Raw genomic sequence first — 70,174 nt, forward strand, 5'->3', positions numbered from 1 at the left:
TCTCATTAGCCGATTGACTTTACTGATCTCCACTGATGTGTGGAGGAGCTCTACTGAGTAGACCTCCGTGCTGTGCTGATAGCCTGCTCCCGAGCGAGCTAACGTATCGCCATGGCCGCAAGATAAGATCATCAACATAAACATCACCATGCCAACACCTCCAGAGCCCTGTGCAGCTCCAAAACAAGGCTACGTGTTTACAACCACCGCTAGTTATTAGCAAAACACAGGACCCTCGCCATTCTCTTCTCTCGCTCTCTCTCTCTCTCTCTCCATCTCGTTACATCCCTCCCCCTTTTTACACAAACACACACACACACACACACACACACACACACACACACACACATGAACACACACATGCACTCTCTCTGCCTGCCTCCCTCTCCATCTTCCTCTCTCTCTCTCCCGCTCTCTGTCTCTGGCTGTGTGTGTGTGTGTGTGTGTGTGTGTGTGTCTCTGAGAGATACCTGGAATAATTACCCCCGGCCCCTGGTTCAGCGCGTCCTTCAGCCTGACACTCAGTGCACCTCTAATGGCCTCTCCTCCCTTCCATGAGAGACTCTCTGCCTTTTCCCCCTTCCTCTTCCTCTCCTCCTTTATTTCTTTTTATTCTGATTAATTTCAGCTCACCCATTCTTTCCTCTCCCTCTAAGAGGATTGCACAGAAAAGCCTGTTGTCCACCCACATAAAACCCCCCTCCCTCCCATCCCCCCTTCTCCACCGCCACGCACTCCACAAAGACAGATAATAGCTATGAGGCTGGATTTTTTTCTGAAAATGAACGGCTTTACATTCCATAAAAACATTACACTGTACAATGAGCTTTGTCTCTTTGTTTGTGTATGTGGACGTGTCCGGGAGAGAAATTGTGTGTGTGTGTGTGTGTGTGTGTGTGTGTGTGTGTGTGTGTGTGTGTGTCTGTGCGTACATGTGTATGAGAATGTGTCTGTGTGTGTGTCCCTGTGTGTGTGTATATATGTGTATTTGTGTGTGTGTGTGCGTGGGTGTGTGTCTGTGCGTGCACGTGTATGAGAGTGTGTGTGTCTGTGTGTGTGTCTCTCTGTCTGTGTAAATGTGTGTGTATGTACGTGTGTGTGTCTGTGTGTGCATGTGTATGAGAGTATGTCTGTCTGTGCGTGTGTGTCTGTATGTACATATGTACGTGTGTGTCTGTGTTTGTCTGTGTGTGTGTGTGTGTGTGTATGCGGGAGAAAACCAATGTGAATGTGAGTCTGCATCTGAGAGGATGAGAGGTAGGAAGAGAGAAAGGGCAAAGAAAAGTGTCTGAAAGCAGGGAGAGATTAGGAGGTTTCTAGATTTATACACAGGCTTTCCCCGCCCTGCCTACCCACCACAAGCACCCAGCCTCTCACAGACTCGAGGAGGCATCCTCTCAAATGATCCAACAGGGAGTGAACCCCCCCAAAGCCCCTCTTCTCTCATTTCAACCAAAACATCCATCCATCCATTTGATCTGTCTCTTCTCCCTTGACACGTCTCTTCCTTCATCTGTTCCACTGTGAGACGTTCTCTCGCTCCCACAAGAGCAAAAGCCCATCACTGTTTTTATCAAAACTCGGCTTGTTTGCATACTGGTGTGACGGTCACAGATGGCGTTCGGTCGCACCCGCCCGTCTGGCTGTGCTGCCGCTGTACCGCCGCAGCTGAGAACCGATCACGTTTGTTGTGGTGTTCCGCGCCCGAAGGTGGCTACGCTCCTTGTCGCTCCGTTTACATTGTCACGGCGAGGCGGCGCAAAAGCTTTGCCGTGGTGTGATTCATTACAGATGTGGCAATTAGTGGGGAAACAACATCATGGGCACAACATCTTGGGCACAACATAGCACTCTGTGTTGTTTAACTCTATTGAGTTTGCATGGCACAAAAACATGAAATCACAGCTCCAGTAAGTGCTTGGGGCGTTAGACAAGAATCGTGCCCAAAGAGAGAGTCCTTTTGATTGTGTAGTCACTCTGTAAATCTTTGTTTTTCTTTTCAGGAGGTAACTTTTAATGACTGATCTGACAACTGAGGGCTAAGACATTTTTCTGTAGAGGCTGCCCGAAACTGTCAGTTAGATCGACCTCTGGTACATCTCAGAGTTTTTTACCTGTCATGGTGTGGGTGTTTTGGACAGCTGCCATTGATGGGGTCACTGTTTGTAACTCTTGTGTGGGCCTGTGCCAAGAAAAGACAAAGACACACAAATATGAACACGATCGGCCTCTAATCCTTGCTATGTTTGTTTGATCATGTTTTGTTTGATAGACAGAGGAATAGTTGTTTGTGTGAGTGTGTGTGTTTGTGTGTTTGTGTGTTTGTGTGTGTATGTGTGTGTGTGTGTGTGTGTGTGTGTGTGTGTGTGTGTGTGTGTGTGTGCAAGTGTGTGTGCTGTGTTTGTGTGTGTGTGTGCATGTGCAAGTGTGTGTGTGTGTGCGTGTGTGTGTGTGTGTGTGTGTGTGTAGAAATGTAAATGTATAATATATACTGAACATCTGCAAGATGTTCTGTGAGGAGGTGTTGATGTGTAAGGGACTGATAGGGAGAGATACAGACACCTCTGACCTCGACACTTTCAGTATGCACACATGAGAACACGCATCTCACACATCCTGCATGACACACACACACACACACATGCACACACACACACACACACACACACACACACACACACACACACACACACACACACACACACACACACACACACACACACACAGATGCAAAAGTTTTCAGCTGTGGATAGAGTGTGAGGCACGTGAGCATATATGTGTATGTGTCCGTGTGTGTGTGTGTCTGTGTGTGGATGCGTGTGTGTTTGTGTGTGCGCGCGTGTGTGTATGTGTGTCATGCAGGATGTGTGAGATGCGTGTTATCCACACATTGTCAGAGTGAAACAGCTTTATTGGTAAACAAGAAAACTCAGTTTGGTCAATAAAAGATCCGGAGGCGTGCCAGCAATCTCAAGAACACTGAGAAGCCCTTCAGGAGAGCCCTCACACACACACACACACACACACACACACACACACACACACACACACACACACACACTCTCATGCACACACACACACACACACACACACACACACACACACACACACACACACATACACTCACATACACACACTCTCTCTCAAACACAAACACAATCACACACACACACACACACTCACAAAAGCAAACACAAATATTGCCTAATGATCTGCCTCTTTTCATTTTTAGACATTTGCAGCCCAATGCCTTTTGTTATTTACCGCAGCTATTTTCTGCCGCTGGAGAACTGAAATATCAGTAATTGCTGGATCGTTTGCAGGTTGTGTAGCTTGAGCGAGCCAGATGAGAACAGTTAATGAGCGCAGCTTCCAGCGGCAATTAGCGAAGCAACCGTGCACATCACACATGATTTGCAATTAGCCTGATACATATTATAGATCGGGAGGAAGTCAGTGTGTGTGGGGGGGCGGGAGAGAATGGCGGAGCAGGGGCTTTGGGGAGATGTAGTACATATATGTGGTGATAGTGGTGCTGATGGTGCTGATGGTGCTGTATAGATGGATGGGTGGACATGCGACTCAATACCATTGGCTCTGCCTGATCAGAGCATCTGTATCTGCACCTTGTGTGTGTATAGGTGTGTGTATGCACACACCGATAAGACATGTGAAATGTCTTAAAAAAGATGTATTCATTGCAACACACCCATAGCGCAATCACAGCATTGCACTGTTTGTCTGCGGCTTATTAACGTATGCATAAATGCATACCATTTAATATTGTCAAACACGCATTAAGTTAATTGTTCCAGTGATGTGACTGGTACAATTAATACAGTTGTGCTTGCTACTGAGTTGCTACTGATACTGTTTTCATCACATTACAATTCTACTTCATTCATACTAAAAGGTACTTTATATCACACCAAAATGTACACATTTTAGGGTGACTAAGAAATATTGTAGCACTTAGTTGTGAAAGATTCATGTCTGAATTTCGCTTCTCTCTCTTATTATCTCTCTCTCTCGGTCCTCTCTCTGTGTCTCTCTCTCTTATTTTCTCTCTCTCTCTCTCTCTGTCTCTCTCTCTTTGTCGCTCTCTCTTATTCTCTCTCTCTCTCTCTCTGTCGCTCTTTCTTATTCTCTCTCTCTCTCTCTCTCTGTCTCTCTCTCTCTCGAGGACATCTGTGGCAGGTGTAAACAAAGCATGAACACATTTGCAATCGATTTTCTTTCCTTTTTTAGCAATTCTAACTAAATGAGCCTTGGGGGAAAAAAAACTCTGATTGCTCAAAACACAGCATGGAACTCATGTGCCAGTCACTCAGAAAGGTGATTTTCCATTCAGTTTGGGAATGAATGACTGATGACTAAACTTTTGTGAGAACTCTGAAATGTGTTCTGTATGACCTTCCTTGTCAGCCATTCTCTTGTGTAAAGATCCCCAAGTTGTCTTCTTCAACATTTTTAAGTTTTTAGTAATTGTCATGCAATTTATAAAAAACTAAAGTGCTATGATACTGTTGTAAATGTGTAATTATTATTTAGGCTTTATACAGGTGCGATGACAGTGGTGTAAAATAATGAAAAAAAGATTTAAAGTGAAAGTTATTTCACCTGAAAAAACATGAAAATGGAGATTTGTTGTGACTTCAAGAGTAACGTCCACATTTCATCTCTGCCAAACATTTGAATTTTAAGAAGTTATATGTCAATAATGAATTGAAAATTAAGACGACCCTAGTCAGGGATTGGTTATAGCAATGGCTAGCTCAACAGCAAGCTGTGTCGGAGAGCGGACTGACAACCACCTACTGTGTGGCACAGCTGAAGATACAGTTGATGAAATTTTAATCCTCCTCAAAGCTGGGGTGTTTTACAACATTTACAAGTCACTCCTGAGCTGGTGAACACGAGCCACCTGTCGTCCCATTCTGCCCAATGCCGCCCAACAGAAAGGTGAAGTCCAAATGTAACTCCAAATGTAAATGTAACTAACAAAACTTAATAAATCAGGCTTCTTGTATAGATAAAGATGAAATTAAATTAAATGGGTTTGATTAGTTTGTGTTAACCTAACCTGAGGCACAGACCATGTCTCCCTATATATATATATATATATCAATAAAGGCAGTCCTTTTTAACACTCGACTCAACATAAAGTCATGTATTTCTCAGGTTTGTGTAGGATTCCCTCATGTGATGTCTATTTTCTCATAATAACGTTTTGCATCATTTTGAATCAATGGCTTTGCTGAAAACCACAATAAATATAAGCGTCTAAACGCACGTCAGTGGGGAGACCATTCCTTCCGGTCCAACCGAAATTTCCATTCAACGCTGCTCTACAGTTCCCCTCTCACACCATCTTGGACTCAAGTTATCCAACAAACACCTTCGGGCCAGAGGTGATATTATCGTCCATACCAGCAGTGTCAAACTCAATCACACTGCAGCACTAGAGAATATAATCCTCCTCTAAATCCCCTCTTAGCTTCTCTCATCCAGTGGGGAGAGACCCACTCTGGCTCATCTCATCTCGTCTCATCTCTGTAGCTCCGAGCGTCTGAGCGCTCAGGTGTTGCTCAGCACAACTAACTGCCCCTCCTGGGGAAAGGAGCGGAGGAGAGGTGAACTTGTTTGTGTGTCTGATGTGAAGAACATCCGATAACACTGAAAAAGCCTGCTTTAAATGTCCACGTCTTCTTTTTGAGACGGCAGCTTCCATGCCTTTTGCGTTGGTGTTTTAATGCTTGTTAACTGGCAAGTTGCTGAAAATTATCATAAAAAAGGGGGGGGGGGGGGGGGGTTAGATCTGTAGTTGCTGAGACTGTGAGAATTAGGGCTCTCGTTCTCTCCTCTATTGCTCCAAATCATTCACATTCTATAAGAAGGTGTGATGGTGTTGTTCTCAGCGAGTTACGCTGCCGCTGTTGTTCCAAAACCACACATTCACTTTGACAGACTTCCTCAGGGCATACCCTGTATAAATGTTAAAAAAAAAAGCATCCCTCTGAATCCTCTAGTGGTGCTCAGGCACCAAACTTTGCCTGGATATTTGCTGGTATGGCACCGTCTAAACTTCCCTCTCAGCCCATTGCCTTTGCTGTACATCAGTAGATGTGGCAGACGTGGGTGATAACGTGTACCGTACCAAAACATCAACAGGAAGAGCAGATATGCATCACAGTTTACAGAGAATCGATAGACTGAGTGTATTATCCAGTTTTCTGGAGATTTCAGCACTAACTATCAATGGCAAGTGATTATTATAGGTCATTAGAATAGAATAGAAAAGGCTTTTTTGTCATTGTATTTGCATACAACTAATGCACTGCGCTGCTAGTTACATAGAATATGAACAGAGAAGTCAGAGGACCCCCAGGCTATACCTCCTAACAATTTCGACCCTAGGGTTTACCAAACAATAAAGCTATTCTCATCATATTTCTTCACTGGCCTTTATATCATATTGGACACTTATTTTGCCTGGAGTTTGACAACATTTAATGCTCTGCCATTCATTTTTTTTTTTTTCTCTAAACAATTGGGATGTGTTGGAGACGCACTCCATCTTCGTGTGTCATGAGAAAGCTGTGTTTTCCCAGATTCCCGTGGGAGAGCCCACAGTAATGATTGAGCTTCAGAACCCCTCCGTTCCTCTGGGTCTCCTAGAGATCATCTTCAGAACCCCTCCGTTCCTCTGGGTCTCCTAGATCATTCAGGGCTTCCCCTGATGCCACACCCCGGAGTGAGGAGAAGATACTGCTCCCGAACTCCTGAACTGAAATTAATGGAGCTACAGAAACAAACAAACATAAACAAACATATGAACATAAAATGTAAAGTTCGTTTTTTTTATGCCCCTGTCGTCATTGTGCTCGCTCTAAGGGGGTCCAGGCACTAGGCTCTGTAAAGTGCCTAGAGATAATTCTATCGTTTTGGCTATAAATAAAATTGAATTGAATTAAAGTAGTGTATCCAAAATGCACTTTCATAGCATAAAGCATAATGCTCTTGAATAAGTTCATAACATTAGGCAGTACACAACAGTGTCACATAATGTGTGTCAGCGTAGGAGAGTTTTAAAAAAAAGTGTTTGAAATGAGACTGGTGTTGTTTTTCATAGCGCTGAAAACTTGAGGTTTTGTGAGGGATAGAATGTTTTGTATTACCAGTAATGGATGTAAAAAGCTTTGGCTACACCTGAACCAGTAGTTGTGTGTCTGTGAAGTAGCCTAAAGTGTAGTGTGTGTGCGTGCGTGCGTGTGTGTGTGTGTGTGTGTGCAGTAGCCTAAAGTGTAGCAGCATGTGTTTATCCCTGCTGTGTGACTGCAGAGTGGGTGTGTTAATCAGGTGTAACAGAGAGTGTGTGTGTGTGTGTGTGTGTGTGTGTGTGTGTGTGTGTGTGTGTGTGTGTGTGTGTGTGTGTGTGTGTGTGTGTGTGTGTGTGTGTGTGTGTTGCGTGTGTGTGTGTGTGTGAGTGTGTGTGTGTTCGGTGTGTGTGTGTGTGTGTGTTGCACAGGGGGGCGTTCTCCTCTCAGCTCCTGAGCCCTATTTGCAGGTTTGAAACTGTAGATGAGTGCCTCCCCTGGGAGTCCATTATCGAAGCTGCTCGCCCATGCACCAGTGGCCCTCGGTCCAACCTTCCGTTCGCGACGCAGCCCTGTATCCAATTAACATTACCACTGGCAACGGCCGCAGCCTGCGCCGCTCAGCATCGGGCTGCGGTCTGGGTGCCGAGCTAACGAGAGGGGTGACAGCGGTGTCATTAGCAGGATGGGAGTTTGTAATCATAAATACAAACCATGTGGGGACAGTATCAGTCCCTGAAGGTCCCCTGTGAGCTCTCCCTCCACACACTTACCTCCTCCCTTCCCTGCCGCTGCTGCCCAATTAAAGTTGTTTGTGGGAGTTGCAAAATAATTAAAGGTGCACTCTGTTGTTTTTTATTTGGGCTGCGCCTCAATGCCCCAGGCAGTGTTGCAATATGTTTTCTGATGTTTGCTTTTTAATTTTCGGCCTAAGTATCAAAAATAGGCCCGTGCTCCTCGGAGCGAGCGAAGGAGAGGAGAGTGTGTTGTTTGTTTCTCAGCACAAGGGAGGCGCAGTCGCGCTGTGTGTTTATGTGGTGTCGCAGTGACAGGGACGCGTGTGTGTGTGCAACCCGAGGTCCAAACAAGACGCCTGTTGATAAATATATGTGTGTAAGTGGGGAGGAGTGGGGTGCTCTTTCCATAAGCACTTCTCAATGTGTTCTCTGCAAACACCTGTGTGTGAGTGTGTGTGTGTGTGTGTGTGTGTGTGGGGGGGGGGGTATTTCAAACCCAGAGGACTAAAAACTTCAGCAAATTTCATACATCGTTAACCACTTTCCTGTTTCCCGTGCTATGTGTTAATTTACACACATATGTGCACGTTTTCACAAAACTTATCGTTGTCATTATTTTTAACCTTTCACAGGTATCACACTGAGAATACCGCTTCTTAACTCAAACAAGCCCACTATTTAATCTGAGCAAGGATACTCAACTTTTTTAGTTTTTCTAGGAATCTGTAAATTAATCTTAATTGATCACTAGTATATAGTGTAAATGTAAAAAATTAAATGTAAAGATCAGTGTTTATCACTTTATTTTTTAAATGTCATTCCATACCTGCTTATAAACTCCACGGTCTCTGTCTCTCTTCATAATTAATGTCTTGGAGGATGCAGTTTTATCACTGCTCTTAGGAGGGCCCTATGGTACTGCATTCGGTAAGGAGGAGTAATTAATTGTTATGATGCATTGCAGCTCAGGATTCCCAGGGCTACAAATTAACTAAGGCTCCAGCTTTATACATACTCTGCTGGGCATGCAAATCACACACGCACTCTTGAAAAAAAACAAAAACATACAAACACAGCCGTATGCAAACACACACACACGCACACACACACACACACACACACACACACACACACACACACACACACACACACACACACACACACACACACACACACACACACACACACACACACACACACTCACACACTCACACACACACACACACACAGACAGACAATCACTCACATAGATCAACAACCAAACAAAAAAGCGAACACAGCGAAGACTAATTTTAAGAGGTACACACACTCACACATAACATATACAGTGCAACACCTTAGTAATAGTAACCCGACTTTGGTCCTCTTAAACTCAGAAATGTATATTCTTGGCTTTAGTTAAATAAAAGTTTTGCATTCTGCATTACCAACTAATTATTTGTAGATAGATCATTACAATATAATTATTTTTTAGAAAAAAAAGACAATGTAAGCAGGAAAACACAGATGTACTGATTAACATCCTGGTGATCTCGTGGACCTAGAAGAAAGGGCCTGATTTAAGTGATATTCCAAAATCCAGAAAACATCAAGTTAAAGTGACAGGAAATGACTGAGAACCCATCTTACATTTTTCGACGTACAGGACACAACCTAATTATCAACACTCACAGAATTATCTTTATGCACAGATACATACAATTACACATTGTTTGTATGCCAAAAACTGACATTTGTACGGCACACAAAACGAGACTAACACCATATTGTTTTAACTAAAATGCCTATTGATATTGGTGTTAAGATGTTTGAACATGCTTCATTTCAAAGCAGTGTGTTTATATATACCTTTTGACAGAGTGTGCCAATGGCAAAGCCTCTTGTTAAGATCTGTTGGCCTGATGTCATTACTGAATATGAGACAGCATAGTCTACAGGGGAAAGGTTTCCAAGTTCCCCTGCAGTACCAATCCAGCCCACTGGTGCTGCTGTTGGTACACTTGTAGACTCAGGAGGAGTCACTTTGCATTTCCAGATGTTAGCTGTAAGTGTTGCTCTGACAAAAGAACTGTGAGCAGGACATTCATGTTTTCCTATGAGGCTTCAACTTAGGCCCACATTTGGCCATACAGTCACAGAGACACACACACTCAACTGTAGTATTATGTTGGCTTATTTCAACCTAACCGAAAATGATGCAATATAGAGAAAGGATAATATTTCCCATACCACTCAGAGCAGAAGCATTTTGTTTTCCTTTTGAAAACAGGTTTTAGTAAGCGGCCACATGGCGGTATTTTATGTAATTTTATGAAACGGACCCATATATTGACCGCACCCGTGTATTAGCCATGTTTTTTTTCCAACATTGTGTCATCCTGTCGCTGACTATTTGGGCAAGAGCAAGGTAAAAGAGAATTAAATGATGAGGACTGTTTAGACTTATTTTAAGCATCTCCCAGATTAAAATCGATCTCCTGACAGGCCCATAAAGAGTGCTATCTGAACTTGATCTTTGTTTCTTTTTTCTCTTCCTGTGTTGTTGCATTCACTCTTCTGGGGCCTGCAGGCCAGTAGTGTTCCTGTTGTAGACAGGTGTCAGTAAGTCAAGTTGTTTTTGAAAAGACAAGTGGCAGGACACACCTTTCACTTCATAAAACTAAAATACGTTTGTGGACGTTTGCAAACACTCACAGCGTGTATGATACACTTGTTTAGTAGAGATTAGTGCTAGTTCCATGCGCTGAAAGCTTTCTCTTCAGTGTGAACTGCTTGAGTGCACTGGCTACACATGATTCAAACAACAAGCTTTGGAAACAGTGCCAGAGTTTTACAGCAGTTCTTCTGAAAAATAAACCTTTCTATGGCTGTGTAGAAGGATTCAATTCAATTGTATTTATATTTAATATATATATATATATGTCTCAAGGCACTTTACACAGCCCAGGGCCTGAACCCCCGTAGAGCAAGCACAGTGGCGACAGGGGCATGGATAAATGGTGGGGAGAAAGCATTCAAGTATTGTAGAACAGCTTGGTGTACAGTGTGCTCTTAAGGTTACTATAACAGGGTAGGAAGAGTGATGGAACAGAAAACTTTGCCGATGGTGGCCATCATGTCAGCACAAAGTATGGGGTAGAATAAGTGCACGACAGTGGGTGTAGGCCGAGGGTTTCTGCAAGTAGATCAGGTGGAGAGACTACAGCAGCATCCCACAGCGAAGATGGGGAGGGAAGAAAGAGACTAAGTAAGTGGGCAGAGTTTGGTTGCCAAGACGCGTATATATAGTGTACTTAATGGATATGGTGATGAGGAACAATGTTTCCACAGCCATCGGTATTTGCGAGCAAAGGTCACACTATAAGAGAGAGAAAATTTGGTTAGTGAAAATCTATTTGACAAATGATGATGAATGAGAGATGAATGACCACTTTATCAGTATCGGTATTAGCATATTATGATATAGAAGGAGAGCTGCCTGGCAAGGTGTATGGGAAATTTGTTTATGTTTAGTTTTGATGAGCTATGTTTAGTTATGGTTGGCTGACATGGTGCATGCACATTTTAGTTAGGATGGCAAGGGTGGCAGGATACACAACAGTGCACAACTGGCTGGTGACAGCCGAAAAACTTACCACGTGCTGTACCCGGGATCCGTAAAGGCCCTCCTTAACAGTACAACATGCACTGTCTGTAGCCCACTCCTGCTAAACATGGCTAACAAGAAGAAATGGGTACATGAAATGGAAAACATGTTTTTGATGCATTATTCATGACTATGGGATAAAGAGGAATGTTTTTTGTCTTGATTTGAATATGGAAAGGGTGTCTGCATCTGGAATAGAAGCTAGAAGATTATTCCACAGGAGGGGGGCTCGATAGCAGAAGGCTCTGCCTCCTACTGTGCTTTTTGATATTCTTCGAATAACAAGGAGACCTGCGCTCTGGGAACAAAGTTATCTTGTTGGGCAAAAGGGGACAACTAATTCCTTGAGGTAATTTGGTGCAAAGCCGCTTTGTATGTTAGACAGGGTACTTTAAAATAAATTCTACTTTCAACAGGGAGCCAGTACAGAGAGACAAGTAGAGGTGAGATCTGTTCATATTTTTTAGTGTGCGAGCAGCAGAGTTTTGTATAAGTTGGAGGCTCTTTATTGAGTTGTTGTTACATCCGGACAGGAGAGCATTGCAGTAGTCTAGTTGCAAAATATTAAAGGCTGAGTTAAGGAGCAGGAAGTTGTTAGCATCCATGCTTTACATCTTGCAGGCAAGCTTTTGTCTTGGGTAGCTGTACAATTTCATCAGATTTCATGGACAGGTAAAGTTGGGTGTCATCAGCATAGCAATGGAAGTTAGTGCCATGCTTCCTTATGCAGGCACCTAAGGGTAGCATGTACAAGAAGAAGAACAAGGGTCCAAGCACAGAGCCTTGGGGAACACCATAACTTACTCTGGTGTGATTTGATGGCTTATTACTGACACGAACAAACTGAAGACGGTCAGAAAGGGAAGACCTGAACCAGGATAGGGCACATCCTTTGATGACAACATGATGTTCAAGATTCTCTAGCAAAATATAATGATCTATAGTGTCGAAAGCAGCACTCAGGTCTAGGAGAACCAGCATTGAAATGCGCCCACGATCAGATGTGATTAGTAGATCATTCAGAACTTTTACTAAGGCTGTTTCAGTGCTGGCTCTAAAGCCACATTGGAGGTCTTCTTGGAGATTGTTTTTATGTAGAAAAGAAGTAAGTTGCTTTGCTATTAGTAAGTATTTTTGACAAGAAATGGAGGTTGGGTATAGGCCTATAGTTAGCCAGATTAGAAGGATTAAGGTTAGGTTAGGCCCTCATCAATGATGCTCTTAGAGACATGATTAACCTTTTTGTCTTCGTCTACCTAGATGACGAACTCATCTTCTCAAAATCACTGCAGGTACATTGCCACCATGTGCGGCAAGTTCCCCAGAGGTTGTTAAAGAACCGTCTGTTTGTCAAACCTCAAAAGTGTGAGTTCCATGTTTCAGAGGTTTCTTTTCTTGGATTTGTCCTGAGGGAGGGTCAAATCCAGAAGGATCCAAAGAAGACCCAAATGGTGCGAGACTGTCCCTCCACTAAGTCTATGTTACCTTGGGTTCGCTAACTTTTACCGCAAATTCATCAGGGGATTCGGTTCTGTGGCGTCTCCGTCTCCATTTCAGTGCCAGTTTGGGTTTCAGCCTCCTCTGTTCCCTGAACATGAGGAAGACATGGGTGTGCCCTCGGTTCAGCACTCCATCAGACGGTGCAGGAGGACCTGGAGAAGCTGCGGACCGCCAAGGCAAACCAGTCTCAGGCCAACCGGTGTCGGAGGCCCACCCTGCCTTAACACCCTGGTCAGAGGGTTTTGTTGTCCTCGCGAAGTCCTGCAAACTTGCTCCCCGGTATACTGGTCCTTTTAAGGTGGTCCGTATCAACCCGGTCACTTACTAGCTCCAGTTGCCCTGTTCCATAAGGATCAACCCTAACGTTCATGTCTCTGTTGCGACCGCTGCTCTCATCGCCCCTGGATCCAACAAAGACATATTGCTTTTCCAGCAAACTAGAAAGGCATCACACATCGCCTACACAAATGATACTACAACCACTTGAAGCACTAAGAAGACCTCCCACGATGTCTGTGTTAGACAGATTGTCATTATGAGTCCTACTATCTGAGCTTTCAGATGAGTCAATAACACAAACGCACATACAACATTATCTTTAAATAAATAAACGCGATCATCTAGAAAACATGAAAATGCAGATGTATAGCATTATTTTCAGCCACAGGTCATTTGACAGATTAGGACTGAACTGCTTTGGCTTTTTATAAATATCACGTGTGTCTGTCTGATCTGTCTGTTCGTTTTGAAAAGAGACACTAGCAAAAAATCATCCAGGTTAGAACTGTGAGCATTCAGCTGAGCTGTGTGTTCTGTATCCTCGGCCAGCACGCACCATTCAGGATTTGTCGTTTCAGTTGCCTGTTTAAAAAAAAAAAAAAAAAAAGGTGTTTATTGATAAGGAGTAAGGGTACTGTGTGCAACCCTCTCTTTGAACAAGCACATCCTGCACAGAACAGAGAGTGTGGATCGGGCTCACTATCAATGGGGGCGTCTTTTGCATCATTTGATACATGCTGCTTTGATGATGTCCCTCCTTGCCGAGACCCGGAACACAGCAAGGCAAACAAAAGGTCAACGAATTAATGAACGCCGGCTGCATTGTTGAGTGGATGTGCTGGTTTAGAAAGAGCGGCGGACTTCTGAGGACACTTGAATAATAATGCCGCAAAGTAGCGACTGACAGTCGTCTGTCTTTCATGGTGGCCGCGTCCCACTCAATGCCGAAGGAGGTTGCTTAATTCCCGGGTGTGTTCTAAAAGCACTAGAGAATTAGCAGGGATCGAGCATCATGCTGAAAACCCCCTGATTAGAGTCCGCTAAAAGCACATGAGACTTCCTGTCTGTGATGCATGTGATCCTCAGATCTTCACACCCTGAGGATGTTTCGCTAATGCAGCTTAATGGAGGGGCAGCGGAGGTAACATCAGTGGGCCTCTGATTTATATCCACAAGCATCACACAAACATCACACAAACATCACACAAGCATCACACAAACATCACACAAACATCACACAAGCATCACACAAACATCACACAAGCATCACACAAACATCACGCAAGCATCACACAAACATCACACACAAGCATCACACAAACATCACACAAGCATCACACAAACATCACGCAAGCATCACACAAACATCACACACAAGCATCACACAAACATCACACAAGCATCACACAAACATCACACACAAGCATCACACAAACATCACACAAGCATCACACAAGCATCACACAAACATCACACAAGCATCATACAAGCATCACACAAACATCACACAAGCATCACACAAACATCACGCAAGCATCACACAAACATCACACACAAGCATCACACAAACATCACACAAGCATCACACAAGCATCACACAAGCATCACACAAACATCACACAAGCATCATACAAGCATCACACAAACATCACACAAGCATCACACAAACATCACGCAAGCATCACACAAACATCACACACAAGCATCACACAAACATCACACAAGCATCACACAAACATCACACAAGCATCACACAAACATCACACAAACATCACGCAAGCATCACACAAACATCACACACAGGCATCACACAAACATCACACAAGCATCACACAAACATCACACAAACATCACACAAACATCACACAAACATCACGCAAGCATCACACAAACATCACACACAAGCATCACACAAACATCACGCAAGCATCACACATCAAGGGGACTGTGCAACATTATTATATTACTTGACATATGACTACTCTGTACTTAGAGCAGGTTTCCATAGTAATAATCCTTATATCCTAAACTGTGCAACTGGTGTTACTAGATTGATTGCAGTTTTCAAGGCCATTTTCATCAACAGTAAACACATTTGCCCCCATGATCAAGCCTGTGTCCACATCTAGGTGTGGACGGTTATGTCAGAGATATGATGTTTGGTGCCACAGTGAGTGAGATGGTGTCAGAGGCACCCCATCCTCCTAAGTTAGAGGACACACACACACACACACACACACACACACACACACACACACACACACACACACACACACACACACTCACACACACACACACACACACAGTGGCTCCCCAGATTTCTCCAGGGCGGAAGGAAACCAACAGCCAGCCAGCGTCTGTGCTCTGCCTCCCATCAGTACAAACCCTGACAAGTCCCCATGAGTCTGGTGGTGGTGCAGTGGTAAGGAGCTAATATGAGCTGAGTTAATTGTGGAGTGAGAAGCTGGCTACAAGAGAGACAGAGAGAGAGAGAAAGAGAGAGAGAGAGAGAGAGAGAGAAGAGAAGGAGAGAGAATGAGAAAAGAGGTAGGGAGAGAAATAGGTGCTTTACTGAGAACTGTCATTTTTTTTTGACAAGCCATAATCATTTCTCCTCCTTTCTACCAGTTTCCAAAACTCTTTCCTGCTTATTACATAAATTGCAATTAGGAGTCATCATGACATGCAACAGGGGGTCCTGACCTGTAATATCTGGTTCAGAGAGAGGTCTTATTATCCTTCAAGAGCAGCTTTCACTAATGTCAGTGATTGACTGCTTTTCCCTCCTGTGTGACATGCACAGATAATCTTTTGACTTCAGCTTTCTGTAATTTAGACATATTTTAAAAAGGCCTATTTTACGGACTTATGAGTGGAATAATTTTAGCTCCCTTTGTTGAAGGGAGAAATTGCATGTCATTACAGCAGACTTTACGAAGTGAAACACGAAGTGATGCAGTGTCATTTCAAAGGTTACCCATCTGGAATGGGCACTGAATCCATGTGTTTTGCATTGAAAGATGCTATAATCTTTGTATTGTAAATGATTGTGTCCTTTATATGCAGGCAGGAGACGAGGCCTGACAGTGAGGTGAATATTTATATTTACAGGAAAAAACACATCTGTGCTCTTTTCATATTTGCCAGGTTACATAACAACATAGAGGACAGGAACAGCTATTGTTGGTTGCTTGTTCTAAACCGAATGACCCATGTATTGAAGAGCAGCTGTGAACCTGACACCAGCACATGTACTTTTTATGCATATAGACCACTGGGGACAGTACATTACTATTTATACAGACAGAAAAAGGCACTGAGCACTTGCTAGACTTGTGTGACTCAATGAGTGTATTAGTCACTTGTATTTTTCGAAATTACTGTGACGACATTGGAAAGTGTTTCCGTTTCTGATGCGGAATGTTTTAATGGCGAACCAGGTTGGCAAACGTTGCTCAAAATGACACGTTATATAATGACCATCAGGACCATTAGTGAGCACAGGCTCTTGAACTGTTGCCTATCACACACCTACAGGTTCTACATATACTGTGTGAGACGAGAACATAACATGGAGGAAGGTGGTGATGATAAAGGAGAGAGATCTATAGATACAGGACACTGGGTGTGGGGTGAAAGAGAGAATCGCCGAAGGTGAAAGCAAGTGAGAAAAAAATAAACAAGGTCATTTGAGGGAAACAAAAGATAAAAGGGTGTACGGAAAAAGAGAGGGGGGGGGGGACTGATGATAAAGGGGAGGGGGATCTACTCTTCCTTTCTCCGCCGACAGCTGCACACTAACATGCATGTGAGGGGCTCTGATAGGGGCTGGTAATGGCCCCGTCTGCCTGCGGTTCCAAAGAGGCTTTCCATCGCCTGGTTCATTGGCCCTGCTGCAGCGGTTGGCCCCTGTGTGGATTGGACGCTACGTAGCCACGGTCAGCAGGGGTCAGCAGGGGTCAAGAGCACTGAGCCGGCCCATGCTCTTCCCCTCTCTCTCTCTCTCTCTAGCACTTACCATGAAGGCTATGGCATAGGCTCAGGAAAGGCTGTAGCTCAGTCACACAGTAGATTAACTCAACATGCACAGAGCATTATCATTATCTGTAGCATTTTCTTAATGGCCAGCCTGCAGGGTAGACCAGATCAGACCACAGACCAGAGAAAAACCACGAAAGGCTGAATTAACAAAGTAAGAAATCAAGTCAGTGGTGCACACTGCTCCCTTTCTCAGATATATGCCCACGATTGTTAACTGAGTAGAGACGGTTTAGGCCATCGACAATTCATCCGATAGTGCCTTGCTGCACTCTTGGGGTGGCAGAAAACGAGCCTAACATCAGTCAAGGTTTGAATAACAGTGCCGTACACACTGTGTTGGACACATGGCTCTCCTTACCATTACTGTGAAATAAAATGTAACACAAATGCATTAGACCTGATACACCACCCTGATTGCTTCTTCACCCATGAAGACACAATCTGACACAATCTGTTCTTGGTGCTGGTAGTGGCAAGCAATCAGTTACACAAGAATGAAGTACACTGGCTGGATTTTTTTGTGTGTGCATTTATCTGTTACTCGTAAAACATCATGTGCTGCAATTCTCTGAATGTCTCAGGACTAGCGCTTTCATGGACACAAGGTTGGTGCGTGGGAGGAGAGGCACCGACTGGCCTCTCGCCTAGCAACCACAGTCTCTCAGCCCCACGTTTGCTAAATGCCACACACTTCGCTATAAGAGCTGCTGTTGACTCACTCGAAACCGACAGAATTGAGATATTTACATCATAACCTGCAATTCTAAATTCAGATCAGCTCCCTGGCGAAGAAGGTCTTACACAATTCATTTTCAAGTTCGAAACACTTCCCGTGTAAAATATAGAAAATGAACGTCTGCACACGGTCTGTCTTCTATCTGTCAATAAAAAATGTAGACCAGTAGTCTATGGAATGTTGGCCATACGGGCCAACGGTGCAGTATCAGATGTGACATAGTCACCGCACACAGCGTGCCACAACAGGTTGCTACATACTCATGATCCCCCTCTCTTCAAATTCAGTTGACAGCTTGATATAATGGACTCAGATTTTTGCTATTTGCTAAATATAAAACCCTGTTCGTTTAGCAGGTAACATGTGAAATGTAACCGTTTCAAATTTATGCGTTCCATTTTAGTTGGAAAAGTTTGTTAAACCTCTGGTCAGCCAATTATATGACGAATCAGACAGGATTAGAGCGCGCTCAGCCTCCCGGCTCGCGCATCATCCGCGTCTCCGTGGTAGAGGCAGCGGCCAAGAGGCGGTCTCTCAGATCTGAACATTAAACATATCTGACGTCTATGGCTCCATCATCGTATTTCAGTGTCCAAATAACTATTTTGCTTTGCGGTGTGATTCAATGCAAACTCTTATCCGCGGTTCTGTTTTCTTTACTGTTGACTGTTACGCGTCCGCGGCGGTCTTAGCGCTTTTGACCAGTTAACTTAAAAAAAGAAAATAGTGTCCGGTCACGATCGCTTTGACAACCGGGGATTTTCATGAGTGCTCCTCCGGTGATTCGTCCGCCAAGTCCCTTCGCAGGGTCTCATGGCATCTCCTTTCAAATTCAGATCGGGTTGAGCCGCGAGCCCGTCATGCTGGACTCCTGTGACTTCAGCCTCGCGCACGTCCGGGAGATGGCATGCTCCATCGTTGACCAGAAGGTAACAGTTGTCATTTTCCCCCCCGTTTGTGTCTCTATGTGTGACATTTGGCTGAGAAATCACAGGGGATCATACGATAGTGGACAAAGTTTGCTAACTTTAAATCAAAAGTTAATCAGGTGGCAGCTCGCTGTACTTGCATTTTGGTTGGCCAACGAATTCATTTAAAACGAAATCTATTCAATAGCCCATAGCAACCAGTCTGTTTATGTAAATAGAAACACTGTAATTTAGTTCGGGGACTTTCAATGTTCAGTGTAGGGATTGACTGTCAGTTGGTAGGCCTGTGTAGCCTATATGTATGGAAATATTGCCTAGACAACTGTCGACCCATACGTTGCGATGGTTCACTGTTAAGCAGAAGTCAGCCTAAACACTGGTGTGACGTGAGGGAGTCTGTCAGACTGTTTGATGAGTTGATGGGTGAGATCGATTTGCTTCCCTGTACAATCACCTCGGGCTCTGGGACCTCCGTGCTCCCCAGAGTGTTCAATGACTGGGACTCCTGTCTCACCGCTCGTTCTCTGGCCCTCGCCCAGGCTGGGATGGTGTGCGTAGTTACTTGTCCCTGGTGTGTTCCTATTAGTAATCAATTACAATGGGACGCTGACAGGCTGCCATACTGTATTACACACACCATTTGAAGAAGAGTGGTGCAACCAGACCATGCTACTCAGATGATGCTAAAGGCTGTGCAGTTGGCACAGTTAGTGGAGGAGACAGGTACAACTTTGTGTTGTGATGTATCATTCATTTCCAGATCCACACATGCAACATGACATGCTCAGGACTAGTGCATTTCTGAAAGTTCCCAAAAGCCCTTAGGGCCTGTGACAAACCAGGACATTGCTAGTTTGTTCACATGTGCTAAATGTTAGCTAACAGAGTCAGTCTGCACTATTTTTGTTTTTGTTTTGTCTGCTCTTTTGGTTTGGTGATATATTGTTGAGATGAGAAACATGGTTTCAGATGGGTTGGGTGTGCTGTCACAAGTAGGTAGTCAATGATGCTTTGTGCTGCTGCTAACTTTAGAAATAACGAGAACAAAGATCAAGTCCAGTAGTGAGAGAATTATAACTTGAGTGTAAGATGCCGAATGGCACCAAATATGATGCTGATTCACTGTCATGTAATTTGGGCGACAGTGGTACAGTAGGTAGAGAAGTCGTTTAGTAATCAGAAGGTTGCTAGTTCGATTCCCTGTCGAAGCGTCCTTGAGCAAGACACTGAACCCCTAATTGCTCCTGATGTGCAGTGTGCCATCAGTGTAAATGTAAAATGTGTATACATTGTAAGTCGCTTTGGATAAAAGCGTCTGCTAAATGACTAAATGTAAATGTAATTTGACATCAGAAAAGTGTCAGATAACTTTGGTTCTACTGTCACTGCAATCTGTATGCATCCTACACCTATATATATATATATTCTTCTCTTCATCTCTCCATTGCTTATTATGGCAAGTGTCATTGAAATGAGAAAGGCCTGGCTTTCATGGTAGTTGTCAAAATATGTTTGAGATTCACTAGCCCCTATGTCAGTTGCATACACCAGCACCACCCAATCTGAAATACCACCCCAACAGTTGAGGAGTCAAGTTGTCTTTGTTTAATTTTTATTTGTATTTAGGAAACGACTGATAAAACAGTGCTGTAACAGCAGAGAAGAGTTTTAAAGTCAGTGTGACTTACTGCTGTCATTTACACACAGAGAGTGAAGGAACTGTTTCTGTAGTTGTTTGGCAGCAGCTTTTTCTTGTTTCTTGTCCCCAACATTTTGTGACTCTATTTGTGGGTAAACAGAAGCAACCATGCCATTAAAGCTCATATTTCATCCTTCAAACTCACTTATCTTGGGCACATATTTTGTTCTGTATTCTTTCACCTGGTTTTAGTACTATCCTACATCAAGTAGACATTTTAAGTGGGTGGGATGCAAGTACAGCTGTTAAAACGTGAAGTAGCAATAGCAAGTCAGGGAACTCTGAGAAGGAAACCGCTTTTCCCTAAAGTTGGGAAGATGTCAGGATGCCTTATATGGGACAACTTGTGTATTTAAAAAAAAAATACAAAAGCCACACATAATGAACAACAGATCCCGTACTAACTCCTTTAACACCTTGCCGACACTTATCATGGCAGTGCAGTCCTCAGGAGCATTGATTCTCAGAATACTTAACACTTCAAATAGAGGGATGTGATATATTGAATTTGTGTGTGAGTGTGCATGTGATTGTGTGAGAAAGAGAGCGAGAGAGAGAGAGATAGTGTCTTTGTCTATAGTATGCCTGTGTGATGCATGCATGTGAGTGTAAGTATGTGTGTGTATGTGCTACAGGATGTGTTAGTATGTGTGTGTGTGTGTGTGTGTGTGTGTGTGCATACATCTAGCTGAGTGTTTGAAGGCATGTTTTTTCATGTGTTTCACATTCCCTGTGTGTGTGTGTGTGTGTGTGTGTGTGTGTGTGTGTGTGTGTGTGTGTGTGTGTGTGTGTGTGTGTGTGTGTGTGTGTGTGTGTGAAATGTGGGTGTTGAGCAGTCAGACTTTGGTACTCTCTAGCAGTGTGTGGCAGTGTGGATGTGCTGGGGGCAGAGGACCGGGTGGATGCTGCTGTGCTGCATTGTTGTCAGCTGAACTTAGATGAATCCCACAGCTGTGTCTGTGGACATGCGAGACCCAGGCCTGGAGCTCCGCTCCTCCTTCTCCTACTCCTCCTGTAGCTCCGCTTCTCCTACTCCTCCAGGAGCTCCGCTTCTCCTACTCCTCCAGGAGCTCCACTCCTCCTCCTCCTCCTCCTCCTCCTACTCCTCCTGGAGCTCCGCTCCTCCTTCTCCTTCTCCTCCTGGAGCTCCACTCCTCCTTCTCCTACTCTTCCTGGAGCTCTGCTCCTCCTACTCCTCCTACTCCTGTAGCTCCGCTCCTCCTTCTCCTACTCCTCCTACTCCTACTCCTCGAGGAGCTCCACTCCTCCTCCTACTCCTCCAGGAGCTCTGCTCCTCCTACTCCTCCTACTCCTCCTTCTCCTGTAGCTCCGCTCCTCCTCCTCCTCCTTCTCCTGTAGCTCTGCTCCTCCTTCTCCTACTCCTCGAGGAGCTCTGCTCCTCCTTCTCCTTCTCCTCCCCCTCCTGAAGCTCCGCTCCTCCTTCTCCTCCTCCTCCTGGAGCTCCGCTTCTCCTCCTCCTACTCCTCCTTCTCCTACTCCTCCTCCTCCTACTCCTCGAGGAGCTCTGCTCCTCCCTCTCCTTCTCCTACTCCTCCAGGAGCTACGGGGGCCTGTAAGGGGGCGTCTAGGTGACGTGCACACCATTTTGAAATGTTTGGTACTAATATACGTGGAGTGTCATGGAGTTTTGAACCCCAATAAATGCAGAGAGGGTGTGTTTTGTCAACACAATGTAAAGTGTGAGGTGCACTAATTGTGGAGAAGACAAGCACAATGAAAGCACTTTATGACTGTTTACACTGACAAGCACTTTACAACTCTTGCTGTAATTAAACCTTGTTATGTAATCAAAATAAACTGAAGTTCAAATGTATTTAATAATTTAGCAGAACATAGTAATATACTACTTACAGAACAGTGGGAGAACATATGGGAACGGAACCCAAACCATTTCCGTCTCTTTGTTCTGAAAGAGGTGGAAATCCTACACCACTCAAAGACAGTTTAGGAGCCTGCTGCTCCCTGATAAGGTATGGGCCCTCAATCCACTCGTATGGAAAAGATGATGTAACATTCTACTTAATGTAGGTATCCATAATGCATACTACGTGCCTTCATAGGGACTTATATTCATAATACCGCACAAAGATTCGTCTAATTCTTCAAAATGGTCAGGTCGTGAATGTAAACAGATTGAACATGGTATGGCATAAGTATAAGACTGGTAACACTTTATTTGAAGGGGTGTGCATAAAGCTTGACATGACACCGTCTTAACCGTGACGTGACACCTGTTATGAACATGAAGGAGTCTTTATGAATATGTTGATGACAATATGTTGATGTTGTCATTAAGTGTCATTCTGTAAATTGTAATTTTTAATGTCGAGTTAACATTGTTTGGGATGACTTTGTAATGACAACTTGACATTAATCAAGACAACATAACCTGTAAATATTGTTGTTATGACAACCTGACATTCACCAAGACAACATAAAACATGCCATGGCAGGCCCAACTATCAAACTAGCTTTAGCTTTATGTGTTAATATTACAATAAACTGTCATGTGGTTGGTTTTGACATTGGCTGTCATGCCCACCCCTTCAAATAAAGTGATACCGCCGTAACACATTATTTCTTTGTCCTGAACATTAAATTGGTGTCATCACCGATGCCATGCCAGTCACAATGCATTACGTTACTTTGTGCTTAAATAATACTATTTTAAAATATAAATATTAATATACTCCAATATTAGAACACTGACCTATAACAGAGCAGTCACCAGAGCAGAGATCCTTTATGTGTGTATGGTATGCCTAACAACGTAGAAGGCAATCTCACGTAGGACTTCACACAGCTAGTGGAGCCGTGCGCCTTTGGCACACAGGAAGCTGAGCTGCCCACTGGTAGCATATTGCCTGGACGTAGGCTGTGGAGGTGGAGGATGCTTGGCTTTACTCGTGTGGCAAGCAAGCCAGGGCCATAAAAAGAACCAAGGGCTTCTTCTATAAATAAAATAAGTCTTTTGCTCTATGACACATTCCTTATCCTTATCCTGCACCCTCTTTCACAGAACCAGTAGAGTTCCATGTAAGGCTTGCAACAGAACTGTTGTCGTTGACACATAAAACATTTATGCTTTGACTATATTGGCAGAGTCCGCATAGGGGGATAGTACAAAAAAGACCATCTGATTTATCTGTGGCAGTAGTCATGTGATAACTTTAGTGTGTAGTACTATTACTCAAGTGATTATAGCTTTGAGGCATTAATATGCCCAGGAGATTCCTACTGCAAGTGACCACTTACCCGCCAGACACGGACTGCACTCATTAGTGACATTTATGTGCTCTCCAGTAGACATGCAGAGCTCTGAAAGACATGGTGTGTGTCTGAGTTGCTCAGGGTTTGACGTCTGTTACAAATAGCCTCATGCAACAAAAAAAGCATCTGTGCAGTTCAGTCTTTCCAGAATACACCACAATAGGTGGCATATCAGGTACGCCTTAATGAGGATAAAAGTACTTATTTCAGTAAAAGTCAGGAAGCTTCAGTCCAGTAAATGAAAACCAAAAACCTTCATCTGTCATGAATACTCACACCAACTGGTATTGCTGCTGGCCGAATTCAGCATTAAGACGAAACTGTAAATTGATGAGAAGTGTTGAGATGTCGTGAATGAAGACGTTTCTCTCCTCCGCCTCTCTCTCTCTCTCTTCATCTCTGCTCTTTTATCACTTCCCCACCCCCTCTCTCCAGGGCTCCCTAACTGGCTGTGAACAGGCGTCTTCATCAGTCCCCATTAGGCCACTGCATTATCAGCCTTCATTAAAAGTGTGGTGCCTTTGTTCTTGGCGCCTTTTTTTTTATATATACATTAGCTCCCATTCCGGTGCGATCACAGTTAATCAGCCGACACCGCTCTCACCGTGAGGAGTGATAACTTCCTGGTCAGTCTGATGTCATGGTGCGTGTTCCCATGGCGCCCATTTGAGGCTGCACGCCCAGGAAATGCCCCAGGATCCTCTTCTTGATATGAGTGCCTCCCTGATTTCACACGGCATCTCATTACCGCTGTGTCTGTTCTCGCGGCTGATGCGTTTCTTATATATATATATATTATATATTATATTCTTATATATATATATATTATATATTATATTCTTATATATATATATATTATGGGTTGAGGTGATGTGGGCTCTTGTCCAGCTTATGACCCATTGAAAGAGTGTATGTTTTTGCGAAGAGAAAATAGCCTTCAGATGAGTAATTGTAATGCTTTTATTCTGGTGCAGCAGTACAATATAGGTCATGGGTAACCTCCATTGGTTAGTCTATGGCTAAGAAGGGCTATGTACTCTCCTCATTGTACTGCTGGAACAGGCTTTTATGTACAGTATCTTTCTAGAAAGCTTAAAAAAACGCTATCTCAGATGGTGCATTACAAGTTCATCTTCACCTGGGTGTTGTTCAAAAAAGCAAACAATTTAATGTCCCCCATGTTATTTCTAGTCATTTTGATTTTGTAATTGCTAAGTAATTCATACACTCCCTTCAAATGGAAATGATTGCTATTCTCACTTATTATGCCCGGGAAACCACAGCAGGCCATTATGCAAGCGACAGCCAAGGAATCACACACAGATGAGTTTGGACTGAATTCACTCACTGTATATGGTCATCTCCCCCACCAGAGTTTCTGATGCAGGAGAGAGAATGGGCCCTGTTGTTGCTTGGCAACTGATTATGATTGCATGGTGAAGTACCCATTTGAGTACCATTATCCGCAGGAAAGCCACATGTCTGTGTGTGCGCGTGCGCACGCATGCGTGTGTTTGTGTGTGTGTGTTTTTGTTTGACGGTGTGTGTGTGTGTGTGTATTTGGGATCTTACTGTAAAATGTGTTTATCAGCCTGCATGACAGCTTTGCATAATAACTCTCTCTGTGTGTGTGTGTGTGTGTGTGTGTGTGTGTGTGTGTGTGTGTGTGTGTGTGCACGTATTGTGTTGGTGCGGTAGATGAAGGTTGCTCTGACTCCTTTGTGAAACAGATGTTTTTGGAGAAGGGCCAAAAGGCAGCTGTGTCCTCCAGGCGCATTAAAGAGATGGCGAGAGAAAAAACAAGCGATAGAGAGACTTAGAGGGAGAGAGTAGGAGTGAACGAGAAATCGAGAGAGAGAGAGTTCCTCCTCCTCCAACTTGGCAACACCATAGACGCTCTCACTGCAATACTCTCCCCGGTCTCTGGTCTGACTTGGGTGTCCATCAAAGGTGCATTCTGGGATAGCCGTGTCCTCCTCCTCCATTAAAAACAAAAGTAAACAGGATTTCTGCCATGGCCTGATTTTATGCGAGAGCCTTGCATGTTTGTCAGTGGCTCCCCTTCTACCGGAGCAGGGATGACATGTTCCTGTAATTGAAAATGACTAAAAATAAGCTCTGTTTCCGCTCAGTGTTAATACAGTTTGCCAAAAGGTTAGTGCATTTTTTACTGCACTGGAAGCCAGCGCCTGGAAAACACAATTATCTCTGAGAGAGTGATGGCTGCTGCTGTGGAGGCCGACTGCTGCCCTGGGATGTTTTCTCTGCCTGCGCTACCTGTTTGTGTGTTTGTTTACTTATTTATTTATTTCAACAGACCTTGAGAGAGTGGTTGGTCCAGACTAGTAAACAGGCTGATTGATTGTGACTGCGCCAGAGGGCGAGGATATGATTGGATGACAACGCTAAGCGCTAGCTGACGCAGTGTCCACATGATGAGGGTTCAAATGCTGTGTTTTCAGCAGTGGTGCTCTCACACGTGGCCCTGGTGCTGATGCTGTTACCGTAGCGATGACTCCCCTGATGACCTGTGCCTGCTGCTGCCGGATCAGCAGAGGAGCCAGGTGCACCACAACAGACTCGGGCGTGCAGCACATATAAATGTCTCTTACGTATGTCTGCAGAACAGAGAAGACCGTTATTCCATCATTAAAAATACTCTAAGAAAGTATCCCGTGGCTCTGTGGAAATATTAGGAATAAGCACATGTCACTGTGTTCATCTAATATCACAAGCAAATGTGGTTCATGCTTCATACTGTATTATTTAGGTTTACAGTTTTACTAGTTTACAGTTGTATGTATTTCATGTTACAGCTTGACATTCAAGCGTAATTCAATTGTTTGTCTTCTGGAGTCACATGCGCTGTATGAGTTATCAACCCTAAACATGTATGAGTTATCAACCCTAAACATGTATAATGCATATGTTCACATTCATTATATGTCTGTAGAATACTTGACTGTGACTGGTCAGTAGAAGCATGCAGTGGTCTGGTGTTTTCTCTAAGGCCAGTGTCAGAGGCTTGACAGATGTCTGGTGTCTCTTAAGAAGAACTACATGTTAGACTGATGTCATGAGTTGTATTTTACACATTTATCTATGAAGTTCCAGTTGGCCACTATCATATTACTGTTACACATGAATCGATTACTATTAGAGTAAAGCTGTTGATCTGTATGGTGCATGTCCGTGTCGTAAGCAGGAGAATGTTCAGCCAACCAGTGATTACTCTACATTTACATTTAGTCATTTGGCAGACGCTTTTATCCAAAGCGACTTACAATGTATACACATTTTACATTTACACTGATGGCACACTGCACATCAGGAGCAATTAGGGGTTCAGTGTCTTGCTCAAGGCCGCTTCGACAGGGAATCGAACTAGCAACCTTCTGATTACTAGACGGGGAATCGAACTAGCAACCTTCTGATTACTAGACGACTTCTCTACCTACTGTACCACTGTCTCTCCTACTCTAAAAGGGGATGTAATGCAAATGGGGATTTGGGGATTTATTTGCAATTGGGATTTATATAGATAAGCACATGTATATATACTTGCTATAATACAAATGTATAATCCTTTAGGCCCTGCTGTGACATATATATGCCTGTATGAAACCCATTTCCATCAAGTTCAGAGATACAGTGGTGAAGGACTGTTATAACACTTACACTTCTGTGAGACACTGTGAGTCATGGATACCTATTTCAGGGATTTTCCCATGATGCTCCTCGTGCCTGTAGATCTGTAGGCCGTGGGGCTGCACATCCTCTCCACACAGCTGTAAGATCTGCACATCCTCTCCACACAGCTGTAAGATCTGCACATCCTCTCCACACAGCTGTAAGATCTGCACATCCTCTACACACAGCTGTACGATCTGCACATCCTCTCCACACAGCTGTACGATCTGCACATCCTCTCCACACAGCTGTAAGATCTGCACATCCTCTCCACACAGCTGTACGATCTGCACATCCTCTCCACACAGCTGTACGATCTGTAGGGCTGCACATGCTCTACACACAGCTGTAAGATCTGCACATCCTCTACACACAGCTGTACGATCTGCACATCCTCTCCACACAGCTGTAAGATCTGTAGGGCAGCACATCCTCTCCACGCAGCTGTAAGTGGCCTGGAGCCACAAAGGAGGCCAACCTGCCATGGCATCTAATAGCCAGATGAAAATGGCGTCACCACGGCTCCTTTTTCTTCTCCATTTTCGCTCTCCTCCTCCTCCTCCTTCTGCAGCAGGGCCAGTAGGGCCCGGCGCTCGCTGTGAGTGACTCACTAATAATGTGCGAACATACAGCTATTAAGGTGACAATGAGAATCTTAACAGTCCCTAAAAGTACCTTTTAATGAGCCTCCATCTTCCATGGGTGCCATGCTCATCCAGGTTGCTCTCTCTGTCGCTATCAGCTACACACACACACACACACACACACACACACACACACACACACACACACACACACACACACACACACACACACACACACACACACACACACACACACACACACACACACACACACACACACACACACACACACACACACACACACACACACACACACACACACATGCTCCAGGAGCTCCAAGTCTAACTGCTGGAGTTCAGCAGCTCAGTGGGTGTGAAGGCAACAGCAGGAAATGAGCGTGATCTCACAGTCTGGTTTAAATATGATGTACTTACGGCGTATTTTTGCACATGTGTGTAATTGTTCTTCTGTGTGAAAGAGTGTGCACCCTATGCAGTGGGCTTGTTGATTGTCAGGATATGTGGGGAGCCTGTGTATGTGTGAGATTCCATGTTTCGCAGCTGTATGCAAAGGTGTGTTTGTAACAGTGTTTACTATCTACCTTTGTGTGGGTGAGACTGTTGGCACTATCCTTGAGAGTTTTCATGTGTGTCTATTTGAGGATATGTACTATATATGTGTTTGTGTATGTGGGTGTGTGTGTGTGTTTGTGATGTGTGTGTGTGTGTGTGTGTGTGTGTGTGTGTGGTTGGAGAGTGAACTGCTGTGCTGTCCCACTGGTCATACTGGTTGCCACACACTGCTACCTTTCCCCCAGCCCGCTCAAAAGCCCAGTGGGAAAGAGCGAGCGAGGAAGCTGATTGGCCGTTGGAGTGTATGCCACGGCCCGTGAGTGGCATCGACCGGACAACATCGACTCGGGGGGGCCTGCTGTGCCGCCACTCACACACATCCAAACATGTGTGGGCAGCGAGCAGCTTGCTGAGAGACGGCATGTTGCACACAGAGAAAGAATCTTCGGTGTGCGTTCAAATGCGCAACCCTGCCCGCAGGGCACAGAAGATGGATATTTGTGTTGTGGTATTTTATTTGTTTCTGGAACAATTGTTGATTTTCTTCTTCAGTAACGGCATAGGGCAGAGGCACACTCCATAGCTTTATACGAGAACACAACACTGGTAGGCTGCCGTTGAAAGTGGATGGTCAGAAGAAACATCGTTTTAAGCACACCCTCTGACGAATAAAAAAAAAAGGGTGTCCTGGTGTCCTTTGTCCTCTCACAGCCTCTCAGGCCCGCAGGTCTGTCTTACACTCCCAGCTCATTGGTCCCTTTGTCTTATGTCTGCAAACATAGTGATGATGAACGGGGTTATGTGCAAGCAAACAGGATCTGCCAACCTGACTCTGCTCACAGGAGAAGAGATGGGAGGACTGTAGAGGGAAAGAAAGGAGAGAAGAGGAGATTGGAAGAAGTGAGAGGAGAATAGAGCGGAGGAGGGGGGAGAGGGGAGGAGGTGAGATGAGAGGAAGAGGGGGTTGAGGAAGAGGAAGATGGCATGTGCTGTAGGTGTTGGTCAGCTGATAAAGTGGTGAGCTGTGCTGTCAGCAAGTAAACACACTGTAAAATGCATACCTTCCCTTAATTGAACTGGCTGTTGGGTAAAACTGCCAGCTGAATGAATAAATGTCCCATTTCTTCCATGCCAAAAGAGACTTCTTCAGTGCAGCAAACACGAGAGTGTGTGTGTTTGCAAACTGGCGCAGCCTATTGCCACAGTGTCTGTCTGTCTGTGTGTGTGTGTGTCCACCTCTCTATTGCCACAATGTGTCTATCTGTGTGTGTGTATCCATCTTTCTATTGCCACAGTCTCTCTGTCTGTCTGTGTGTGCGTGTGTGTGTCCATCTCTCTATTGCCACAATGTGTCTATCTGTGTGTGTGTGTGTGTGTCCATCTTTCTATTGCCATAGTGTCTCTGTCTATCTGTGTGTGTGTGTGTGTGTGTGTGTCCATCTCTCTATTGCCACAGTGTCTGTCGGTCTGTGTGTCTTTGTGTGTGTCCATCTCTCTTTCCACAGTGTCTGTCTGTCTGTCTGTGTGTGTGTGTGCGTGTGTGTGTCCATCTCTCTCTCTCTCTCTCTCTCTCTCTCTCTCTCTCTCTCTCTCTCTGTCTCTCTGTCCATGTCTCTCTCAGCGATGCTCTCTCTATGAAAGCTCAGACGGGCAGCAGATGTACGTGCTTCCGTTGTGTCAGATAAATGAATAGTGTTCAATCGGGAAAGAGCCTTGGGTCCCGCTACCATGACAACCCTACTGGTAGAGTGGGGGCCGCTGTCATGGTGACCTCAGCATCACTTCTGCGTCTGTAGATCTTTTCTGTGCAGCACTCATTAGTGGCAGACAGAACAGAGACTCCAAAACACACACACACACACACACACACACACACACAGACTCACAAAAACACACACACACACACACACACACACACACAGACAGACTCACAAAAACACATACACTCGTAAACACACACACACACACACACACACACACACACACATCTGTGCTATTAACCAGACCACCCCTCTGTTCTCTTTCCTGAGAGGTGTGCGAATTTGAATTAGATAACCGTTTCAGCCGCGCATTCTCGACACTTTCAATGTGAATATGAACAGCGCTACGTGTCCGTTTGTTGTCGAATAATTTATTTATTTGTTTGCATTTTTTTTTTCCTCAAAGAAGCACTCAGGTTCTGCGCTGCAAAGTCATCCGCTTAAGCCGGGATTAAGATCTCTTTCCGCCTGGAGTACATTAGCACGGCTATGTGAACTTGACATGAGCCTGATGTAGCTCCAGCGGAACGAGGCAAAAATATAAACAGACATTTGTCAGAAAACAGACTGTCGTGTGAGACAAGAGGGCAGGCTGTGCTGGTGAAAACCATCCTCTCTGGAAACAGCCGCGGAGTTATTATGCAAAGCTGTCACACAGGCTGATAAACACACTCTACAGTAACAGCCCAAATACACGCAAACACACACACACACACACACACACACACACACACACACACACAGACTAACAACACAGACACTAACACGTTTGCGTGTGCACACACACACACATGCATACAAATATGTATATATACTGATCAAACAGAGTAACACTACTTAAACACAACAGCTGTACATCCATATTCATACTTTGCCAGAACAATGCATGGCAATAGCTGGTAAGTTGCTTACCCTGCAGTGTTTGATTTTTTACTGAGCAGGTGTTGTTGAAGTGTCGTTACCTCAAGAAATAAAAAAAATTACCCGTCACATTCTGTGATAACAGAGAAGCAGGAGAAGGCCACAGACAAACACATTCAGTCTTTCAATTTTAAAGATGCACCTTCAGAAATGAGAAAAACAATCAGTATCTTCAACCTAGCAGACACATCACCAGTCACACATCATAGCCATCGGACATTCTCATGACTAAGTGTTAGGATATACAGTTTGTTACATCACCGTTACTTCATCGCTGTGCGCCGTAGTCCTTGAGCTGATCTTAATTATCCACTGCACTAGTAATGTTCACTGTTAACTTGGAGTGTCTCACCTCCCGGGTTTCAACAACCTCCTCTTTTTTTTGGCCACATTGTGACCTCTTCTCCAGCTTCTTCTTCTTCTTCTTCTTCTTCTTCTTCTTCTTCTTCTTCTTCTTCTTCTTCTTCTTCTTCTTCTTCTTCTTCTTCTTCTTCTTCTCGTACACGCTGTCTCTTACTTGCTATCACTTTCTGTATGAGCGCTTCCCCACTCTCCATTTTTTTCTCTCTCTCATGGAGAAAGCAGAATTTAATTTGCAGATGCTTCCCGAGGTTTTGTTATTGTAATTATGTAAATCCGATATGTGCCAGGCCCTTGCCATGTGTTGTGTTTCTTGTGGTTGCTGTGATTGCACGAGCCTCGGAGCACAATCATGAAATGTAGAGGAACAGAATTTAGCCATGATTGAATGGAAGACGCGAGGGAGAGAATATGCGTCTGAGAGGATGTATGTGTCAGTGTATGTGTCAGTGTGTGTGTGTGTGTGTGTGTGAATGTGTGTGTGTCAGTGTATGTGTGTGTGTGTTTGTCAGTGTGTGTGTATGTGAGTGTATGTGTTTGTGTGTGTGTCAGTGTATGTGTGTGTGTGTGTGTGTGTGAATGTGTGTGTGTCAGTGTATGTGTGTGTGTGTTTGTCAGTGTGAGTGTATGTGTGTGTGTGTGTGTGTGTACGTGTATTTGTATGGACTGCAGGGACTGAGTGTCTGCTTGTCTGGCCTCCACACTTAGAGCTGAAAGAAAAACAAAGCCAATCACACATTATTATACTTATAGCATTACGCCACGTATCTGTCGTCAGACGGCAGTATGCATCCAGACTGACAGTGTTTTGCCTCACTGGGTTAGTCGCTGGCAGGGTTGTAATGATCCAGTCGCAGAAAATAGAAGCTTCTGGTTGCTTCTACAAAGCTCTGGCCTGTGCTCTGAAATTAGGTGATGTACTGAAGGTTTGAGATGACCTTCAGGAAATAGCTAGCACACCTGCAGGCACTTACTGAAAAGGTGTGTATGCTCCGTGTGTAGGTTCCATCCTTGTTCTCGAGTCATGAGAACAACAATGAATCTGTTTGCGAGCATTCAGTGGACATTTTCAAATCTCAGCAAACATGACAGACGATGTAGTGTCGATGCTGCTTGTGTGAGATAATGCTGTATGATGTACAAGAATGTAGAATGACTTGGATTTATTGTTCCTCAAGGAAGGAACTTTAATCTATACCACCACACTTTGTTGAACTCTTAATATATATATTTTTTGTAGCTATTTGTACTGTTTTTAGCTAGTTGTACTATGGTTGTGTTACGTATATGTTGTTGTGTTATATGTTGTCCCTCGTCACACCAACAGGAGCAGTGCTCCAAATTTCGTTGTATACAAATACAATGACAATAAAGGCTTTTCTATTCTATTTTATTTGCAAAATAGCTATATAACAGGTTTGAGATTTGTTCTTGCAAGGAGATTACATTAACGTGCCATCAGGCAGAATTCATCAAGTAGCATCAAGTGAGATTCAAAGTAGAACTACATGGAGATATAAAAGCATTTTCTGTGAATGTGTTCACACACACACACACACAGTTGTATATGCAAGCCTCATAGATTGTGGAGCCAATATCAGGTGAATTGTATAAAGTACACAGATGCACACTAATACAGTCACACACACACACGCACACAGAATATAGCCTCGACACACACACACACACTCACGTGCAGGAAACGTCCAGACACACAGTGCATGTGCCCACACAGACCCTACTCCCTCGCACACTCACCCTGTACTTGTGTAACCCATCCCAGCAGAGATCAATAGTGTGCTGCTGCCCAGCTGCCTACACAGGTCAGTCAATACGCTGCTCTCTTCTCTGACACCACAGCCATGTTAAGCGCACAAACGCGGTGTACTCGCCACAAATATATTCCGTCGGGCTGGATACACACACCCGCTCATTTTCCTACCGTAACCGGCATCCGTCGTGCGTCCGTCACTCGTGCAGAGGGCCTGTTGTCAGACTGTTGTCACGGTTTCCACCAGATGTCAAGCTGTTTGTCACTTAGCTCAGAGATCAGCCAGCTGACCCAGAGAATAGTCAGATCAATATTTGCAAATTCAGATTCAGCTTTATCGGCATTGAATACAGTGATGTAACATGGCTGAAGTAGTAATAATGTTACAGTAAGCTGTAAACAGGCATGCTACGTGCATATACTCATACTTATGCATGCATGTACTTATACTCACTGCATACTCATACTCACTGCATGCATATACTTATCCTTTCTGCATACTTATACTTACTGCATGCATATACTCATCCTTTCTGCATACTCATACTCACTGCATGCATATACTCATACTTACTGCATTCATATACTTATACTAACTGCTTGCATATACTTATACTAACTGCTTGCATATACTTATACTTACTGCATGCATATACTCATACTCACAAATACAAGCAAGAATAACACTGGAAATATATCAATGTTGATGTTGCATATCATGCTTATGCTTCCCCTACTTTGTATGCACATGTGAGCATGTTAACCTTAGGTCTGTTCTTTAGTACATAAAGGCCACTTTTTAAATTCATAATCGAATTACTTCTGATGTAGTATGCCCAAACACGTGTGGTGATAATGCATTCAGAGTGATTGTGTTTCTGCTTAACTTCCATAGCTGTCTTTAAGAGTAAGGGGGCTGCAGACAGTTCCAACTGCATAGCAAAGTCATTAATGTAGACACTGAGTGGAGTTGGATGCAGATTTCTCTGTATTGTGTGAAGAACTGTCACTAAGTTTGCTGCCAGTTCTCGCTCTGTAGTATTTTTAGCATGCATTACTGTAATTATATAATACGGCACAGTACTATATGACTCCTTAACAGTTTGTGTTATCAACATTCATGCCAAACAATAACAAGTGTTGTCTTGTATTCAGCTAAACAAGGCAATATCACACCCTTTCTGTTTGTTTCGCATGTTTATTGAATAAGGTGGTTGGGGAGTAAACATTGTCTAGAGTGAAACTGCTTGAAATGAAGCCAGGCTGACTTCAACTTGATACGTTGTGTTTACTGATGAAACCTAAAATGAAATACGCTCTCGAGCTCATGATTCTTTGCTTTCATGGAGGTTTCTTTGTTGGCTTCCATGAGGTTAGTAAGTGCTTGATCATGAATGCTGGTTGGGTGGGGACTCAAACGGCGTCACAGCTTTAGGTCTTTAGTGAGTCTGATACAGTTTCAGTTGAAGAGGCAATCGATAAGCTTTTTAGTTGGTTTTACATTTTAGGCAAATTCTAATTTTCTTGTGTTTTTGAAGCTCTTATATCAATCACAAAACCATGTTCTGGTTGTTGTTTTGATCTCTTTAAGGCCTAATTAATAAGGCTCTCTTTAATCTGCTCATGCATTTAGCCTATGCAATGCACATTGTTGATTGCATCTTTAGGTGCCTTGATACCCGTTGTGTACAGCTTTTTATTCCTAATTAATCAGGTTTGAGTGTTAAGCTGCCATGATCATTTGCACATCTGTTTATTGCATTTGTATGTGAGACTCCATGTCTTCAGGCTACATTCATTTGTATTCATTAATGCTGTTGAGATCTGTGTCTAAAGAGGGAGTGTGTGTGTGTGTGTGTGTGTGTGTGTGTGTGTGAAGAGGAGTGTTCTCCGTGTTATGGGCTGGCGGTTGTGAATGATGGAATAAGGCCGACATTCGACAAACTAACACTAGAGACTCCGTGGATCCAGAGTAGTCTTCTTCAGAACACAGACATAGCAGAGCAACCGAAATGATGTGACGCCTTATCTATATAGACGCCACCTGATGGTATGGCGATGTACTGCTATACCAGTGGTTACCAAAGGCACAGCTTTCAGGCAGAAAAAAAAAAATGAATGTGCTGATGTGAATAAATGGCATTCCTGAATTGCTTTGAGAATTGAGATGTCTGTCTCCCAACGCTTCCTTCCACGCTAGATCACTACATTATGTAATTACAAAGTGGGCCATAAACTCACTGCCATACATCATTTGACCTGCAGTTGGAGAAGGTTTCTTGTTAGGTGAAAATTCACTCTTAAGTTATCTCAGGACTGTAGATCCGTATATATTTATTCAATAACAATTGCAATCGGGCTCACCCACGTCCGGCAGGCCAGAGAGAGAAACGGGGCGTCTCTCAGAGAGAGAGAGAGGGAGCCCGCGCTCACTCCCACACTGCAGCAGACGAGAGAGAAGCAATATTAAACACATCGCACAAGGTTTAGCATTCTCTGGCGCCAAAACAATGTGTCAGCAGGGATAACTACGTGGTGGGTCTCTGACGTCCGAGGCTCCCTGTCTTGCAAGGATGACTGTTTTGCACAAGGACGAAAGAAGCATAGTTCGACCCTTCTTATCACCTCTGGTCTAAACATGCTCTTGCACATATGCAGACTAAGTGGCACCTAATAATCTAAGTTACACACACACACACACAGAAACACAGAAAAGCCATGTTCCTGCTTACATAAGCACATGATTCATACAAGGTATATACAGTATATCAATACAAGGCACTTGATTCATATATTCTTAAGTCATTAACAGTGCTTGGAAATTATCCCCATCATTTCTCATTCTGTTTTTTTCACCCTCGACCCTCGTTCGTCTTGCTGTTCCTCTGTGTGTACCCATGGGTGGCACGCCTCACCCTCGACCCGCGTCCCTCTTGCTGTTCCTCTGTGTACCCATGGCTCGCCCCTCACTTGGGAAGCCACCGTGCTGTACAATCAAAACTGTGGCAACAGCCATGACATTGTTTTGCAGACAGTTCATTCTGGAAGATCCCATTGAGGCCTGTAGGTTACAGAGCATGCCATGCAGTAACAGCTGAGTTATCTCCGAAACGGTCATTTATTTAAGGCGTGCTAGCTAGCTAGCTCTGTGCCACTGTGACATTTAGCACAGGCTACACTCCATCTTTCTAGGGGTTACCAAGAGGTACACGGGGTACACGGGGCTGGTCCCAAACACATGATCCTCGGAACACGCTCTCATGTTCAGAGCCTTCCTTCTCCAGTATAACAACACACCGCCACGGCACTGAAAAGTGATCCATTTCCGTGCGGAGGTTGTTGAAATGGCTCTTGTGGTAATAGCCGCAGCGGGCCGTGTGTCAGGGGGGATGGAAGCACAGAGTTAAGTATCACTTTTGGAAATGCCAAAGGTAAGTAGCCTCAGCCAGCCATAGTGAAATGGGCCTCGGCTGAAACGTTGTTTTTGCCAGTGAATTGGGGATGTAGTTAGCGGCCTGGCTGCTTAGTGACCTGCCATATAAGCTCTTCCTGCACTTCTATGATTAGTTTAGGCCGATGGCTGTATATTGTGTTCAATTTCAAATCCCTGTCTCTGTCGCAAAGACCAATTTCAAACAGGGCTGTCAGTCAAAAATCAATCTCTTAATATATGGTTTAATTAAGTAATGAATTAACTTATTAACTTGTTACAACAAGCTTTTTCCTGTTCAAAATGAAACAGGCATTCTTCCTACAGCAGCTTTTGAATAGACTCTCTGTGGCTCTCATCCCCTCTTACTGCATTCCCCTATTCTGTGACAATGATGATGTGTTCATAATAATATTTATATGAAAGGGCACAGGCTGATGAACTTTGGGCACTGAGAAATGGGGATTTTAGATGGCCTGCGAGTCTTCTGAAAGAAGATTGTACATCTCAGGACAGACATGATTTCAAAAATTGATAAAATATGACATTCATATTACATGAGGAATAATGCCCAATAATGTGTGTCCATTAATGTAAAAATGATGGATGAAGCAGAGGGCCTTAAAATACTAACCTTTACATTAATTAATTTAGCTAAATCTTACACTCTCTAATTATACGTGTGTCATTATCCTACTTTTTAAAGTGAAACTAACAACTTAGACACTTGACTGAACTTAATCTGAACCTAAAAGCGTATTTAAATGTGCTGTTTTAGTGTTCGGTTAGGTTAGGTTAAACCCATATTAACACATTTATTTCACAGTCGTGTTTCCACACCAGTTTGTTTATGATGATGTGCGAGATACGTAAAGAAAGAGGTTGTTTTTGCCATTTGACCAGTTTTCTGTTTCAGTTGTGGCCAAAGCTAATTATAGTGTAATATGGTGTAATTATTCTAACAACTGCCTGTAATTTTTTGTGCTCTGTAACCAGTGCTCTCTGTGGAACTTAAGAGTAAATGTGAATGACATCGCTGTTCTGTTCTCCCCTGTCTCAGTTCCCAGAGTGCGGGTTCTACGGGATGTACGACAAGATTCTACTGTTCCGTCATGAGCCCAACTCGGACAACATCCTGCAGCTGGTGCGCTCTGCCTCGAGCATCCAGGAGGGGGATCTGGTGGAGGTGGTTCTGTCAGGTGAGGAACCTTCTGCCGCCGCTCCCGTCACCTGCATTCTTTATCACCCCAGGAGCTGCCGATTTCAGCTAGGTTTGAAGATGGCAGTTTGCAATTAAAATTTCGCCAGATCAACTTTCAAACCAACAAATGGCCCAACAAATATTGACACATTTGAAAGAAGAACGGGGCTGAGAATACTCATACATACTCAACATTTTGAGCTCCCTCCAGTGTAGGCATTGATCACCTAGTCAAGCGTGCTTTTACTTTGAAACACATGGATGAGAGGTACAACAGCGGACATGACTGCCAGCGAGTTTGAGAGACAAAAAAAAAACAACTCACAAGCAGCATCAGCACCTCCAGTGACAGAGAAACAAAAGATACAGAAGCCAGAGCACGATGCTCAAGTCAGACCAAACCCACCAAAAGAGCCCGCGGCACCCTCTTCCTTGGGTGGGGTTGGCACTGTCGAATTGTTTAATCGAGCCGTCGCATTGTTGTGTGACGCCTCACCTCTGCTTTAGCGTGTACTATGTCGTGAACATTTCAAACAAGTCCGGGTTGAAGGGGGGGGGGGGGGGGGTTAGTAACATTGGGGGAGGGAACGGTTCGTCTGCAGAGGAGCGGGAGGAAGTGATGGTGCTATTGTGTTTGACACCGCTAAAGTGTTTTTACAAACGCATGGCGCAAACGCATTCTTTCTCTCTCTATATATCTCCTAGTGCGGTGCAGTGTGGTAATTGAGTGGAGCCTGCGCTGTGGAGACAGGGCCTAGACTGACACCCCCCCCACCCCCACCCCACACACACACACACACACACACACACACCCCTCCTCCTTACCCTCTCGCTGTGATACCTGCGGCGCGGAGCCCCAGGTGCGAACGCACCCAGATGCGCACACACATTCTTCTGCACTCCCCTCCAGATGCACACACACACACACATACACACACACACACACACACACACACACACACACACACACACACACACACACACACACACACACATATTCTCCTGCACTCCCCTCCTTCACACCGCACTCAGCCGTGCCGTCGTGACACTTCTTTAACGACTGACTGTACCGAGCGAGCGAGCATGCAGCGTAAAGTAACACACGGAGACCTCCCCAACTGCCAAAGAGGTGGAGGAGGAGGAGGTGGAGGTGGTGATGCTGGTGCTGCTGGTGAGGGGAGGTCAGTCGGTGTTAATTGTAGCTCTCAACTCCCAGTGGAGTTCACCCACCTGCAATCATTTCTTTCGTACCTTTTTTCCGAGCGTTTTTATTATGCTAGATCTGGTGATGAACTATTATGTTTGGAACAGGAGACTGCTTGTGGGTCCTCGTGGCAGTTAAACACACGGATAAATCTTTACTTTTAGATAATTATACTCATCCTCAGTTAATAACTTACACTGTTGTACTTTTGAGTTATTCGTGTACACATCTCCGAGAGTTACAACAAGGTGTACACTGTTGTTAAAATTGGCTCTGTGAAAATGTGAAAACACTTAAAAACTTTAAAAACATTGCTTCTCACACAGCTGTGCCTGAACATACTCACCTAATGCGAATGCAATGGCATCTTTGCTGCAGATTGTCTACTGTTACCCCTGTCCTTTCTGCTTTGTGTGCCATCATTAGTCTCACTGTTTTACACGTACTGTCTCATTTACGCACGTACACTATCTTTACATTAACATCACCATCACTGTGTCACTGTGTCACATCTTCATCACATCTTGAGAGCATTTCACTGTCGGTCATAGCTAGGGCAGCCATGGTATAAATGATCATTGCTCCCGGCCATTCCATCCCCTCACTGTTACATTACAGCATTCATCATCATCATCATCATCATCCTCACTGCTGTGTCAGCATCAGCATCAGCATCAGCATCAGCATCACCTTCTCTGTTCCCATCCTTCAGCACCTTTCACCATCCCTCTCACCCTCAAATGTGTCTTAATTGCTCCCTATTACTTGTCCATTTCCACACCATTCATCAAGGTTCACAGATCCCTACTCTCACAGCTCATACTGATCCAGGGTCAGTAAGAATGGGTCTCTGGAAATCTGTAGCGCACACTGCAGGTTGCAGAGGCCAGGTCTTACAGCTGATTACTGACTGAACTTTAGCTTTATGCTAGGGAGGGCGTAGCTGACATCTGTGCTCTTTGACACCATTCAAAGAGGAAAGGGTTAGTTAGATGTGATGAGGTGTTGTATCAGTAAATGACACAGTGTGCTTAGGTGTGCATCTGCCATTTGTAACGATGTGTGCACAGTTGCTTTGCTTGTTTTCTGCTGTCTGAGGGTGCTAACGCTAGCCGAGATTGAAGCTGTCTTGCGTGGCCTTCTAATGTAAGACAGGTCGTCTCCATCATGCCAGGTCACCGGTTCTTTGAATATCACGACCCCAAGGCTCATCAAGCGTTTGTTTGTCTGTTTGCGTTGTGATTGTGTGGGAGGAACAAAAATGGGAAGAGAAGATCACTTTAGAATGAAGCAATTTTAATAAACAAACAAGAAGGTAAAAAATACAATGTTTACATTAAAAGCCAGTGCAGTAAACATTTCTGTCTTTCTACTATGCCTCTTTCCAGTCTCTCTCTCTCTCTCTCTTCACACACACACACACACACACACACACACACACACACACACACACACACACACACACACACACACACACACTCATTTTCTGAAGCATTTAATGACAGTTTACAGGTAGTTAAACTTGCAAACATATCTTGGCCTTTAAACAAAAGGCAAAACAATAATTTGAATAAATTGAGGCAATTTGGCAGCAGAATGTCTAATCAGAATGTATTCTACTTGAGCATGCTGGGACGCGCGCGGTGGAGGGGAGATTGCGCGCGTGTGTGTGTGTGTGTGTGTGGTGTGTGTGACGGTGGCGTTCCCTCTCACGCTGAGCACTCCACACACTCCCTCCCATTGGCCCATCTCAGCCCTGCCAATCATAACACACACTCGTGCCACGGAGAGTCAGCCACTTTGCACTCTCATGCACGCACTTCAGCTGCATGCTCAGCTATGTTATTTATTTTTTCCTTTTCCTTTTTATGTTTTTTTTGGCTGTTTCCTATTTGGCATCTTGTTTTGGCCTGTCACTGAAAATAGTTGCATGTTTTTGATGAGACTCTGAAGGGTTTGGTGTGTTTTGGTGAGGTGTTTAGCTCCTGTGCTCGACCTGCTCAGCTTCGCAGGTTAATACTTGGACCTCGGTAAAGATGTGTCCCTACTCCCGCCCTCCCTCTTTTTTTCTTTCTTTCTTTTTTCTGTGTGGGTTTTTTTTTTTTCTCTTTTTGCTTGTTTTTTTGCTTGTCTTTTAGTATGTCTTGATTTACTTTTCTTGAATTTCCTTTTTGCTGTTAAAGGAAACTTAAAAAAACAAAACAAAAAAGTCTCCCTGTCTCTCTCTCTCCATCTATCTCTTTCTCTCTTTCAGTTTGCAATGACTATTACTATGAAAGGGCAGATATACATTTTAGAGCCTTTTGGTGATCATAAGCTAAGATAAGATAAGATAAGATAAGATAAGATAAGATAAGATAAGTATGCCGATGCAGACAGACAGACAGACAGATGGATAGGGAGAAAGACATCGCGGGAGGGAGAGAGAGACAGACAGACAGATAGGGAGAAAGACAGATAGATAGGGAGAAAGACGTTGCGGGAGGGAGAGAGAGAGAGAGACAGACAGACAGATAGGGAGAAAGACGTTGCGGGAGGGAGAGAGAGACAGACAGACAGACAGACAGACAGATAGATAGATAAGGAGAAAGACATAGCAGGAGGGAGAGAGAGACAGACAGACAGACAGGGAGAAAGACATTGCGGGAGTGAGAGAGAGTGAGAGAGAGAGAGAGAGACAGACAGACAGACAGACAGATAGGGAGAAAGACATAGCAGGAGGGAGAGAGAGACAGACAGACAGACAGGGAGAAAGACATTGCGGGAGTGAGAGAGAGAGAGAGAGACAGAGAGAGAGACAGACAGACAGATAGGGAGAAAGAAGCCTCCTCTTACCCCACTACGTGCCAGTTTTCATTCTTGACACATTGTTGATACTAGTTACAAGAAAGAAGAAACAACAAAACAAGCCTTAATTACACACTGACAGTAAGCGCAGTCTAATCACCACTCCTTGCCTTTATGACTCTGTTGGAAGAAAAACAGTGTGTGTTTGTTTGTGTTTGAAGTGTGTGTTCAAGTGTGTGTTCAAGTCTCTTTCTCTTCTGTGTCTTTATTGTGTGAGTTAGGAGGGGGATCTTCATTTCTCCACAAGCTATTAGTGTCTCTGCCATTTTGATTTGTTTAGAGTTAGCCTCTGAAGTTCTATTCACTAGAGCTATTGTAAATAACAGCAAGCGTCTATTGCTGCACGGTAGCGCAAGCAGTGTCACACTGATATATTTTGAAAGCAAACCAAATATCATGCATGCTTCTATTGTTGCTCTGTACTTCGCCTCTTGGCAGATGATGTTGTGTAGAATTGGTGTCGTGTAGTATTGTGAGCACAATTGGAACACAATCCGCAATAATGAAGGACTTTGATTTGTGTAGACAGAGGAATTCTTAAGTAACGTGTAGGTTTTTTAGGTGTGTATTTTGTGGTAACTGTCTTCTATTACATCTTCAAAATTATTTTTGATGATCTATGGTCAACATTTCTGATACATTTCATCCCTCGGAAACGTAAGAACAGCGTTTTCAGCGTGCTGTATATTGCCAAAATACACCAGTTAGCAAGCTAGCCAGCTTTTATAAGTGCAACTTTGCTGTTGTTGATGTTTGCAAGGCAAGTCTGTGGGCTGTTAGCTAGTTAACAGCCCACCTCTCTCTGCTTTCCCAGCCTCGGCCACGGTGGAAGACTTCCAGATCCGGCCGCACTCTCTGTTTGTGCACTCGTACCGCGCTCCGGCCTTCTGCGACCACTGTGGGGAGATGCTGTGGGGACTGGTGCGACAAGGCCTCAAGTGTGAGGGTAAGACCACCACAGCCCTGCTGTCAACAACATTAGTCCCTCAGTCAATCTGTCTCTCTTTCTCTCTGTCTCTCTTTCTCTCTGTCTCTCTTTCTCTCTTTCTCTCTGTCTCTCTTTCTCTCTGTCTCTGTCTCTGTCAAGTGTGAGGGTAAGCACACCACAGCCCTGCTGTCCACAACATTAGTCCCTCAGTCAATCTTTCTCTCTTTCTCTCTTTCTCTCTGTCTCTCTTTCTCTCTTTCTCTCTGTCTCTCTCTCTCTCTTTCTCTCTGTCTCTCTTTCTCTCGGTCTCTGTCTCTGTCAAGTGTGAGGGTAAGACCACAGCCCTGCTGTCCACAATATCAGTCCCTCAGTCAATCTGTCTCTCTTTCTCTCTGTCTCTCTTTCTCTCTGTCACTCCTCCTGTTTATCACTTTCCTTTGTTTTCTCTCTGTGGGGGTCAGTTTTCACAGAGTGTGTTTATCTTGCTAAAGTGTGTAGTTAAAAAAAAAGGTGTGCAGCATTTATTTGGTTATATTGATTTGAGGAAAGAGGAGATGAAGAAACCGTGTAATCAAGCCTCCCTCTCGCTCTCTCGCTCTCTCTCTCTCTCTCTCTCTCTCTCTCTCTCTCTGTGACATGACAAGGCTGTGGGCTGAACTACCACAAGCGCTGTGCCTTCAAGATCCCCAACAACTGCAGTGGCATCCGCAAGCGCCGCCTGTCCAACGTCTCGCTCACGGGCCTGACGACCACGCGCTCCGTGTCTGCAGAGCCCTCCCCCACCACCCCCGACGACGCCTTACTGGTGAGGGCGTCCCAGATCCCCCGAAACAGACATCATGTCAATCACAGACAGTGTATTTATTCTGATGCCTGTCACACTAGTTGATGTCCTCATTTTGAGTGCTTGTTTAGAGTGGGTAACATGAATGCAGTGCAATATCCAGAGTGTGGCAGTACTTTGATATTCTGTACTTTCATAAGCACAAGCCTAGTCCTTATTCTCTCTCTGTGCCCTACTTTCATGTAGGAACAATTTTTACATTAGATGTCATTCTGAGCATTATATACATACACACGATGTACATACATTTCCATTTGCCTGGTAAAATGTGTTCAAAACCGATACATTGTCCGCTAATAATGTTGATACAAAATGTAACTATAGTATAGGATGTCCCTAAACAGGACATTTGTTTGTTGACAGTAAAACAGCCTATTAACAGACTTCAAGGTTTGTTTTCACCAATATGGTGCGACTTCCTCTGAAGTGACGACAGCAGTCGCACCTCTCATTGATGCCAAGCACACACAACGAGAGATAGTGGCAGTGATATGGGGGGAGTAACTTTTGCAACAGTTGGCTAAGCGCTTATTGATAAGTTCAGCAAGCTGTGCCCCGACTGGGCTTGCCTGTGTTCTGCCTGGGCCCGGAACCTAGCGGAAACCCTGCATTATAGTACAGCACAGCAGTCATTCAATGAAACTGTCCACATTCTGTAAAACCTGTGTGGTCTGTCAAACACCAGACTAAAATAAAAGATTGCTAGTTTGGATTGGATTGAAAAATCAGCTAAATTACAGTGAGGAAAAATCTGGTGTGAAAGCCCAATGTGTAGAGCAATGACTTTAAAACATCTGTACATTTGTTTTCTCTCATTAATAATAACCTGATCTCTCTCATTAATAAATAACCTGTTCTCTTCTTTTCACTCCCCATCATTTGACTGCTTTGCATGCTCCATCCAGTCTCCTGTCAGTCCAAGCATAGAGGTACGTACTGTCTTACCCACACACACACACACACACACACACACACACACACACACACACACACACACACACACACACACACACACACACACACACAGAAACACACACACACACTGACACACACACTTACACACCATTCAGAACTTCACAGATAATCCTCCTTCTGTATCTTAACATGTCAGTGTTGCAGAACTGTAAACAAGGTTCTCACTGACCTCTTCGGTTCTGCTGGGGTTCTAGATGCAGTTAAGCATCAAATTGAAGGTTCTGCTGGGGTTTTAGATGCAGTGAAGCATCAAATCGAAGGTTTTTTCCCCAGAATATTATGAGGGAAAAATGACATTTTCCATGTATTAACTTGGAATACCATAATTACATGAGATGAACCCAATATGCTGTTTTAGTAGATGCTTCTTTCATAACATCACACCGTACGTATCCTATTGGAGATAAGAGTGAGAGTATTAGGAAAACCCAGGTCTCTATCTCAAGACTTTTACTTCCATAGAGCTGACCTCTCCTCCACAAGTAGGTCTGCAGCGAGTGCCAGAATGGTTGCTGAAACATTTAGCATTGAAGCAGAGGTGTAAGCTATAAATGTTTACGTTTCAGTAGGCCTACTTAGTATCTCCCAAGATGCAAATGTGTTCTATTATGTATTCCATTCATGATTCATTTAACCTTTAAGAACATGTGTATCATATGTAATGAATGCTATATATTTTACATGCTAGGCCTAAATGAATTCTCCTGAATTGGTGCGTTTATGGAATAAATCACGACAAAAATAGCTCGTCATGGAAGTTAAGTGAGCAAGACTATGACACTGTCTTTTTCACAGGCTTAAAGTCACATATCCTGATTAACATATAACAGTCAGTTCGAAGGGGGTGTGGTTTGGGCATTTTAAAACACGTCTGACGTTTGTTTTTGCTCTCAAATTAGGGCCCCAAAGTATCACAAAGTCACAAAACTCAAATGATTGTGACTGAATAGATTGTATTGCTTGTATCCACCCACTGATGTCCATGGTATATACTGTATAGGCTCTTCAATCCTCTGATGCAATGGAAGTTGTGTTTTAGCTTGATGAGAGAAGTAGGAGAGCATTTGAATGAACCTCTTTATAGTTGTCAAAGATCAGTGCTAATTTAGTCAACTTCAGAGAAGTAACAACTGGGAGGCTCATTTGAATTTGCTGGAGAAAAACTGTGAATCAACTGCTACTGCATAAAGTAACATGTTTCCACAGAGCTCTATCAGAGCATCAGAGCAGTGATTGGCTGCAGTTTTAGATGCCAAGAGCCAAGACAGAGTGTGTGGAGTTGTATCTGGAAAGGGATGGGTGTTGTGTTTTACATTCACCTTTACATTATCTCTATATAATCCTGGATCAAATATAGCCATATAGAAACCTTCATGTTTCTCAGCGTTGTTTTCAAAACCATTCCACATAGAAACTTGTCAATAAAAAGGATTCCTTTGTTTGCCCTTTTTTCAAGGCTTAAAAGGCTCCATCCAAACAGCTAAAATCCTAATCATAATCCTACAATCCTAAATTTCCCAAGATTGTAGGGGTTTAAAAAAAAAAATACAAATTTTCAAATATTTCTAGAAAAGCATTTATAAAAGCAGGGGACCTGGGAGGCTGTGTGGAGGAGCTCGCTCAGGCCTGAGCTCCTGTAATGAGGCCATTTCAGGCCTCCCCTCCTCTCACGCAGAGCAGATCAATTCTGTGGCTTTCTGCTGAGCGTATCGAACAGTTGATTACGCACACCTGTGAGATGTCAGATACACTCGCCGCAGGGGGAGCGAAAATCCACCTCCACGTCAATCACTAACAGATTAAAGAGGGCCTCCATTTAAATGTGTTTTCTTCCACTCTCTCTCCATGTTTGGCAAAGTGTTCATGGCAAGACCTGCACAGGTCTGTTCACCAACATAAATATTTTATCGTAGTCCTCCTGAGGAGAGGGAATCTGTCACTCTGCCCATGAGCAGGGGGTTTGTAGCCTATAATATATCTGTGTGATCTATAGTCCAGTAGTATTTCAGTAGTAGTATTTTATGAATATAAAAAAGGCTTATACATTTTTTGTGTACTTCTGAAGAACCATCAATCCTTTCAGCTGTGCTTACACAACCCTTTGAAATATTGAAATGTACAGCCTTTGTGACACATGTGGGGATCAGTCTTCATAAATGTTTATATACGCTAAAGAAGGGTTTCGGTTGATGGTTTAGGTAGATAGTCAGAACAACGCCCTGAAGTAAATTTCGTATTCATTAATGTTAGCATCTTAGCTGTGCTTACACTGTCTCCATGTCACCCTTATCCCTTCTTCCCATCAGAAGACCCCACCAGACATCTTCCCTGGCAGAGGAAGGTCCAACTCGCAGTCGTACATCGGGCGGCCCATCGAGCTGGACAAGATCCTGCTGTCCAAAGTGAAAGTCCCGCACACGTTCGTCATCCACTCCTACACCCGACCCACCGTCTGCCAGCACTGCAAGAAGCTGCTCAAGGGCCTCTTTCGCCAGGGCCTACAGTGTAAAGGTGCAGCCTAGCCTCTTATTTACCCTGTGGTAATAATAACCAGTTATCAAACAACTCATGTTAGGGATTTCATGTATTAGCATCGCTTATCTTTTCGCAGCGGTGAATATCAATAAATATTCACCTGCGAATGTTGGGATGGCCCATTCAAATCAACGGAACTATTTGGAACATTCTGAAGAGCCGTATAATAATAACTAGTTGTCAAACGACTCATGTTACTGATTTCATGTATTAGCATCGCTAACACCATGTTGCAGCTTGAGACTGTCTGAGGTGTAGGGCTAGGGGTACTTTGGTTTAGAACTGGACTTTTGTTGTTTTTGCTGTTTGTCAGTGATAATGTAAAACATTTTTGTCGTTTTTTTTTTGCGTTTTCCCATGATTATGATTACCCACTCAACACCAACCCACCTAAGCGGCAGCTAAAACCTACCCGTTTCTCACGCGGGCGATGTTTGCGAAATGGAAACGAACCTTATCCACTTGTGCTTTAACGCTGAACTGAGTGGGTGGATCTGTTAATGAATGTTTCTCTTGCATATATACTGTAGCAGACACATTGGTAACTCGACACCTTTTGGGAATATAAGGTACTTCCTCCTGCCAGGAGTCTGCAGAAGACTAGACGATTAGATGAGAACAGATGAAGACTAGATGATAAGCAGATGATTTCATTGAAAAAATGTTGAAGGCGTAAGAAATGCAGTGAGGACGGAACCTTCCTGGAGCTCTGAGTGTGTGTGTGTGTGTGTGTGTGTGTGCTGTGTGTGAGTGAGTGAGTGTGTGTGTGTGTGTGTGTGTGTGTGAGTGAGTGTGTCTTGTGTGTCGGTGTGATTCCTGGAGCTGCGAGTGTGTGTTGTGTGTCGGTAGAGTGAGTGGCATGCGCACATGAGCGGACGTAGACAGGTGTAAGATAAGTTAAGAGGGGGTGTTAGACTCCTCAGGCTGAATACTGTCAGTCAGAGCTGTTAGGATCGCTGTCTGTCCACATGCATACATGTGAGAGAAAATATAAATAGTGTTCATGAGAACGGGAACTGTGGACACCTCTATAACACAGGTGATTGCAGAGTACAGAATATATTGCTCATAGCTATGTGTGTGTGTGTGTGTGTGTGTGTGTGTGTGTGTGTGTGTGTGTGTGTGTGTGTGTGTGAGAGAGAGAGAGAGAGAGAGAGAAACTGTGTATTTAAATTGCGAAAAATCTGAAGATTACATTTCATCTTTACATCATTACCGTACCTTACAATATCTTTCGCCCTTCACGGTTGTGGCTGCCCTATGTTGTGGCTGCGTGTGTATATGTGTGTGTTTGTGTGCACATGGGTTTGTGTGCATGTGTGTGAGTGCATTTATGTGTGTGTGTTCGCATGTCTACTTGTGTGTGTGTGTGTGTGTGTGTGTGTGTGTGGTAATCAGCAGTATGACAGCTAAATGAGTGGGCTGAGGAGGAGGACATCTGGCTAAGGCAGACAGGAGAGCGAGCAGTCAGAGGTGCCGAGAGCAACAGATCCAATGGAGACGCGCCACCTCTCATGCTGTCTGTCTGCTCACTCACCACGGCCCCTCTCTCCCTCTCCTCCTCCTCCCCTCTCTCTCTCCCCCACTCTCTTCATCCCCCTCTCTCCCTCTCCTCCTCCTCCCCTCTCTCTCTCCCTCACTCTCTTCATCCACCTCTCATGCTGTCTGCTCACTCACCACGGCCCCTCTCTCCCTCTCCTCCTCCTCCCCTCTCTCTCTCCCTCACTCTCTTCATCCCCCTCTCTCCCTCTCCTCCTCCTCCCCTCTCTCTCTCCCTCACTCTCTTTATTCATCCCCCTCTCTCTCTCCCTCTCCTCCTCCTCCCCTCTCTCTCTCCCTCACTCTCTTCATCCACCTCTCATGCTGTCTGTCTGCTCACTCACTCACGGCCCCTCTCTCCCTCTCCTCCTCCTCCCCTCTCTCTCTCTCCCTCACTTTATTCATCCCCCTCTCTCCCGCTCCTCCTCCTCCACTTTCTCTCCCTCTCCTCCTCCTCCCCTCTCTCTCTCCCTCACTCTCTTCATCCCCCTCTCTCCCGCTCCTCCTCCTCCCCTCTCTCTCTCCCTCACTCTCTTCATCCCCCTCTCTCCCGCTCCTCCTCCTCCACTTTCTCTCCCTCTCCTCCTCCTCCCCCCTCTCTCTCTCTCCCTCACTTTATTCATCCCCCTCTCTCTCTCCCTCTCCTCCTCCTCCTCCCCTCTCTCTCCCTCTCCTCCTCCCCTCTCTCTTTATCTTACATTTCTCTCTCTCTTTCTCTTTCTTTTTCTCTCTTCATCCCACCTTTCCTGTTCTCTTTCTACCTGTCTCTCTTCTCTCTGTTTCAGATTGCAAATTTAACTGCCATAAACGCTGTGCACCCAAAGTGCCAAACAACTGCCTTGGAGAAGTGTCCAGAAATGGAGGCAAGTTGGATTTTGTCTGCCACTCTAAGCGTGTTCTGTGTATTATCAGTGGATATTAGTCTGCCACTCTAAGCGTGTTCTGTGTATTATCAGTGGATATTAGTCTGCCACTCTAAGCGTGTTCTGTGTATTATCAGTGGATATTTGCTCTAGGAAGGTGCACAGGGCCCATACAAAGTCTTCCTTTTATGCTTCTAATAAAAGTGTTTTCTGGCAAAAAGTGTTAATTTTCTATGTACAAAAAAATCAGGATCCATTAACTGGCATAGGTTACTATGGCAACTATGCTAATGGGGGTACCATTTAGATGTGAGTGTATTGTGTTGGCCTATATGTAATCCATTTCACTCACTTATTGCAAATTATATCATTACACTAAAAGCTGAAGGGGTAAAAACCATTTCATCTTTTCCCAATTAACCAAAGAAATATTTTCCCTCAATCCTGAAAGGACAGAGAGGCAAAGATAGAGGATAGTGAAGACCGCAATTAAGGTATAGGTTAAATGGCTTACTCAATAATAACATGTATGAACAATATGTACAAGCATATGTTTACACACACACACACACACACACACGTTCACAGACAAACACATACACGCGCATTCACACACACACATTCACACACACGCAGTCACACACACGCATTCACACACACACACATTTACACAGACATTCACACACACATTCACACTCACACACACACACACACACACACACACACACACACACACACACACACACACACTCAGACATTCATTGTCCTCTCTGTGCAGACCTGTTGAGTCCAGGGGCGGAGGCTGACATAGTGATGGAGGAAGGGGACGATCTGGACTGCGACAGACACAGCCCTCTCATGGACGACCTGGAAGAGTCGCTCGCTCCCGACTCAGCCGCCCTGCTTGAGGCTGCTCATGGCGACATAGGAGATCTCCAGGACAACGACCCAGACGACCCTAACAGGGTCATAAGGTGACTGCGCACAGTCATACTGGGGGATTCTATTATGGTCTGGGGGCTCTGCTACTGTCACAACCTATCCACAGTTATATGAAAAGAACTGCAGGAATGAGGGGCCTCACTAGCCTAACCGCTAATGGCTGACATCAAACAGGAAGCATACAGAGACAGTGTGGAGAGGAAGAGGACAGGACCACACAGACCACGCAATTGGATTTGGATTTGCTTAGTCACAATTAAAAATTGACAACTCAGTGATTTATTTCTTTGAATGAATGGAGTTTGAAGTCCTTGAAAAGTATTAGACCGATCACAATTTCAGCACACGAAACAAAACAAAAAAAAACATTTAAAAAAATACCACCATATGCTATTTTTCATAGTGATAGTAGAAATATCATAAATGAATTGCTTAGAGGAATAATTATCAGCAGAAATGTATGAAGTTAAAGGCTTGTTGTTTCTCCCTGCAGTCCGTCTACCAGTAACAACATCCCCCTCATGCGTGTGGTGCAGTCGATCAAACACACCAAGAGGAAAAGCAGCAATGTGCTCAAGGAGGGATGGCTGGTGCATTTCAACAGTAAAGACACTCTGGTAGGACTGTCTTCCTCAAAGTACCCATGCATTCAGACTGATGTGACTGTCTTCCTCAAAGTGCCCATGCACACACACACACACACACACACACACACACACACACACACACACACACACACACACACACACACACACACACACACACACACACACACACACACACACACACACACACACACACACACACACACACACATTGCATTCAGCCTGAAGTTACAGGTGCTGAACTGTTGCAATTGAAAGGAGATATAGAGTTCAGGCACGTTCACTATTTCACTGTTTGTTTGTAGGGACTGAAGCCATTTTCCTCGGAAGCACAACAATGTTTAGACTTAACAGTACGATTGTCATGCATATGATCCTGTACATATGCATGATCTGGTATAATATGTAATATACATTTTCTTATGTCTTTGTCAACACCAGCGCAAGAGACATTACTGGAGGCTGGACAGCAAGTGTATCACCTTGTTTCAGAATGAAACAGGAGGCAGATACTACAAGGTAAGCAGAGTCTCCCTCGCCCTCTTACAACAACAACAACAACAACAACAACAGGTCCATGAAATCAGCCATGACATTTCTACCACAAAGCAGTCTTTCAATAACTGTAATTAAACTAAAGAATTGGCAGTCGACTGCTGTCAATAAATGCTTGTATGTAGAGTACTGAGAAATGAGCAAAATACTCTAATGGGGATTGAGTGTTAGATTGGTTCGACTTCCTGTCCCTACAGGAAATCCCCCTGTCAGAGGTGCTATCCCTCGAGCCAGCTAAGACCTTCGACCTGCTGCCCGAAAGCGCCAACCGCCACTGCTTCGAGATCACCACGGCAACGCTGGTGTACTTCGCGGGCGAGCAGCTGGTGCGGCCGGAGGGCGGCGTGGCGGAGAGCCTCGGCAGCATGCTGGTGAGCGGCACCGGGCAGGACGTGGCACGCATGTGGGAGATGGCCATCCAGCACGCCCTCATGCCCGTCATCGCCAAGGGGCTGTCGCAGGGCAGCCGCTACAGCCACCACAGTACGTTACGGTCCCGGTCATGCCAAGCCAAGCCACACCCGTGGCACATCTACATGCTTCGCCCTGCTGTGTTTTTCACGCCTCTGTAATTGGTAGCTGTGCAGGGCTATACTGACAGCTCTACGTGGCTATGGGTCCACTGCAGTGGCGGCAACATGGAGTCACATGTCACTGCAGTGTTCCCTTTAGCCACCAGCAAATGTGAACCAAACTACACTTGAAATGAGAACTACAAGCTATGAGAATGCCATGAACTAGAGTTCATGAACCAAATGAACCATGAACCAAATATGTTAGGTGAAAATTCACCCTAGTTACCTCAGGACTCCGGAGCTGCATATAAGTATATTTATTAGACAAACAACAACAATTGCAATCGGGCTCACTCCCAGCACAAGGCTGAAAGTGAATAATAAATATACTTATATGCAGCTCCGGAGTCCTGAGGTAACTAGGGTGAATTTTCACCTAACAGTTAAGGTATCCAAGAAAACAGTGCCTACACGTGGTGGTGCAGTGGTTAGCATCGCATCGGTTTTGAGTTTTACCTTCACTATTTAGGGCCTACTATACTGAAAAAATAGGTGTTGTGCTCAAATGACCTGGTGCGGTTCAGACATATACACACAAATCTCATTCAGGCTTCATTCAAGTGTTATGTGCTTTGGCTGAAATAGTTGTACGGATTTTTTTACTAATCCTCGTATGAAATGCTGTTTTGCATGAGATGGAAGGAAGAAGCCGTGTGTGTTATTCCTGAGGGTGAAACTTTGAGGGTTGAGACGTGCCCTAATTCCAGTCCCTGTTTAAAAACGAGCTGCATAAACACCAGGTCCCAGTGTGTCCCTGGCTGGAGCAAATTGCCCTCTGTTTCTTAACCACCTTGATGGACCGAGGACAAAGGGGACTGATGGCGGACAGAAAGGCATGAATCAGAGCTAATACCTGATTCAGACGCATCATATGGGGAGAAAAATGCCTTCTGCTGTAATACCAGAGCTTTTACCGCCATTCAATTTGCCCCATTCAGCGCCCGTGTTGGAGCTTGTCGCAAAGAGACGATATTATGAAATGAAATATGTTGAATTCATCAAATTTAAATTACCCTTTGCTATGGTAGCAATGGTAAAGTCAGTGTTTCTGTTAGGAGTGTCTGGCGAAGTTTCGAAAGGAAATTTCAATCAGATAGTATTTGAGGACAATCCTGGTTGAAATTATTATTTTTGAAAGAACTAGATTATAAGGATTTGAGTCTAAAAAACTTTCGATTGGAAAATATTGGAACTGCCCTGTCAAGCAGCGATTGGTGGGATTTTCTTGCCATTCCACATGGAGTTGCTTGTTATATATCTTTCATATTTCTTATGAATATATATCTATCCTATATATCAAGCCTGGAGGTTTCATATATCTTATTAATATATATAAATGTATCCTATATATCAAGCCTGGAGGTTTCATATATCTTATTAATATATATAAATGTATCCTATATATCAAGCCTGGAGGTTTCATATATCTTATTAATATATATCTAGCCTATATATCAAGCCTGGAGGTTTCATATATCTTATGAATATATATCTATCCTATGTATATAAAGCCTGGAGGTTTCATCAGGCTGGTGCTGGAGATGTGTCCCTTCACAAAAGCAGGTGCTATTTGCTATTTGCTGCACCAGTACAGACAAAGAAGTGTGTCGAGGTGAAAGCAGACTGGAGCAAAAATGCACGATTGTGTGTGTGTGTGTGTGTGTGTGTGTGTGTGTGTGTGTGTGTGTGTGTGTGTGTGTGTGTGTGTGTGTGTGTGTGTGTGAGGGAGAATGTTGCATATTCATAATGTGATCAGATGCTGTGAGTGTTCATTGTTCACCACAGTCCCATAAGAGGTGAAATAATGGGATTGTGTGATGTATGTATGAGTTGCTGCTGGAAGAATTATTCATTAAAAGCTTGTCTGTTTTTGACTCCATAAATCACAAACACCCCTCTCTCTCTCTCCCACAGAAGATGTTTCTATCAGCATCTCAGTATCCAACTGCCAGGTTCAGGAGAATGTGGTAGGTGTATTTACTGAGTCTCCTTAGCATTAGACATCATTCCTCACAGCAGCATGGGTGGTGAGGCAGATTAAATGTCTGCTTTTGTGAAGGCATATTTTCATTGTATTTGTATTTCATTGTGAGTTCACACAACACAGGTTCATTATCTGCTCTGCCTATACTGCTCTGACAAGCCACGTGTTTTTCTCAGCTTGAGACAGAAACACACAGACACACACACGCGCACACACACACACACGCAGGCACACACATAAAGCACACAGTGAGGGGAAAAATAGAGATACACGTACACAATGCCTCCCTCAGTCGCCCAGTAAGGCAAACACAGATACGCACACAATACCCCCAATTCAGGCTACTCTCATTACCTGCATGGCCATGGGGTTGCCATGGTTACCTCCGCCAGCATGACAGTTTCTGCAGGATGTGGTAGTGTCACATAAGGTAGTAGTTTAAATTCAAGCTTCCAGGTTTGTGTGTGTGAGTACTTTGTTGCAGACTAAGTATAATAATGTGACAAGACAAATATGAAAAATGTGAGAAGTCTGAATAAAAATAAATTCAAACATATCAGAGGTTTCACATGCATTTGTTTGTTGTGAATGAATTGGTTGTAGCACTCCTACTCCTCCTTAAACATTCTCTTTTTTCTTTTCCCCCTTCAAGGACATCAGTTCCGTTTATCAGATATTTCCTGATGAAGTTCTTGGTTCTGGGCAATTTGGAATCGTGTACGGAGGTAATGCATTTATTCATGTGGAACTAACCAGAGAAGAAGACTACCAGTGGTTGATTCGATGCTTCTACGGCTTTGAGAGTCACTGTTGAGAGGGGTGGAGTGGGTTGGTGATGCATGGAGGTCATTGTGAGTCATGCTTCGCAGGGAAACACAGGAAGACGGGCAGAGACGTGGCCATCAAGATCATCGACAAGCTGCGCTTCCCCACCAAACAGGAGAGCCAGCTCCGCAATGAGGTCGCCATCTTACAGGTGAGTGTGTGTACACCCTGTGCTCCTCCATTACACAAACATACAGACACACACAGACACACACACACATGCAGAGAGAATTTGTGAGGGTCATCGAGCTTTCCATAGACATATATACAGAAAGGGTGTTTATAGGTTCCACCTCCTGTATCAGCTAAATTTGCGTGTCGGTCTACACAACGGAAAAAAACTGTTTCAGTTGAAATCCAAACAAGTTACCAGTCCTAATCTAGACACCCACCGCTACTGAAATATGATTGATTAAATATTTTTCGATCTATAAATGTTTTTAACTGTTTGTCACTTTTTTAATAGCTGGGGCGGTAATAGGTATCTTTACGCTACTTGAATGTAATGCGACTGTTGTTCGACATTTGACACCACTGATGATGACCAGCAATGACCAATTCCACCGACCACATCCACTAAATGGTTGCTCATTATTTCATGGCAGTATACTCAAACATGTTGGCAGTACATTTAGAATGGAGGGTGTACTATGTTAGGTGATGCAGGTAGAGGAAGATGTATTTATTTCTTTACTTCACCCTGCAGAACTTGCACTACCCTGGTGTCGTCAACCTGGAGTGCATGTTCGAGACGCCCGAGCGTGTGTTTGTTGTCATGGAGAAGCTCCATGGAGACATGCTGGAGATGATCCTGTCCAGTGAGAAAGGGAGGCTGCCCGAGCGCGTCACCAAGTTCCTCGTCACTCAGGTCAGTGTTGAGCCGCGTTTAGTCTAGCCTGTTACTGTAGGCGTGTGTATTTGCATTTGAAAATGCTAATATATGTTATACAAAGGTAGTGGCAAATGGATACATTCTCAATACATCAGGCAACGCAAAGAAATTTGCACACAACAACAATCAATACATTTTTGTGTTATGTCATCTATCAGTGCTCTATATAGCTGAAGTGGAAGGATCAGCTTCCGGTGTCCTCAGCAGTCTGGTCATTATTTATATGTTCGACTTTAAGGAATGTTATGCCAGTGTACGGTGTAATGTAGTAACATTCATATGTAGCATGTCTAGTCATCATTATTGTATGGTCGCTGTAACTGAAATGTTACCACAGCAAGGTCTTGGGCTCTAGCTCCCGGGCTGCATGTATGTATGTGAGTCATTCTTTAATTAATGATATGGCCAAGAAATGTTATACTATAGCTGCTACAAGGTTTGTTGTAAGGATGGCAGTCGGGTCAAGTGTATATATATACGATTGTTGTGTTTGTTCTGTACTTATGGAAGTATAAATGTGTTGGTTTTCAGATTTTGCAGGCTCTGCGACATCTCCATTTCAAGAACATAGTGCACTGTGACCTCAAGCCCGAGAATGTTCTACTAGCATCCGCTGACTCCTTCCCGCAAGTAAGCTCCTAGCAGATAAACACACAATGTTCTGCAGTCTTTCTCTCCCTCTCCCTCTTTCTTCCATTCAAAGAATAACAGTCATTAGTGGGGTGGACTCTGTCTTCAGTGGATGGTGTCTTGTTTTGTTCTATTTGTTTGTGTTTTTGTACGTGTATGTGTGTGTGTTTTTCTCCCTCTCTCTCTCTCTCTCTCTCTGTGTCTCTCTCGTCTCTGTTAAATCAGAAGACTGCCAATTATTCTCACATTCTCGCTTGTCAGCCTCCAGTGTGAGTTCCCGTTTGGAGACGCGCTAACTCTGCCATGAATCACCCCTGTTTAGACACAAACATCTCAGCCCCGAACGTTACGAAAAAACACACACACATTTTGCATTTGTTCTCTGTGGTATTTCGACAAAATATTTCTCCCCAAATGATAACGGAAAGATATTTTTTCTTCCCGCCAGCGAGCCTTTGTTTTGAAGCAAAAGAAAGAAAGCGATAAAAAAAAAGAGAAAAAAAAAAAACATTTTCCCTCTTGCTTGGCTCGCTTTTTGTCTCAGCTTTTGTTGTGCTATCCTTAATTCGGCTCTAGCGAAATGTCGGCGGGTACATGGAGGGAGCCAACAGGAAGCCACATTGTAGGCACATCTAGCCGTGTGATAATTCCTCTGGTAACCGGGTGTAGTGTCAGCACTGACAGCTGATCATTAAACTGTCTGGGAAGTGAGGAAACACAGGATGCTATTTATTAGGTCTGTGCAGTGCTTGTAGAAGAAAGAGAAGAGGGTGAGTAACGGACGGGGGATAATATGCATTTGTTTGCATCTGAATAGCCGCCTCGTCATTTATCATGAGTGCAATGCGTGATGGTTTTTTGTTCCAAGGGTTGCGTTTTGCATGAAATCCCATACCTGCTGCAGGGAAAGGCTAGCATTAACGTGTCAAGTTGATTCCTTCTATTTATTACGTCAATGTCATTACGTCACTGTAACTACAGCTTCAGGACACACAAGGTGGACCATCAGCAGAATGGAATACATGCCCAAATGTCTCTGAGACACCAATAAATAGCAGAAGAATTTAAAGACTTTTTGAACATCTGTTGAATGAATGCAGGTGTTTTTCCATGATCATAGTGATGGGTTGTGACCTTGCCCCTGCCCTTGCCCCTGCCCCAGGTAAAGCTGTGTGATTTTGGCTTCGCCCGCATCATCGGCGAGAAGTCGTTCCGGCGCTCGGTGGTGGGGACCCCGGCGTATCTGGCCCCCGAAGTCCTGCGCAACAAAGGCTACAACCGCTCCCTGGACATGTGGTCCGTCGGCGTCATCGTCTACGTCAGCCTCAGCGGGACGTTCCCCTTCAACGAGGACGAGGACATCCACGACCAGATCCAGAACGCCGCCTTCATGTACCCCACCAACCCCTGGAAGAAGGTCTCGCAGGACGGTGAGTGAGTGTGTGTGCATATGTGTGTGTGTGTGTGTGTGTGTGTGTGTGTGTGTGTGTGGCGTCTGGACAGCAAGGGTTTACGTAGCTGGAGATCATAGGATGACCTGTATGAATAAGAACGTCATTTCATTCAGCGTCATTAGCATTAGCAAACAGAAAACAAATAGTTTAAATAAAAAATAGCAAGACGTTAAAAACAATCATAAAGCAGGTATTATCCATTTTAATTTAATTTTAGAAGTAGATTTAGTAGAGTAGTTTTTCAAAGGAAAAAAAGACAAATCCATCATAATTTTGTCTCCTTCATTAAAGGTTGACAGCTAGCTGTAAACATGTCCAACCACCTAAACGTGTATGTTATCCTCAGGGCCCATGACCATCTTGGCAGATGAATGAGGGAAGATGGCGAGATAAAGTACAGATGGGCTTCTGGCTAAAAGCAGTAGTTTGCATGTGGGTGGATTGAAGTGAAATGTATCTTTCAGCCAGTCAGACCTCACATCCGAACTGCAGTGTAATCAAATATCAAGGGCCCCTTCCCCGGGGGTTTTATAAGGACGCTCAGTAATGCTTGCTGCTGTCTTTCTGTTGTAACAAAATGTTCAGACAGGGACCATTTTGTTTTGCTCCAACATTTATTTTTATTTTGTTTTGTTTCTGTTTCTTGTTGTGTGTCCTCTATTTTTAAATGTCCGTGCTGATTCTCACGATTTTCCCCCTGGGGTCTTTGTAACTTGCAGTTTGCATTTATTTTGCAATGTAGGCTGTGTAGTTAAAGACATAAATTCCACATGTCTCATCGCACAAATATTTATCCAACAGAATTACAGAGGCTCACAACAGCAACAGAGAGAGAGAGAGAGTGTGTGTGTGTGTGTGTGTGTGTGTGTGTGTGTGTGAGAGAGAGAGAGAGAGAGAGAGAGAGAGAGAGGAGGATATTAGTTTCACAACATAGCAGTTCAGTTGTTTTTTCCCCCAACAAAGTGTAAACATTTGAACTTAAAAACTAAATTCCCACCAGAACAGAGAGTGCCGTCGGGTTAGTGGACAAATAGTGCGCCATTCATGGTAGATAATAGAATGAATGGGGTGGGTTAGTTGACAAATAGTGCTCCATTCATGGTAGGTAATAGAATGAATGAGGTGCAAGTGAAGCGTAGACCAGCATGAAAGAAGACAGGCCAGCAAGAAAGAGGAAAAAAGAGTGCAGGAGTAAAGAGAGGAAAAGGGGGGGGGGAAAGAGGATGTGTGTGTGTGTCTATAATGAGTGTGTGTGTGAGTGTGTGCACCATTTTTGTTGTGGCCCAACCATGTGTGTAATGCCAAATGATCCACTGGGTCTCAAGGTCAGGAATCCCCAGAGCGACTCTGAGGTGTGTGACCCCAGAAATAATGCTAAGATGATGTTAGCTTTGCTCATTATCCCCTCTCCACCTCGGCCAAAGCTCCCGGGCCTGCTCTTTCTGCTCTTTCTGCTCCCCCTCTGCCCAGCCGGGCCTCTGACTGCCTGCTTTGTTGTTCCAGCAATTGACCTCATTAATAACTTACTTCAAGTCAAGATGAGGAAGCGCTACAGCGTGGACAAGTCCCTCAGCCACCCCTGGCTCCAGGTGAGTCACAGGTTCATGAGCGCTGATGCTAACGATGCTAAGACTAATGCTATTAGTAATCACAATGCCCAGGCTTTGGATTTTACATCATAGCTACTATGAATGCTAACCATGCTAAGGCAATTTCTATCTTTAACAAAACAATAATGTGAATTGCAGCGCTAACTACTACTGGCAATGCTCTTTAAAGATGGATGTTTGAAGAAACCTGCTTATATAGTTATCTAGGCCTGAATGATCTGACAGATCATTTATATGACACCTTATAGCATTGTCTTGGGAAGATTCAATGGGTCATGTCGATAAATGATTTGTTTGCGCGTTAGGACTATCAAATGTGGTTGGACCTGCGAACTCTGGAGTACAGAATGCACGAGCGCTACATCACACATGAGAGCGACGACCATCGCTGGGAGCACTACGCTCTGCAGAATGGCCTCCAGTACCCAGTCCACCTCCTCAATCCCCATGGTAACCTGAGTGAGGGGGTGGAGACAGAGGAGGAGCAAGAACTGGGCACGCTCAGTGAGAGGGTTAGCGTGCTGTGACCTGCCAGTGCCCTCTCAAGAACGCTGCGCTCCACTCTCTCTATCTGTCTCTCCCACTCTCTCCTGCTCTCTCTTTCTCCCTCTCTCTCTCTCTATCTGTCTCTCTCTCTCTCTCTCTCCCTCTCTCTCTCTCTCTATCTTTCTTTCTCTCCCACTCTCTCCCTCCTGCTCTTTCTCCCTCTCTCTCTCTCTCTATCTGTCTCTCCCACTCTCTCCCTCCTGCTCTCTCTCTCTCTCTCTCTCTCTCTATCTGTCTCTCCCACTCTCTCCCTCCTGCTCTCTCTCTCTCTCTCTCTCTCTATCTGTCTCTCCCACTCTCTCCCCTCATTTTAGCATCCCCAAGCCTCCACTCATGACTGTCTACTTGCTTTACCTGACCTCTCCTTCTGCCTATTAGTCTCTTTATCCTCTCCTGTGATCACCCTTCTCTCTTTTTCTTCCTCCATCCCTCCACTTCTCTCTCTCTCTCTATCCCTCTATCTCTTCCTCACTTCGACAGGTCACAACAAATCTCAGACTCTTATCTGCCTTTAACAAACAAATGACTCAGTGACACATTGTTTTTGTTCTCTGTTTGGGTTTATAATTTGCTTATTTATTGACATTTGCCTCCTTGTTATTTCTTCTCTCAGTGAACTTTTCCCTGAACAAAGGTGAATAGACCAACGTAAGTCTCTGGTCTACTTATTTTAAATGGCACAGTGTGAAAGCTGTGATCTCTGTTGTGTTTGCTGAATTTACTTACGACGGAATTATAACGAAGCTTTTCTCAGGCCTTTACTGACATGTATAAAATGACTGTGTCGGTCAGTGCCAAACATTAGGCTTTATTTTATTTTGCAATTATGTGGTGTGAAGATTGGACAGGGCCTATGCAGTGGTTGTTTTGGCAGTGTTAGGACTTCACGGTGGAAAAGATGAAATCAGTGTTGCTGACAGCCCTTGTTGCTTCTTGTAGTGCATTATGCGTGTGTCGGTGGGCCTATTTGTCCCTGTGTATGCAAGGTTCTGTGGGGACTCTGCACAAATGCATCAGGAAAAACACTACTGCCCTATGAGATGTTTCACTTGCTTTGAGTAAAAAAGGAACACATTGGAATAAAAAATATTTTAAAAATAAAACATCTCTCTCCTGCTTTCATCTCTCTCCTGCTTTCCTCTTTAAATATAAAACACAAGACAGTTCATATATGAAGCCAGATATAGTCTGTATCTCCTAGCTACACCAAGCTTCCCATTCACTGGTGAGCTGTAAGCTATTAAATATAACAACAATAGTAATGCCAAAACTGAGTTAAAGTGCTTAAAATGTGTTTTCTGCCATCATTATTAGCATAGTAATCTCTTGGCTATAGGCTTGAAAATATGGATAGGCCTACCCTCTTTGTTATCATGAACCCTCATAGACTGTAATGCAGAACGTACATTAACTGGCAGTTAGGCGAGTACTACAGTGCAAATAGACAGGATAGACAAAGGAAATATTACTGAAAGGTTAGAGTATTATAGACTTACGGAAAGGCCTCTAAAAATTGAGGTTCTAATGCATCAGTCATTTCACGCCACAAACAAGCTTATTGCTAAGCGATGGCTGACTTTTTGCCGGGAGATGGCGCTGTTGCCAAGACGTTTCGGTCCAAGTTTGGTCCACACCTCATGGGATTCTTGACTATAAAGATAGAGCGCTGTTGAAACATTTTAACTTTATATCGGTCTAATCATATTTGTAGGCTATGTCATTCATTTTTTCCCAAGACCAAGGTGACATATGTAAACTGAATACACGTTGGGGCACACTGTGTAGCACTTCAGATTTTTGCATTAATTCTCTCCCACAGACTTCAGTGCAAAATTATCTCGGCAAAATTATCACTGAAAATCATGGTGTTGACACAATAAATAACACCATGAAATTTGCCTCTGTTTAACTTAACCTAACTCCATAACCTACAGCATAAGGCTACTCACAGTCGATGTCACACCAGCCTAAAATTTAGTCTATAATTAGACGAGTGAGTTCTGAAGCAAGCTCAAGACAATGAGGCTCAGTCACTTCTATTTTTCCTGAAGAAAGTTGGTTATTCCATAAAGCGCTTTGTCCCATAACACACCTGTTAAAACAAAAACCGAGTTTTCACACCTTGCTCGTCTAAAGAAAGTCCCGTTCCACATCATTAGAGAGAGGAGTGGGGTGGGGGAAGATTTACGCTTTTTCTTATAAAGAAAACACCTCAATAATATCCCTGTTCGTTTACTAATCGAAAGATATTATTTAAGGCATCGCTACAGAAAGAGGGCAATGTTTGGGACTATATAAATAATCTGCCTTAATTTAAGATACACGCAAAAACTTCGTTTTAAAGAAAAGATTTAGTAGACTAATTAGGTTACAGAAATCACCAACTGCCATGCTTTGATTCATCCCTTATGCATTCACATCTTATGACATGCATCTTCAAGAAAAAAATACACAAGCATATCCGAAAGCCTTCAAAAACGCAAAAATGTGTGTCACTCTTGTAATCACAATAATAATAATAATAATGGAAAATCGATGGCCGTCTTCAACGATAATTTTGGGAATATTCAGCCCAATGGCAATCCGATTATAATTTTTACAATCATAATTACAATGCAAAACAATACATACTGTTAAGGCCTAAGTGTTTTTTTTTTTTTTTTGACTTTACTCAGGATTCTGGATGCAATCAAAACATTTTTACGCAACAAAGACCAATGTGGGGGAATACTGCATTGAAAAAGTCTTCAGTTAAAAGGGAATAATTGTTCCTAAATAGTTTAACTGAAATTAAATATATATATAAGACATTGGGTATATTTACTAACTGGGTAGCCTTTACAACATGTGAGATGTCCACGTAATATGAGAGTTGCTGGCAGCGCATAACTGCAAAGATGAATTGGACCCAGATACAAATAATACAAAATGTTGCACTCATACAACAAAGTCGAGGTAGTGTTGCTTTCTTTCTGTTTTCTCACCGCCAAACTATGCACCAGCTAGACTACACACTGGAATTGTTGTTAGATCAAAAGGAGATTTACGCAATTAAAATCGTCTAATTTCTTATGCACATATCATGGTGTAACTGACAAGTTTTTTTTAAAATATATATTGGGTTTCACGGAATAGTCTGTAGGGTATGCAAATGACACATCACAGCTCTTTCAAGGATACACCATATGTTGCACGTTGACATATTGCGAGACAGGTTAGAAGAGGACTGTTGCCTTAGTAACTCGTTTATTCATCTTGTTGTCGACACAGATGATTTTACTGTAAGGAAAACAAATGTAATTGTTTCCCACATCTAAATTATTTTGTTTTTCTGTTAGACAACAGTTAGGAAAAACATATTTCATCCTTATCGTTCTCATTGCTTAAACGACGACTGCTTGATTCAATTCCATCAATAACTTTGTATTTATATAGCCATAACTATTAATTTGCTTAGACTATTACAGTCAAATGGTCGCAATACCATGTTAATGAAAATTCACTGACTAAAATCTAAACACTTTCCTAGTGCCTTTTAAAACCTTGTCTATAGATAGGCTAATGTGTTTGTGCCTTTCTTTCCATGTGGATCCCTATGTAGGTTTATGAAAAAATCCCGCGTCTTCTGTTTTCTTAAACTACAGCGACACAGTAAAGTATGCTGTATTAACACAGAACCTAAGCAGAACCTAAGCAAGCCAGCGTGCAATTGGACTTTTAACTTGTGAACGGAACGAATCCATTACCACGAAGAAATCGCGTGGTGTTGAGTGGATGGCAGGTCCGCTGTCTCAAGAATGTCCACCTGCAGTTTTTCCGTGCCCTTGGACGATTTTACAAGAAACATCAGCGCAAACAACAGCGGTCAGTGGGTGACGGTAGAAGAGAGGAAATGGAGACGCCGAATAAAGCCTCAAGCGCTTATTATGCTATTTTACACCAACTTTGTGGTGTCTAATAAAAACAAGTGTATCCTTTAGAAGATTGGTCACGCCATGATGTTCAAAATTAAATTTAAAAGTTGTTCTGTTCTGATGATATCAACTTGGATTGTTGACCTCCAAATTTAAGTACACCTGAAATACAGTTCGAAGACTAGGCTGTATAATATTCATGAAGGCCATGGTGATCATTTTGGATAGCAGTTTTCAATGAACAAACAACAACGAAGTCAATTTTAATAAATCGGTCTCTAGCCTTCTGTAATTGAACCGTAAAATACAATTTACTAAAATTGTCTAATTTTGAGTAAATCGTTATCCTTAAAAAGCCTCCATTTTCGAGTGTAGGCTGGTAGCCTGGTTATCCATCTCGGTCTGCTTGTTGGTACACCGGGCTTCCGTTTTTAATAAACATGTGGCCTGGAACACAAATCACAAAGCCTAAAACACACTTAGCCTACTACTATATAGTTTACGCAACAAAATACAGATTGCACTTTACGTAGAAATACAGCGCTAGGGGTCGCTCGGGCCTAAACGAGTATTTGAATGAATGTTATTTCTTAAATGACAGCAATAAATGCTATAATCCAAATTAAATATAAAAATAGTACATGTATAACAAATCTGCAGAGAGCTAAATTGAATAAGTCGAGACGAAACTGAGAAATCATAGACTCATACAATTATATTCATTATACACTCTTCGCTCAAATATTTACTGTAAAAAGGTGAAACCATGAATATAAATCATCTTAATCCGTCAGTGGTAGATCTTCTTTTGCGCACCATAACGTTGCGATAGGGTCATAAAAGGTATTGCCTGTTCTTTACCTATAGCCTATCTGTCTGAAAGCTGAACAAAGATCAGTGCTGTGAGCGCCACTGGCCGGGCCTTCTATAGAAAAAAAATTCTTAGAAAAGCCGGCGAGGGCAGCGGGATCATTAGAGGTATTTTTTTGTGCGCGGTTGATCCCTGCTCCCAGCTTCACACCCTCGCCAAAGCCTTTAGACCGGCCCTCACTAGACCGCCTCCAGTCCTCTATGCGAGTTTTCTCTCTCCCTTTCTCAATCGCTGGTGGTTGGGGCCCGGCAATGAACGAACGTCCCAAGAGCCCAAACGCAAAACTTGGAAAAATATCATATAGAGATGTTTTTCCTTCTCGTGTCCCACGGGGAGTTGCTCTACTGAACAAATTGGGCTGGCTAAATATTATGATAACCTTTTCCATCCTAATTTGTGGTGCAGTCTGCACACATGCTAGGATCAACATCAATTACTGTGCAACATTTCAAGTACAGGTTCAAAGAAAAGTCAGGAGAGGACTCTGGTGAACAAGGGTCCTGGGACAGGGGGTAACGGCGGAGGGAGGGAAGCTGGGGAAACGCCACAGTTCTTAGTCAGAGACTTAGACCACCAAAGGCAAACACAATATGTAGCCTACAGTTATGTGACGCGTCAGTGTTCTTGTTGTGTTGTGACGTTATATTCACCACATAATTTCTCAAGCACTGATAGCAGTGACTTTGTTCTTTGACCACTGACATTGTTTACATCTTTACTCTGGGAATGCTTTAGCGTTTCATTACAATTGTGGCTGTTTGGCAAACACCACCGCTGTCAGAGGCTCAAGGAGGTAGCAAGTCTGGCTAAAGCAGACGGGAGAGAAAAATGGTCCTTACTATCCCGCGATAGCCTTAAGTGTTGCTAAATGAAGTTATTCAGAGTCAGCTCATTCTTCTGCTGTAGCCAGCCAGCGAGCGAGCGAGTGAGTGAGTGAGTGCGCGTAAGGGCTCCTGGGATGAAGGCTCGCTCATTCACTCAGTCACTGGCAGAGACAGGGACGCGCTATTCCTGAGGCTCGGGGCCCGCCGCCAGAAGAAGTGTGCGTTATTTCCACCTGTTACTTCAGTACAGTACAGTGCTGTGCAGCGATAAGCGCTGTTGGCTGCATCATGTTTACTCCTTTACCCCTAGCGTGCAGTGTCCGAAAGCGCTGCAGGGGGATTATTAGGGATTACAAGCCTTGTAACAAAAATATCTGTAAGCCTTCTTCACACGCAGTAGACAGCACTCAGGGTGCTACTCTACACTGGTCTGTATAGTCCCAAATTACACCGTCGCTATACATTAAGGGCGTCTTCTCTGGCATTCAACAATATATGTATATTGTATACGTATCTGTTGTGAAGCATATATGCATTTAAATCAGTTGCAAATTGAGATGCAAGGAATAGCGGATACCGATAGGACAATTAGTTGATTTAGGGACCCACAGCCCTGCAAATATTCTGCAGCCCTCTGTCTGTCCTGCCCATGAGACCTGACCAGTCACAAGGCCTTGGGGTGTAAGGAGGTCAGGCCGTGGTGTCAGTGAGCTGGTTACAAGTGTGAGCTCTTTTCAAGTGTGTTGCCCCCCCCAGCCCCCTCTTCATCCTCCAGGGACTGAGGACAATAACGGTTGCTCCAGTTTGAAATGTTGTGAGCTTCTGAATGGCTGTGGTGGAAAATAGCCTATGTTGCAAACAAGTAAGTTTGGATTTTCCGAGAGACCAAACCTTAAGTCACTTGGATGGAAACACATGCACTGACACCATGCTCTCCAATGGGTGCACTGCAGGAGCATAGGCTTCCTATACCCCCTCTCTCTCTCTTAGAGGGACTCTTCCTCTCCGTCCTGTGATGTGATCAAAGTAGCAGATTTTCTACACAACAGTCAATCTTAACACAATAATAATACTAATTCAGTTAACATCATTTAATTCTTAAATAACACTGAAATGAATCAGACTACCTGTCTACAACAGTTGTTATACGTGTTTTCTAACGCTAGTTGAACCAACCAATAGCCTTTGGGACATGGGTTGTGTTTTTATGCTGAGCTTTCACATGTGCTATGCTTTATTCCCAACGTGAGTGTGTCAGGTGTTGATAATATTCAAGGTGTCAGCTGACCCACCGTATTTCCCCCCTTGAAATGATAAAATAACAGATAAAGATGTATTTAATATCTTAGAAGTATTTTGTAATCAAGATGTCAGATGCAAGATGCCCCCGCCCCCCCTCTTGAAATTATGAAGTAATAGATACAGATGTATTTAACATCTTAGGAACATTTTGTAATACATTCATCTTGTAGTTGTGAGATTTAAATTTTGCCATTACAAGCAAATATGAGACCTTGCTCAGTGCGTGCCTGTCTATTATATGTATATGTCTCTTTCACATAGGGACATAAATCAATTTCTTACAGTTAAACAGAAACGCTGTGTTGATGTAACACATTTTGTTCAAATGAAACCGACATCTACATTACAATAAATAATTGTACTGCCAAATGTTGTTTTTGTTTAAATACAAAAGAGCCATTAATGCCCTGACTTTGGAATGGGGAGTTAGGTTGATGAGTAGCTGGTTCTAGAGATTATGGATAAATGCTGCTTTCTTGTTTTAATGTTTTATCCCCAAGATGTGTGCATGCGTGGTAGAACAGCTTATTAGCACGATAACTCTTCAGGTGCTTTTGAGAGCATGATCGGGTTAACCATTGTGGAGAGGTCCATTGGCAAAAGTAATCTATTTGAAAGATTGCATGCTTTCCCTGTGCTGTCAATTTGAACCTGATTAATCAAGTAACCGTGTCTAGCACGTCTAAAGATGTCATACAGTTGTAGCCTTATTGCATAACTCTGTTGTCCATCTAGGTCGTCTCTGCTCTACCACTGGTAACATTTTTATCATGTTGATACATATAAGGGAGTTGTACTGTTGCTGTTCATGACTTTATTGCTCTCAGTTACATTGACAATAAATATTTGAGTTAGTTGTACCAAAATAACATAATTATTCATGCTAAAATTGATTGAGTTAATAAACTTAAATGGTTTAAGGTAGTCAGTTTCCTCGAATATTTTTACTTCATTGAACTTTGAAATGTAATTTAGCTATGTAAACTATGTCATTATTAGCAGTGAGATTATCCCTTTGATCATACATACACTTTTCCCAGCACCTTTACATTTCAGCTTTCCTCCACGATAAACTATACAGTCTCTCATATGCATTGCTTTGTTGTGTCCACAGGCAGAAGGCAAGAGGAATAACAGTGTCTGACTTCCATCTCTAGTCAGTGTGTGTTTTATGCTCGTCTGTGTCGGCCGTATGGACTGTTTCCCACTCTTTAAAACTGCTTCATCAAAACACATGATTACTGACACCTTACAAAATATAATGTGGAAATGTGGTTTTTCCTCTTTTTCTCAGATGGTGCTTGCAAACAGACAGCGTTGGTGAAATGTGTTTGTTTTACAGAGTAACACCCCACATGGCCTTGCTCACGGAATGGCTTTACACCAGTCAGTGTAACCAAGCAGGGGTTCCGTCTTGTGTTCAGACACACAGAGGAGGAGACCAGAGACACATGGACTTTCTTAGCTTGGTACAGAATGTGTGTTAGCCTGTGTGCATGTGATTACAGTGAAAGTGGTGATATCTTATTTAAATGTAGAATTGAAGAAAAAATAAATCATAATTCTGTTGACTTGGCCTAATTAAAATAAATTCGTCTGAACCTAACTCCACTGTAACAAAAATAACTGTTTTATGGTTGTTTTTTGATGGTGTTTAAAAACAAACAAAACAGGCTTCCACTGACATACTGAACTTAGCGCGCATTGTGTAAGTATGGATGGCTAAATTAGTCAATACGAAAATACAGAGGGTGCCTCGACTGCGCATGTCGCACAATAACCCTCTGGATTAGACTTGCTTCTGATAAATGGAGAAGGGGCAACGAGGCCATACCATCATAAGACTATGTGCAACGGTTGATTTGAAAAATTAGGAATTTTCCAAGCATCCATCCAGTGAAAAAGATTCTTCTAATGAGAAAATATTAAAAGTAATGTCTTGCAATTGTCCCTGGTTGTGCACACGTTGCTGCCGGCTCCTACTCTCCGTCGACACGTGTTTGCTGTGCCGAACGTCACCTTGGAAACCATAATCATAAAAGCCCCCTGCATGAGGAGCAGAGACACATTTAGAGTCCAGCTTTAATAAAGGGTCTCATGATAAACCAATGTTCCAAAGTATAAGACGGAGAGTTACTTTTATATGAGCATCACCTCAATGGGGAAATTAGGTAACTGTCCATTAGCGAGACCATGGCTCCAATTTGATCGGAAGAAAAATAATGAAGTTCCTTGATTGTTTTATTTTCCTCCACCTCTTTTCCCTCTGTCTCTCCATCTTGTCTCGTCTTGCTCATTGGATTCAGCCTATTCAGCGCTAAAATACCCGCTGAGAGTAACAAACATTTATCGCAAAAATTATATGTCAGAGTAGCCTACAGTATTAGTATATGACCTTCCAATGATTCAGGAGAGAAATTACCCGTCTTTACAGATAAATCACAAAAGTGCGTGTGACTGATATTTTTTTTTTAAAGTACAAAGGTATGGAGAACAAATACAACACGAAATACTCAAATAAACGTTTATGCTAATATGCAAAATAGGCACCGATGTGTAAAGATGAATCGGAAAGCCTTTAAGTATTTCCTACACGATTTTAATGACACGATTTAAGTTAATTTCATTAATTTGCTGAATATCACGGCAGAGGTAGTAGACCTTG

General features: G+C 43.6%; 1 protein-coding gene across 1 annotated transcript; it reads left to right on the forward strand.

Moving 5' to 3' along the window:
* Window positions 1-18,473: 18,473 nt before the first annotated feature.
* prkd1 (protein kinase D1) lies at window positions 18,474-60,707 on the forward strand. Its single transcript, XM_012833011.3, has 19 exons — window positions 18,474-18,965; window positions 38,105-38,243; window positions 43,111-43,242; window positions 43,869-44,029; window positions 44,974-44,997; window positions 47,350-47,554; window positions 49,903-49,980; window positions 50,759-50,954; window positions 51,416-51,539; window positions 51,969-52,046; window positions 52,280-52,565; window positions 54,572-54,624; window positions 55,294-55,366; window positions 55,511-55,617; window positions 56,173-56,334; window positions 56,890-56,988; window positions 58,151-58,418; window positions 59,946-60,031; window positions 60,358-60,707. The coding sequence occupies exons 1-19, from the start codon at window positions 18,801-18,803 to the stop codon at window positions 60,577-60,579; spliced, it is 2,658 nt and encodes an 885-aa protein (XP_012688465.1). The 5' UTR covers window positions 18,474-18,800; the 3' UTR covers window positions 60,580-60,707.
* Window positions 60,708-70,174: the final 9,467 nt, after the last annotated feature.

The sequence above is a fragment of the Clupea harengus genome, chromosome 14 (assembly GCF_900700415.2).
Source record: "Clupea harengus chromosome 14, Ch_v2.0.2, whole genome shotgun sequence".
In the NCBI taxonomy this organism is placed as follows: domain Eukaryota; kingdom Metazoa; phylum Chordata; class Actinopteri; order Clupeiformes; family Clupeidae; genus Clupea; species Clupea harengus.

Coding starts and splice junctions, on each gene's coding strand:
- prkd1 (XM_012833011.3), top strand. CDS start 18,801: ATGAGTGCTCCTCCGGTGATTCGTCCGCCAAGTCCCTTCGCAGGGTCT. Junction 43,243..43,868: donor ACAAGGCCTCAAGTGTGAGG/GTAAGACCACCA, acceptor TGACATGACAAG/GCTGTGGGCTGAACTACCAC. Junction 49,981..50,758: donor AGAAGTGTCCAGAAATGGAG/GCAAGTTGGATT, acceptor CTCTCTGTGCAG/ACCTGTTGAGTCCAGGGGCG.